Raw genomic sequence first — 70,792 nt, forward strand, 5'->3', positions numbered from 1 at the left:
CCCCCAGCCCCTCACTGGAGGATTCTAGGCATGGGCTCTACCACTGAGCCACACCTCCAGCCCCTCACTGGGGGATTCTAGACAGGGGCTCTACCACTGAGCCATGCCCCCAGCCCCTCACTGGGGGATTCTAGGCAGTAGCTTTACCACTGAGCTACACTCCCAGTCCCTCACTGGGGGATTCTAGGCAGGGGCTCTGCCACTGAGCTATGTCCCTCTTCTTACATTGTATATGTGTGTATGTTGCATGTGTGTGCTTGCACACGTGCATGTTCTTGTAGTCAAATGCAGACACAGGAGTACCACAGTGTATGAGGTCATAGGCAAACCCCAAGGGTTGATCTTTGCCTTCGCTTTTCTTGAGAAGTTGGAGACCCCAGACCAGCAGGTCCACAAGCTTTCAGAGATTCTCCTGTCTACGTCTCCTATCTTTCTATAAGAGCCCTGGGTTTACCGACACAAGCCACAACCCCTTGGCCTTACTTGGATTCTGGGCATTTGAACTTGGATCTTCATGCTTGCATGGAGAACATGTTTACCTATATCAAGCCAGATGGCCCCATGTCATTTATTATTTTTTAGTGGAGGACTTGGTTCATGGTCTTAGAGCTTTCAGCCCACTGTCCCTAGTGTCATTGATCCTGGGTCTGTCATGAGGTAGCACGCCAGGAAGCAGCCAATTTATTTTTTCTGGGTAGGTAGTGTGCAATGGCACTCCGTTTTGAATTTGCATTTCTTGGCTAATGAGTCAGAGTCTTGTGCTTGACCTCTTGTCCTTTGGGCTCTTCCTTCTCCAACCTGACTGATCAAACCTTTGTCTATGTCTCTACACAAGCATGAAGATCCAAGTTCAAATGCCCAGAATTTAAGTAAGGCCAAGGGATTGTGGCTTGTGTCTGTAAATCCAGGGCTCCTACAGAAAGATAGGAGACGTAGACAGGAGAATCTCTGAAAGCCCTCTTTTTCTTCCTAGGTTATCTGATTAGTGTGAATGTTTGCAAATATTTTACCCATTCTGACACTCAACTATTCCAAATTATTTAATTACTTAATTCATTTTGAGCCAAGGTCTCACTGTGTAGTCCAGGCTGGCCTGGAACTCTCTCTCCTCTTGCCTCAGACTCCTGTGTGCCACTGCTATGTCTGGTGTAAGTGAAACGTCTTGATTTTTTTTTTATCTTTTCAGCCATTTTTTCTCCATTTTATTTGTTCAGTTATGCTCTTTATATAGTTTTATTTCAAATGTCTTTTTTGGCTCTGCAGTCACTTTCTTCTATCAGCCCTTGCTCACACTGCTGTGACCAAAAACCTGAGGAGGGGGATTATGGGAATGAAATGATTAGTATTGTCAAACTGACAGGATCTAAAGTCACCAAGGAGACAGGCATCTGTTCCTCACAGTTTCTAGAAGGAGTTAACTGAGATGGGAAGACCCACCCTGAACATGCATGGTAGGAATCATTCCATGAGCTGGGATCCTCCACTGAACAAAAACCAAAGTGGTTGGGGCTGGAGGGCCGGCTCAGCAGTTAAACACACTAGTGTGGGACACGATAGTCAGTTTCCTAACACACTCAAGGGACCATGCTTGACCCTGAAAGTTGAATGGGTCTTCTGCAAAGGGAGTCAGTGCTCTTAGCCACCGAGCCGTGCTCCAGCATCAGACTGCTAAATTTCATTTTATGTTAACTTTTGTTTAGCTCGTGGTGCTGAGAATTACATCCAGGGTTTCATGAATGGTAGGCAAACACGAGTTACACAGTAGGTAAAAATTAAATATCCACACACATGTGCCTGCGGGTCCTGTTCTGGACAGCACAAAACCAGGCTGCCTTTAAAAAACTTTAATAATGTAGCCATTTGTTTTTGTCTGTGTCAGGGGACAATTTACAGAAATTGGTTCTCTCCTTCCCCCATGTGGGCTCCGGGGATTCAACTGAGATCATTAAGCTTGGCAGAACTGAACATTCTTGCCAGCCAGTAGGCTTCCCTCTCTTTTGTAGAATTTGTGAACACTGTTATTCAACAATCTCGTTTCCCTCATTGCCTTGCAGAGGTCACCTTTCTTGTTTGGGGACTCCCTGCACACATCTTATCTCTGAACTCTGATGTGTCATTAAGCCTCAGTTTCTAGGGTCAAAAACAGCAAACCCAATGAGCCACCAGGGTGGGGTTTCTCAAGTCCCTGGCACAGCAAGGACTACATTTTCCAGCCTGCCTTGCCCTGTAGGCGTGGCCAAACACCTAGCCAATGAGGAGATGGTGCAATCCCTGGCTCAAATCCTTAAAGGAGCCAGTCCTTTTTGTAGGCGGTATAGGACAGGATGGAGGGCGAAGGGAGGCTGGAGTCCCTGCTGCTTGAAGAAAGAATCCCAGTTTCGTGTTTAGCACAGAGAGGTTGCCTTGTTTCTGGGGTTTCCATAACAGAGCAGACACCAGAATCCCTGTTGACATACAGATTGATGGGCCAACCCAGGTTCTGATTCACCCTGGGTGGAACCCAGGAAATCACATTTGCAAGTTCTCAGGGTGGACCAAGGATAAATACTTTAGAGACCCGCTGGTCTGACTAGTTTCCTCCATTTGTTTGGGTTCCTGGCTACGCCCCTCTAGCAGGCAAAATAAACATCTCTGCCGCCCACCTGTACTTGGGCCCCACTTGTGCCTGGTTCATTGCATTTGGGCAAAGTAAGTTGATAATTTCATCCTTTAGACTGCTGCCACTGCAGGTGGCACATGTGACCCTTCCAAATGCTTGCCTGGGGTTCCTGATTATATGTAGTCTAGAGGTCCCCAGAAAGCACATTGCAGAAACATCCTTGACAGTGTACCAAGAAGGCTGTGCTTGGGAAGACACTCTTCAAGTTCAGAGCGAGCAGCTGGGAGAAGCCATTTTGCTCTGGCCACAGCAGAGGTGTGACCTTCCACTCTTGACAGTGCTCCTCCTCCCCCTCCTTGGGCATCTTGGTAATTGGCTTTTTGGTCACTCCAGTCCTCCTAAAGAGTGACTGACATCCATGCACTAAGTCCTGATTGAGAATCAGAGGGTTAGGTGTTCCTGACAGCAAGTGGCTGATCTTGGGACACTTCTGCACAGGTGACAGGAGCAGGAGGCAGAACTGGGAGAGGGCTGGGCCTCTTGAAGCAGTTCTCATTGTGAGAGCCACCCCTTCCAAATGCAGGGACAGTGAAGGCGCCCAAACCAGCCATCAACTTGGAGTAGGGCATACGGTAAGGCAAGCGACTGGGGGGGGGGGGGGCGGGCATGTCTTCATCTGTAGCAGAGACCATCAGTTGCCAGTGGGTTCACAGGGAGTTCAGGCTCTCAGCCACTGGGCTCTAGAATGTTAATACTTCTCTGTTCACCAGACCCCCTAAGCGGAGTAAGCTATTCCTCTGGCCTTGCTTTCTGGAATAAGCTAGAGTTCTTTAATGTTTGCTATGTCGCATTGGTTTTACTCTTGAGTCCCATTTATAGAGTCCTGACTGTAGATCACGCTGGCCTTAAACTCACAGATTCACCTACTTCTTTCTACCAAGTGCCGGGATTAAAGGCACGCGCCACCACCTTCAGCTTGGCTTTTGTTTCATGGTCTGCTGCAGTGCTGGCTGATCACTAACTGACCCTCCATTGCCTCCAGTCTGAGTTCTGGCGACAAGCATACTGCCCCAGGTCAGGTTTTATTGGTGCTGGAGACTGGACTCAGGACAAGTACTCTAAGAACAGAGCCACATCCCAGCCCAAGGTCCATCCTCCCTCCATTAGCAGCCAGGCCTAAAACTTAATTATCTCTGGACGTTTGTTGGCTTCCTATTTCCTTCTGTTAACTTGGGGCTGTTTCTTTTTTTTTTTTTAACATTTATTTATTTATTATGTATACATCATACAGCTTTCTGCCTGCATGTATGTCTGCAGGCCAGAAGAGGGCACCAGACCTGATTATAGATGGTTGTGAGCCACCATGTGGTTGCTAGGAATTGAACTCAGGACCTCTGGAAGAGCAGACAGTGCTCTTAACCTCTGAGCCATCTCTCCAGCCCTTGGGGCTGTTTCTTTACAGAGAGGAATCCACTCCAGCTAAGCCCCCACTCCTAACAGTGGTAGCTGCTTCTCACACTGCTGTGTCTATACCTGGAAAGTCACCAGACACTTAGCATGGCTCCACCACAAACGGGCCCAACCCTCTGGAGGTCATGGCTGTGTGGCATTAGGCATGAGGTGGTCTGGATGGCCTTGAGCCAAAGTCCCAGGGCTCAACTGGCCCTTACTCCCAGACTAGCTGCCTCTGGGGGATTTCAGGGGCTGCAATGGGTGAGCTTAGAAGGCAAGGTGGAGTGCATCCTTCCTCCCCACTGTCGTGCTTGAAGACTCTTGCGTAAGTGTCCCGAGCTCCAGGTTCCTCAGTCTCAGTTGACCTTAAAAAGAAGCCCATCTGCCCATTAACTGACTTATCAAGTGGCCCATTAATTCCTATGCTCAATAGGATCAACACCAAATAGAGTAACATCCCAGACCTGGCCATTGGTGGTGACTGGCAAGCTTGCTTGTAGTCTCACAGCACTGAGGAGACAGGCAGAGGAGTGTGGCAAGTTTGAAGCCAAGCTGGGCTACATAGTTAATTTAGGCCAGCCTATATTTTGTAGTGAAACCCTGCCTCAAAGAAATAAAAAGAGGAGAAAATAACCCCAGGCCACTGGGATGTGGGATGTTGGACGCTGGCCAACAGATTGCTCCTAGAGCTAGGGCTCACTGCCCCATGTAGGGAGAAGGGTGGAGTGTCTCTCCCACCATGCCCAGTTCCCAGGCCCAGTCTCCAAATTTCCCTTACTACACTGCTGGACAGTGGTCTCCATACACCACACACACACACAACACAACACAACACAACACAACAAAAACCAAGAAAATACTTTAATTGTAAAACTAACTTGAGGGATTGGCGGCAGGGTGAGGGACAGGAGCCTGATTCTTCAAAGTGGCTCTGTCCCCAGGCCAGCCACCCCATAGGTCAGGGATCATCTGTTCCCAGGCTGAGATAGAGACACAACTAGTGTTATAAAATGACAATATAAATAGACTTCTAGAAAACGGAGGCTGTCTGGATGCAGTAGTCATTTGCTGCAGAGGTTGGGGAAGGGGAGGCCCCATGTTTCTCCTGTGGAAAGAGGGTGTGGGGCTCTGGGAAAAGGCCACTCTTCAAACATTCATGATTGACCCATCAATGGCTCAGGGTCAGGGGCTGGGCACCAGGCAGGCTGAGGACAGAGGTGGACTTTCTTGGCGTGAGAGTGCTCGTGCGCGCGCGCACGCACACACACACACACACACACACACACACACACACACACACACACACACACACACACACACACACCTTTCTCATGGTGTCATCTCTGCCCCAGTGGCCGCTGATGCAGATTTCCACAATGGCAGCCACCTTCTCTCCTGTAGGCAGTCCAGGGGAGGGGCCTGTCCTGGGTCCTGGGAGCCTCAATCGCTCCCATGTGTCCTGGTGTGCGGTGTGGCTTTACAAGTCATGGAATCAAACCCAGAGATCAGTAGTAGGGTCCCATGAAGGCCCCAGCACAGTGACGGTGGTGCCCTAGAGTGTCTCGTGGGCTGTGGGAGCTGGGCAGCCCTCTACTGGCCTCTGACAGGCAGGGTAGCCCAGGGCTCTTTGGTTCAGGACTAGGTTCTGGCTCATCTGTTTCGGTGCTGGCGCATAAGGGGCACAATGCTGGCTGGCGGCCCCGCCTTGGTGAGGAACGGGTGCTTCAGCAGCTCAGCAGCAGTGGCCCGCTGGGCTGGGTCACGCACCAGCAGGCGATCCAAGAAGCCTTTCAGAGATGGTGAGGCCTGTGAAGGAACAGAGGTGAGGACAGGGTTACTTGCTGTGGGTCCTATAATGTCCCTCGGGCTGACAGCATCTTAGGGAGGATTGAAGAAATCTCAGGAGTTACCACTGGGCCGTAAAGGGCACGCCAAAATCTCCTAAGGCTCGTTTCCTTCCCGCTCTTGTGGTTTGGCAAGAACCTGAAGGCAGCCCCTTCCCACATGCAAGTTCCCCAACATACTGCCCTACGGTCAGGCAAGCTCTGTGGTAGCCAAGGGCTCGTGACCTGAGGCTCTGTCTCTGGGGCTGGAGAAGCCCCAGGAGTCAGCAATGGTGCAGCCTAGCTCTGCTCACCTTGTGCAGGTTCTTCAGTCGGGGCGGCAGGTTGTCCCGAATCATCTTCATGGCTTTCAGGGGTGGCTCGTTGAAGTAGGGGGGTTCCCCATCCACCATCTCGATCACCATTACCCCCAGTGACCAGATATCCACCTGCAATGGGAAATGGACCATAGTGCTGAGTGCAGAGAGCAGCCAATCCTATGAGCTCCAGAAGGACTGGCCTCCGCCTTCTGCCTCTAGTCCTGAGCCCACACCCCGTGGACAGCGGAAGCCTGCTTACCCCAAATTCTCAGGTCTAGGCAGCAGCAGCTGCCAGGGATGAACAGCTAACTGAGCCCAAGCCCCATTCCTGTCACTCGCAGGTCATCCTTGCTAAGAGTGTGAGTCTCAAGCCAGACTCCCTCACTCCTGAGGAACCCTGCTCCTGTCTGCCCACACCTTATGGGGACCGAGTTTGCTGATTTGATAAATCTCAGGGCTAGGTAAACTGCAGCATCAAGTAGCAAGCTCAGGTGGTGACCACAGCCAGAATGAAAACTGCCACCCGTTCCCTAGCCACCTGCTCCCTTGCGGTCAGCCTGGGTTTTCCAACAGATCATGGAAGCTCAGGCCACCTTCCTGCAGGCTGCCTGGGATATGCTTACCTCTGGCCCGTAGGGAAGGCGGGAGATGAGCTCTGGGGCCATCCAGTATGGGGTGCCCACCAGCGACTTCCTCCGAGGCACCTCCTTGCTCACCTGGGCACAAAACCCGAAGTCGGACAGCTTCACCTGAGGCAGACAGGGGCTGCAGGTCAGAGGAGCCCACCTACCTGACTGCCTTCAGACACGCGGGCTCCACTGAGCCGCAGGGCTCTGCTCCCTGCTCGCAGGGCCCTAGGTGTCTGGAGGTTCTTAGGGGATGTGGCTCAACTGTGCAGATAGCAAAGGCTCAGCAGAGACCAAGACAGACTTCGCTCTGAAAGCAGGGCCCAGGGGGAACACGCACCCTGCTCACTGTTCATGAGGATCACGGCCTGCGTGACCGAGAACCTCTGCTACAACCAGGATCCAGGACTTACACCCTTTCGGAGCCATCCACCCTCTTGATGACATCTGTGGCTCTTCTGGCCCCCAGAAATCATGTACTCCGAGACTGTGGATACTAGCTGACTTAACCACGGCCCCAGATTCAGAGTCAAGATCTCAGCCAGCTTCACGCCACAGGGCCAGACTGCTGGAGGTGTGCTCAGCCCGGTGTTCCAACCGAGTTGGCTAAGGTGAGGGAGTGAGGCCTTTTGTGTCCTGATGGAGGGAGGGGAGAGCCAGTGCTTCAGTTTCAGCTCTCAGGAGGCCAAGGGTTAGAGGGCAGCCTGGGCACTGCAGCAAGCACCAGGCCAGCCACAGACGCACAGAAGACAGTGTCTCATTAAAAAAAAAAAAAGGTAGGTAGGTAGGTGTGGGACAAGTGGATTGGATCCCTGGGAATTCAGGCCTGGTCCACACACCAAGTTCCAAGTCAGCCAGGGCTACACAGTGAGACCCTGTTGTCAAAACAAAAATAAAATAAAAAAAAACCCAACAGGGGCGGCAGGCCAGCCACTTGGCTGGGAAGCATGTAGCCCAGAGCTTGACCGGGCCCTGGTCAGGTGTCTAACTCCCGGCTCTATGGTGACAGTGCATTCCACTACTCTGGGCCGTCCTGTAAGGGACAGATCAGCCAGCTGCTCTCAGTCACCAGAGGCTCAACTGCCACAGCGGCAGCAGCAGCAGGGGGTGGGGCAGGGACCCCAGCACAGGGTGTGACCCTCAGCTAGAGAAGGATGAGTGACGGGCTGGCTGAGGCCTTTCCAGAGGACTAATGGGGACAGGAATTGGCCAGAATGTGGGTGGCACTTTTATAGGCTGGTGCAAAGGGGAGCAGGCCCTCAGCACAAGCGTTCTGCCATTTCCTGGCCACCAAGAAGGGAGCTGCTTGGCTGTATTCTACCCTACAATGATGGACCGAAACCTCTGATATACTGAGAGCAGTGCCACTGCCCTCCCTCAAACTGTCCCTTCCAACATCCACACATCCAGCCTCCCACCCACTCACCCGGCCATCGTGGGTCAGCAGGATGGAGTCACTCTTGATGTCACGGTGGATGACGCCCTGGGCATGGAGCACAGACAGCGCCTGAAGCACAGCCAGGCACACGGCGGCAATCTGTTCCTCATTCATCCTGCATGGGCAGAAGGAGCAATGGGCACTCAGGGCCCTGCCTCGTGTGTCCTACCCTGAGGTGGGAGTAGGGAGCTAAGAGGCCCTGCCCTGCTTTAGGACATGAAGAGATCACAAACACTTGCCACGATAGGGGCTGGGGAGCCAAGATGCTACGACCCCATCCTGTGTGCCTGGCTTCACTGTTCCACCCACACCTGGAGGGGACTTGTCTATCACCAGAGGCTAAAGGGTCCCAGTTCCACCCCTGGGAGCACTTGAGCCAATGGCTTGCCCTACAGTACCTGGTGTGGGTGACAATATCCGTGAGGGCGCCTCCCTCCAGGAACTCCATGACCACCCAGAGCTCATCGCCTACCAGGTAGCTGTTGTACATCTCCACCACGTTTTCATGCCGGTAGTCCCTCATGATCACCACCTGGGCAGGGCAGAGTCAGCGCTGGGACGGGGCACGGGGTGGGGTGGGGAAGTGGGGGGACGCTGCCTCTACCTTTAGCCCGGCACCAGCCAACCTCCCTCCACCCTCAGCAGGTTGGACTCTGGCAAACTAGCTCACTCCAGTCATCCCCTTCTCTAAAGCCAAGAACACCTGGAAGCCAGCCTGAGGGCAACCGCTTCATTCTAGTGGTACACCCTGGACTGCTACACCATGCGGTTCTCTAATCCTGACCAGCCCTGGCCAGTCTTTGAGTGGTCTGACTATCAGGGGGCATCTGGAGAAGTAAAGAGGACAGGAGGACAAGCAGCTATGAAGGAAAAGCTGTGCATGTGCGTGTTAACGGAGCACTGCAGGCAGGACTGACTGACAAGGGAAAGGCCTAGGAGATGAGGGTGGTGGGGAATACTGCTTACAGGGACCAGAGGAGCAGGCTGAGCGTGAGGAGAAATTCTTGGTGTGGATGGAGCCCTGGGCTGTGGGGTAGAAGTGTTAGGAGACAGGCAAGCAGCCTGGACAGCCCCCGAGCTGGACCTCAGGGGACTCCTGTAGCAGGGGCAGGAGGCCTATCATACCCACACACACTTCAGAACTGCCTTTGTGATGGATGCCAAGGCTGACAGAGCCAGAAATTGGGTTGAACCAAGTGCCTGGTTCTGAGCTGGGACCAGGATCTGAGGAGCAAGGAGCTGGGCTCTGACTTGAGGACATGGGAGACATTAGGAGGGTCTGTCTTGGATGTTATATACGGAGTGTCCAGGGGAGGCCGAGAGAAAAGCTGGAGCAGGAGCCCAAGGCTGAAGGAGGCGTCACAGAAGAGGGACTGGAGGAGGGGATGCTGGGCTGTGGTCTGGGGTGAGGTACGGCAGAGCATCCCAGAGACAGGAGCCCTGAGAGGAGAGGTCTGGAGGGAGAGCACAGGCCCAGGACTAGTTGGAAGAGAGTCACGGGCACTTGGTATGACAGAGGCACAGCCAAGAGTCTTAGGCTGGGAACAGCTGTGAGGAGAGGAAGGCACAGCACTGGGCTTGCCGGCCAGCACCCACCTCATTGAAGAGCAGCTCACGTCTCTGCTGCTTACGCAAGTCCATCTTCTTGACGGCCACCAGTTTGCCCGAGCTTCGCACAGTGGCTATGCACACAATACCTGTAGAGCCCTCGCCAATCTTGATGAAGTTGTCTAGATAGGAACGAGGGTCCCCTGGGTCCACCACTAGCTGCAGGGCGGCCCGGAACTGCTCATGGGATACTCGTTGGGGCTCCCGCTGTGGTGACCGAGGCCCAGGGGGCCCAGGAGCAGGGGGTACAGCAGGGGCAGCAAGGGCACGTGCTGGGGGGGCCAACTGGGGCTCAGAGGCATGGGGACCCAGCACTCCCGGGCTGGGAGCACCACGGGCTCGGGTGGGAGGCCGGGAGGAGGAGGAAGACTGAGGAGCAGCCAGGCCTATGGCTGATGGCCCATTAGGGGCCATGGTGTGTGGCTCCCCCTGCAACAAAAGAAAGAGGTGCTGTGAGTGGAGACTGCACTGTTCTCCCCATCCAGACAGGTGGTCAGGATGAGCAATGAGTTAGGGACTGGAATGGGGGAGAGGGAGGGGGAGGGAGTGGGGGAAGCAATGGAGTGGATACTGAGGTGCTAAAGTAGGAGATAGATTACCTGGGTACCCCGGGGTGGGTGGTCCGTGTCAGCCCGAGGGTATGTGTTAAAGGGTCTGCCAGCTGCTAGTTTTGTCTCGCTGGCCAGACTGCCAGGCTGAGGAGTGCTGACATCAGGACCAGAGAGGGGGCGCTTATCACGGGAGACCTCCTGGGGCCCTCCTGGGCCCTCCCTTGATGACTTGGGCCTCTTCTCTGGCCCCACCCGCCGTCTGTCACCACTGCCACTGCCTGCCTCACTGTGGCCTGTGGCCCGGCCCCTGCCTCCAGCTTTGTCAGGGGCCATTCTGGCCAGAGCTGCCCGCTCCTCCAGCATTCCATTTTCCTGATGGGCGCGGGCAGGGGGTGGAGGACTCTCTCTGCGCAGGGAGTTGGAGCGTGTCACCGACATGTTCTCAAATTCGTCAAGCAGCAGTGTGAGAGCCCCATCCTTGGCACCTTTGCTGCCCCGCACGATGGTCTGGGGTTCAGGCAATAGCAGGGTAGGACCAGGAAGGAGGGGACACGGGACGTGCATCCGACACAGTGACAATACAACACAGAAACAAGACAGAGACGGGTGATGTGATGGCTTGGTGATGGTGAGTGGGCGACAGGGGACCCTGGAGTACCCCAGGAACTGCTGTCATGCCCACCACCCACTCTGGGTGTTCCCCCAACAAGTGCCTCTCTTCCCTTGGCTCCCAGCCTGGGAGCAAGCCCTGCCCTGTGGACTAGGGTGAGGGAGGAGAACCCAGCCTGTGATCAGGCCCCAAGCACAGGGAGGGAGGAGAGCCCAGCCTGTGATCAGTCCCCAAGAGCTGCAATTACAGGCCGCCTGGCTCAGCACTTCCTCCCCTGCCAGCATCGTTAACCCCCAAACCACGCAGCTCTGAACCCCTAGGGCAGAGGATGTGGTACAGAATAGAAAGCCCACAGCCTAAAGCTAGGCCTAGGAGGCTTGGGAGCTGTGTGGCAAACATCGACTGGAATATATCCTGAACCACCAACCCTCACATCTCCCTGCCCTACATTACCCGCCCCACTGAGCTGTGGTCTTCTTGTCTCCTCTGTACCCCGTGCGCTGGGCACAGTAGGCTGTCCCTCCAACACACCACACGTGTGTCCATCAGCTCTTTGCCCGGCTGTCCCACTCCCCTTCTACAGGTCTCTGATCAAAACATACTTCTCTGAGCACTTGTTAACACCTAGTTTAAATGCCAGTCCACAAGTCTCTGGTTCTTTCCCTTTTTCTTCTGGAACAGTGGTTCTCAACCTTCCTGATGCTGTGACCCTTTTAATACAGTTCCTCAGGCTGTGGTGACCCCAGCCATAAAACTATTTCACTGTTACTTCATGACTGTGCTTTTGCTACTGTTATGAATTGTGAGGTAAATATGTGACTACCAAAGGGGTCGTAACCACAGGTTGAGAACCAGTGTTGTAGGCCCTTGGTGCAGCTGACATGACTGTGTGCCCAATCTGCTGCTGAACTTCCCAAGGACTGAGCACTTGTTCTGCCATTTACAGTCTTCCCATGCTGGGTCCACACCAAGAAGGTACTTTGCAAAAGAAGGAAGGGAGGGAGGAGGAAGGAGACAGGAGAGGTGGGGAGCTGCCCCACCACTGTCTTCACCACCGCCTTCAGGTGGCTGACAAAGACAGGACCTGGATGCCTCTGGGGCAGAGGACAGACTGAGCTCACTCCCCAGAGCCACCTGGAGTCCACAAGGCTCCTAACGGCGGTGGTCCCGGCCTCTTGGGGCCTGACCGTCTGCCTGGCAGCCTGGCCTTGTCCAGGGAGCCAAGACAGAAAGGTGGATGTTAGGTTTCAAAGTAGGACAAATGGGTGAGGTGCCTATTTAACAGATCAAAGCAGACCAGGACTCTAGGTTCTCCCAGCATCCCTCAGTCCCTACCTGTTACAGGGTCTTTCTGAAATACACTGCTGCCCCCTACCCTAAACTCTCCAGCTCAGAGGCTGGACTGCCCTCCCAATATGCCTGTCCTATACAATCCATCCATTTTGGCTGCACTGATCCTTCTACCTTTTACCCTCCTGGCCTCCTGGCTCTCCCCTCCCCCTCTCCTCACATGGCCTGGCTCAGGGTCATGTCCACTCTGGACTCTTCCAGATGCCCCTGCCTCCGGCTGAGCTCTCCCTCATATCACAATAAACCTCCTGCCCCACTGTGCCCAGGAGCAGGTGTGTTCTCCCCTTCTATTTCTTCTTTGCACTCAGTGGGTCTCTGCCAGGCTTTGGTATCACAACCTATGGTCAAGAGCCTCGGCCGTGTAGGCAGCACTAGCTAAAGCGTCTGCATGTGAATTAGGACAAACATCTTTCCCCTTGCAGGACCGTGGGAAGGTGTTTGAAGTAGAAGGGTACAGGGAGGGGGCTAGAGAGATGGCTCAACAGTTAAGAGCACTGATGGGGCTGGGGATTTAGCTCAGTGATAGAGCGCTTACCTAGGAAGCGCAAGGCCCTGGGTTCGGTCCCCAGCTCCGAAAAAAAGAACCAAAAAAAAAAAAAAAAAAAAGCACTGACTGCTCTTCCAGAGGTCCTGAGTTCAATTCCCAGCAACCACATGGTGGCTCACAACCATCTGTAATGGGATCTGATGCCGCCTTCTGGTGTGTCTGAAGACAGCTACAGTGTACTCATATATAATAAATAAATAAAAATATAATCTTTAAAAAAAAAAAAAAAGAAGAATGCATGGAGCAGGGGTGAAATTTTGGGGACACACAACCTGTGAAAAATGACCACGAAGCTCATCAGGTCATGGGAGTGTTCAGGGTGGGCTGTCTGGGGACTGTGGTGGGGTCTACCTCACAAGCTACTGGCTTCCGGCTGACCTGGGTTGTGAAAGGCCCATACAGATTCAGATGACAAGAGGGGCTTTCTAAGCAATGGAGAGAAGTCTAGGCTCTCACATGACCCTATAGGGTCGCAGAAATAACCAGAAAGACCCTAGCCTGGACCCAAGCACTGTGGCTGCAGGTGCCCTGATGACTCTATCTCTCCCAGCAGGCCCTGGTTGGTCACCGGGAGAGGATGAGTCAGCCGCAGTGCCAGGCACCCAGCCTGCTGACCACAGGCGCGCCCAACTCCACCCAGTGGGGACAGCTCTGGCTGCACTCCTCTGGGTCCCACCACCCCTGGCATGAGTCCAGCCAGGGCACTCTTATCACTAGGCCTGCGTGGCTGTAGTCCCTGCCTAGGCTGTGAGACCACAATTCTCCCATTGTGCACCGAGGCGGGAGAAGTGTGAGGATCTTGGGTCTAGACCTCAGGTCTCATTTCAACTGACAGTTTGCTCAGGATGCTAAGACTGGATGGCTTCTGCCCTGCTCCCATCTGCCTCAGCTGCTCCCCAGACCTTGGAATGCAGCTTAGGTATCCCCTAGCAAGCCCGGAGGTTGTCTGGGAGTGGGCTGTCTCCCATGTCATGAAGCACTGGGAGACCAAGGTTGAGTGTGTGGTGCTGGGGAAGAAGGAGTGGAGGTCAGAGGTCAGCATGGGCTTCCAGGACTGCACTGGCAGCTGGAAGGCTGGCACTGGGCTACAGAGGTAAGGGGTTCTGCAAAGAGGCCAGGGGCAACTGAAGGGCTGGGCTACTCTGTCAGCATGGGCTGTGGGGTAGACGTGGTGTGGTGATGACTACCTTGGGGGCTCCAGGCTGGATGGAAGTGATGCAAGCAGGGTCGATCAGGGGCTTGGGTCTGCGCGCTGACTCCTCAATCAGGCTCTGCCACTGGCGGGGAAGCCCTGTGAACTTCTGCTCATGCTGATCGAAGCCTGTGTGTACGCGGTGCTCGAAGTTGGATGGGGCCGAGATCTCCACCCGCTTCTTCTTCTTTCCAAACATGGTTCCAGGACCTTAGCACAAAGTGTGTGAATGGTGGGGTGGCCTGGGCTCTTACAGGCACCTGCGGGAAGGAAGCACCAAGGGAGGTGGGATCAGTGGCAGGTGATCTGTCTGTCACTCAAACCTTCCCCGTTCTCTGAGGCTGCCCTGGTTGGTTCAGCAGCTCTCCCACAGACCAGCAGGGGGCAGCAGCCTCCTCCTGGGCCCTCTGAGCAGTTACTTTTGTGGTTCCTCTTGAGCAACTAGAAGGTCAGGCCCAGCTCTCTCCTCCTCAGAGCCACAGCTCCTTGTGGCCCAGAGACCTATACAGCCACCAGCTTCACATCAGCTTTCAGACATCAGGGCTTTAGCACAGGCAGGCAGTCCCCTTGCCTGTTATCCCAAGAGCTCCCCTCCTCCCCTCCTCCAGGTCCCCGAGTCTCTACTGATTACTTTTCTAACCACACAGCCTGCTGGCCATCACATCACCTTCAGATGCCCTTCACCGACAGGGAGACTGCTCTTGTTCTTGTGTGTCTTTTGTCTCCCTCCAACCCCAGTAATGACAACCAGTGAACAGTCCCCACCTCTAGTCTGGCCACTACAGACACATGGGATGCCTCTCCACACTGTGGCCTTCTCCAACTTTGGGGCCTGGATCTTCAACTGGGCACTTACATAAATACCCAGTAAAGGCTGGTCAGGAATCCAAGGGAGAGCCAGGCAGGTGACGCACCCCTTTAGTCCCAGGACTCAGAGGCAGAGACATGTGGATTTCTGTGTGTTCAAGGCCAGCCTGGTCTACATAAGTGAGTTCTAGGCTAGTTAGAACTACACAGAGAGCCTGCCTCAATAAGGGAGCAGGAAGCTGGAGAGAAAGCTTAGCAGGTAAGAACACTGGCTGTTCTTCCAGAGGACCTGGGTTCAATTCCCAGCTCCTACACGGCAGCTCACAACTGTCTATAACTCTACTTCTAGGGGATACGACACCCTCTTCTGACCTTCAAGGACATTAGCAACACATGTGGTGCCCAGACACATATGCAGGCAAAACACTCATACACAAACTTTAAGACTATTAGGGCTGGAGAGATGACTCAGTGGCTAAGAGCACTGACTGCTCTTCCAGAGGTCCTGAGTTCAATTCCCAGCAACCACATGGTGGCTCACAACCATCTGTAATGGGATCTGATGCCCTCTTCTGGTGTGTCTGAAGACAGCTACTTATATACAAAAAATAATTAAATATTTAAAAATAAAGACTATTAATAATTTTTAAAAAGTAAATTAAAAATAATCAACATCTGTAACAACAGCAACAACAAAAAAATCAACAGATGAGCCCAGCCAGGAGCACAGGCTGAGTAGCTGCAATCCCAGCTCCTGAGGAGGCAGGAGCATGGCAAGTTCAAAGCGTTCCCCGGATAGAGTGGATTCAGGCTATTCTGAATAGTCAGTGTGGTGAAACTGTCACAAAATAAAATGATAAAAAGGTCTGGGGCTACAGCTCAGCAGCAGAGCACATACAGCAGGTGGGAGGCCCTGGGGTCCATCCCAGCTCAAGGACAAGGTGATGGTGGCACCTCACAGAGACTCAAGCAACGACAGACACTAGGCAGCTTTGCAACAACTCTTCTGCCTCTCACTACCTGGGTCCTGGGTGATCGAGGGACTGAGACCCTCCCTGCCTTGGACCAGCCCCTTCTGCCCAGGAGACTGGCCCTGTGGGAAGAGCCTGGAGTCATACAGACCTGGTCTGAAGTGGCTGGGCTAGAAACACCCTTGTGTGGGTGACGTCTCCTCCTGAGGCTTTGAGTTACTCATCTGTAAGACAGGAAAAAAGATCCATCAGTCATTCCATCACTAACACCCACTGTACTCTGGCTGACAGTGGGACATGATGACAACCCAGACAGCCTGTGACCCACTAAGGTCTACATGGGGCAGATGTCCCTAGTTAGTGACAGTGAACACTGGTAGGGACTGGGCCCACAAAGTGCTACCCAGCCATGGAGGGATGGCAGGTGTGCTAAGGGGAGGCTTCCTTCAGGAGGCCCAGAGGACCAAAGGGTACCAGAGGACTTTCATCGTCATTCCAACTGCCTCTCCAGTACTGGCAGAGCGCTGGGCAGGCACAGAACCAGCACCCAGCCCCAGAGACACTCAGCTGGGGAAGTGGCTACAGACAAGTGTCCAGGGCCCAGCCAGGTCTCCTCATCTCCAGGCATGGCTCTCTTTCTTGGGAGTCACTGGCTCAGTCTACTAGAAGAACATTAGTGGGCAGCCAGCCAGGGAAACCGGTTTGGCAGCCGAGCCAAGTGAGAGGCAGGTGGGGACGCAGCAGCCAACCTGTCTCAACTGGTCCCAAGGGGCCTGCAGGCGGCCAGCCCCAGGCCTGGACAGGGCTTTCCCAGCTGGTCTAGTTTCTTTGCTTGACCCAGGTCCAGGGGTTCTGGCTGAGGGCTGGGACAGCTGGGGCAGAAGTGGCACCTCTGGCTTCTAGCCTCCTGCCTCAGAACCAGCAGCAGCATGCACCCTTCCCTCCAGCCTTTCCTGCTGCCTGTCCCAGCACCTTGGCCTCTGCACCAGGCTCCCCAGCCCTCCTTGGCACAAGGCCTGTCTCTACAACTCCAACAGTGCCACACCTCATGCTGCCCGGTGCAGTGTGGAGTCTGGTGCGGCGACCTGTGGCTCCCCGTCCTCCGTGTCTAGCTTGCTATTCACCCTGAACTCTTGGCTCTACTCTCAGTTCCCACCTCCCATACCCAGGTAGCCCCAAGACAGCTCCCAGCTTCAGCAGAATAGGGAGTGGTGGTGCTCACTAAATGTAGGGAGGCGCTCAGGATAGCAAAGGCAGGAGAGCATTTAGCAGTATCTTCCCATGTTCCCTACACAGACCCCGACCCCACCCAGAATCCCCACGCCACCTTGCATACTGCAGCCACTTGTGACCCTGCAGGAGAAGGGGCGGAAGGGCACACCTCCGGATATTTGCCTGGGCCACCCCTTTCCTCTGGGCAGCATATGGAGGGAAGGACAAACAGAGGAACTGGTCATGTTTATAATGACCTGGTGTAGGCCCCACCCAGGTTCTTTTGGGCATCTTGTGGCTGGGATGGGTCTCCCAGGCCAGCTCAGAATTTCAGAGCCCTGCAGCCCAGACCTCACACCCTAGCTGACAGCTAGCTACCACTACATGCCCTGATTTATCTATCTGTGAAGACCCAGCCCACAGCTCATGCCAGGAAGCTCAATGTGTGACCCTGGGGAAAGAGCTCTGCTTATGCCTCAGTTTCCTCTTGTGAGGAGACTTCCAGCAGCTTTTACAAGGAGTCACAGAGAACACAAAACAAGCAAGGCACTGAAGGCCTGGCTCAGAGCCAACTCTTACTGACGCTTAGGCAATAAATCCTCAATGCTAGTCACATGACAACAGTAGCCAGCAGGAATGTGCCCCTACTGTGTGCCACCTCTCTTTGAATCACTTTACCCTGGATCTCTCAGTCTTTGCTCCTGACCTAGCAGAGGGCTACTGTGAGCCCCATGGCTTAAGTAAGGAAAAGGAGGCACAGTGAGGTCCCCTCACTTGCCCATGAGCAAAGCCTGAACAAACATTAGCATAAGCCACTCTCCCAGGGCCTGTGGCCTCTGCTCCTGGTGCAGATCCTGCCAGTGGTGCTTAGCCCTGTGCCATATGCCTACAATGGAGGCTCCTTATCCCATCAGTGGAGATTGAGACTCCAGAGAGAAAGCCAGTCAGAGGTTGCCAGGGTTTGAACGAGGAAGGTGAGCACAACAGGCTGGGCTCTTACTTGCCTGCGCCATGTAGGGCTAGTCTGGGCTACCATGCTGCTTCTACCTGCCCGGCCCCAGACCTCACCTTTCCTCTCCTGGGCCGGCACTGCAGAGGTTGGCCTTCACCTCCTACCCAGCCTGCCGCAGTCTCATGGGAAAGGGGTTTCCTGGAGCCCCTCCCAGGGCCTCTGGTGAGACAGCTGGTCACAGGAAAGATGCCTGAAAACCTGTCCCTGCCACCGAATGTACTAACACACGCACCACGAAGGAATCTGTGGCCCTGGGAACCCCAGAGCAGGGGCCATTCTGGGCCAGTGCTGGGGAAAAGAGGGACGGGTGGAGTAGGATGGCAGGCAGCCCCTCCAGTCAAGGACTCACACTGAGAACTACCAGGCTTTAAAATGCTTATTTCTGGTTTTGTTTTAATCTCTGAATTCTTCAAACTGTGGGACACAGTTTTCCAGTCACCCCTGTGCCCCTTGCTCTGCTCTCAACCGAGAGGCAGATTCGTCCACTCCCATGCTCCTGAAGGAATAAAGCCGCCAGCTCCAAGAAAGCCCTCCCTGTGTCAGTGTCCCCCTTGTTTTCCAGGACTGAGCTGACAACAGAGGGGTCAGGCTCCTGCATCCTTAAGCCCATACCCATTCCGCCCCCAGTTAGCTCTGACTGTCAAGCCACCCCCCCACCCCCCACCTACACCATGTAAATGAGTCCCTCTCTCCCCTGGCTTCCTGATGGGACAGGCTCCCACTTCTTCCAGGGAGTCTTCCTAGATGGCCCCATCTTCCTTATCAGACACTGCCCAATCACAAGTGACTGGTCGTAGCCACTGGGCCTTCACCTCCTTATCCATTTTAGTGACAACTGAGGTGGAGCCTGTCTGGCCCACAGCTCTGCAGAGCTGTTGCAGGATTCTCACTGGGTAAAGATGACTGTCATTAAACCAAATCTACCCAGGGTCTGCAGGGCAGACTTAAGTCTTGAGAGGAAATAGAGGCAAAGCAGGTAGGAACTGTCAGTGCAGTCCTTCAGCACATGAGGCCTTGTCCGAAGAGGCCCTGTGCTCTGGAAGAGGCAGCCGGAGGTAAGAAGCGTCAGGGTTGAGGGTGCTGAGGCAGGCACTTGCTGGATGTAGCCAAGAAGGCCTGGCAGCTACATCAAAGAGGTGAGGGGACAGTGGGGCAGTTCGGGTGGCAGGGTCTAGGCAGGGGAGGAACAGGGACAAGGAACCAGGGAGAAGGCTGTGACAACCCAACAGGAGATAATGTGGACAGGACCCCCAGGGGCTGTGGCATGGGTAGAGTAGGCAGGCTCTGCTTGGTCCAAAAACCAAGGTGGCAAGATGGCGCCAGGGCACGGAATGTGAACTCTGCAGGCTCGGCTTGCCTGGCAGAGTTTATTCCAGCACCTGGCTGTGCCTACTAGCCTCCAGTACATCCACTCGAAAGAGCTTAGCACCCCCACCCCCAACACACAGCATGACAGACAGGTCAGCCTGACTAAAGCTGTCAGCCTGACCCTGGTGGCTCACACAGCTGGAGCTCTGGCAGGCACGTGCCAGGCACATACGCTGGTCTACCATGGGTTCCCCACACAGATCAAGGTGGGTGGAGAATCCTCTTCCTTCCTGTTTTCCAAACCGAGAAACTGAGGCCCACAAAAGTGAAATCACTGCTCAGGGACACCTAGTGCTAGGTCACAAACCCACTCTGTCCCACAAAGGTCTTGTAACACCCCATCAGTATACTGCTTCTCACTGGCCTGTGCTCCAGTCGAGGCCTCCATTCCATAGGAAGGACCTTTGGGACAGGAGCAGGAGGCAGAGGCAACTGTTGACAATACCACACCTAAAAGCAGAGAAGCTGCCATGGAGAGGGAATGTTAAATGAGCTACTACCCATGTGACTCCAATGGACACCACACGGCTGACCTGCTATTGACCTGCATATCTTACATACCTGCCACCCCCGCCCCACCACCGGCTAGCTGACATCCAAAGTGGGACTTCAATACCTGTCCCAGCTTTGTACCTACAAAGCCTTCTGCTCAGAACTGCAGCTTATTTCTTAACATTCAAGTCTTAGTGTCTTGAAGAGACAGCCAGGCAATGGTAACACACGCCTTTAAATCTTAGCACTCAGGAGGCAGAGGCAGACAGAACTCAAGTTTGAAGCCAGCCTGGTCTACAGAGTGAGTTCCAGGACAGCCAGGGCTACACAGAGAAACCCTGTCTCAAAAAACAAATCAATCAAACAAACAAACAAATAAACAAACTCACTCAAGAGAGGCCACCTTGATACCTAACAGAATATGGGGCACAACTTTCTACTTCCCCATGACCCTTATCACTCCCAGTCACCATATTCCTTTTGACTGTAGGCCCCTTCCTCTGAGCGCCTCACCCCCAAAATGGTTCTCTAGCACCTTGAGACGGGGTCTGGCACACATAGATCTGGGTAGTGAGACTAATCTTGCCACAGTGATGAGTCTGAACCATGATGCATAGGGAAGGAGGTAGGGCAAACAGGATTTCCCAGAGCCTCTCTGTCCCAAGCTGCCTGGACATCACTCAAGACACCTAGGAATCCAGGCAAGAAGCTTGGTGTGTCTTAACCAGAACCAAGGGCATCTCCCTTGGTCCTCACACTACAAGGAGGCACACCTATCTAAGCCATGCCTTGAAGGGAAACCTGAGGACAGCTTCTTACTGGAGCCACAGGTAAGAGCCTAAACTCTGGCAATAAGTGTCCACAAAAGGGACAGCCCCACAAAATGATGGATGACTAAGAGATAGTGCTCTGGTGCTGGGAAGTTGGAGACAAGTAGGAAGCCATTATAACTGTGCTCTCTTCATCCTGGCCAGAGGCTGTCTGGGTGGTCTTCTATGGACATCTTCCTGCTAGAAGCACAGCCCCATTTGCATAGGGGCTGTCTCTCTTGGCCACTCACTGCCCAATATGGGGCTATCCCAGTACAGGGGCTCTGTCGGCCTATGAGTAGACTGTCCAGATCCAGGTGCCGACTCAGTCATTCTAGCTGCACGTCCATGGACAAGTCATCTAACCTCTCTGGATCTCAGTGTTCTATCTGCAAACTACAGACTGTGGCAGTCCCTACCTGCTGGGAATATTTAGACAACACAAGTAAGGCATGTAGAACAGGGCTGGCACGGGGCTCCTGCAGCTGCTGGTGTTACCATCCCTGCTGCTGCTGCTGCTGCTGCTGCATCAGAGACACTAAGGACACCAATGCCACACTGGTCACAGTGCCCCCAGTATGTGCATGTGCTAGTGTCCCTTCCCCAGGGTTAGGATGGGGAATGTGTATGCCCAGCTGTGAGCACCATGGGTGGGAAGGGTGAACTGCAGAGGAAGGCTGACCGAGAAGCTGCCCAGCCAGCTATTGCCTCTGAGCTGGCAGGCGCAGGCATGTGCTCGTGCCCAGAGTGCCCAGGGTGGGATGGCTGCCACAGAGAACCTAAGAGTATAGGTGAACTGTGAGGGCTGGAGACATTGCTTTACGCTTCATTTGATCCTCCCTTCCCTGAATCCCTGCAGGAAGGACAGGCAGAAAGGAGGCTCCTGTCCACCGCCCTGCCATGCCACAGCACTCTGCACCTCACACACGGGCCACACAGCCCTGCATGCCATGCAGCCAGTGATAACTATTAGTACAACAGACAGTCGTGTCACAGACCCTGCAACAGTGACCCAAACAGGCCCACAGACAGATGGATTTACTGGATGTCAAGATAACAGTTACCCTGACTAGCTGGACTCACAGTCGCCCACCCTCTCTCTCTTCCAGCCTCCTAAGCGAATGGCAGCTGTCCTGGGGGTGTGAGCTGGGAGGCGGTGGTTGGGCCAGTGCTTACTGTGCAGCATGGTGAGGTAACCTCAGAGCTGAGCCCCTGCCCCTCAAACACAGGTTCCATAGCCTAGTGGAGGAAGCTTGGGAGGCACCAGAGAGAATTCATGGAAGGAGCTTGTAGGCCCAGGCTCAGCAAGTGGAAGGACTGGGGACCCTTGAGCACCCCACCGTGAACCCCTCTGAAATATGATGTCTCCCTACCCCAAAGAGGCAGTGGGAGTGCTCCCTAAAGATACCCACAGTCATATTACAAGAGCTGGGATACACAATAGGCCCCAGCATCTCTGCAGGCACAAGAGGACATGTGTACACACAATCCTTGCCTTACAACTGCCAGACCTGCTGAAGGATGTGCTGAGGACTACAACCCAAGCTACGAAGTTAGACCCGAGGCCCCCACAACCACAGGCATGGGCACAGCAAGCAATGAGTTCCTAACGCCAATACCAGGCCACTCAGAGCCACCAGGCAGCTGTTGGCACAGAGGCTTGTGCTCAGACAACTCCCCAGGAGCCTGCAACCTCACACATGGGAACAAGAATCACTCCACCCCTGAACTCAAGAAAGGTGTGGCCCATCCCACATATTCACACTGGCTCCAGTGGCCAGTCCCACCCTCTCCTAGAGGGCCGGTCATAGGCAGCCTGCTTACCTATACCATACTCTTCTGACTTCCTGGGCCATCTCTCCAAGGGCAAATGGTAGCCAGATCTCCCAGTGCAGGGGAGGACAGGGACAGGCTTCAGGGCACCCTGAGACTGATCAGCTGGCTGTGCACCCAAAGCTAACAGTGGTGGAGACACAGCCTAGCCTAGCCGTGGTAAGAGCTCAGCTGGGGCTGTGGCTCCTACCCACAGAGGGCGAGAAGCAGGGAGGCGGGAGGTGGGGCTAGAGCTAGTAGGCCCATAGCTGTGGGACAGAGGGAGGGTTGGCAGAGACCCCAGCCATAGCCTGGTCTCAGCAGGACTTGCCTCTGTACAACAGGCACACCCATCTTACTAACTCCCCCTCCACACACACACTGAATAACAGAGGCCCAGGAAATCAGGGCTTAGCTAGACTGCACCCCAGAGGGTGGCTTCTGGGCCAGTGGGTTGGAGATGATAGGGGAGGAGCAGAGTATAAGACAGTGCCTCCAGAGACCTCAGGGTGGGCTGGGTGGGTAATCTGAGATGGGGTGTGGATCCCATTCCCTTCCCTCCCTTGGGCTTGGGTTATTGCAGTGGTACAGCAAGGAGTGGAAAGTGGAGATACGGATGACGGGAGGGGATAGTGTAGAGCTGGGACCAATGTGTGCCACACCAACCTCGCTGCGGTGAGCCGCTCACCCTGAAGGGGACGCCCAGCACAGGGCAGCCACTTTAGCAGGCCTCTTTTACAGCAGCAGAGCCAAAAAGTCCAGAGAGGTTGTGTAACTGGCTTAAGGACTCCCCCGATGTCCGTGCCCTTACCTAGCTGCTCTGAATGAGGCAGTGCTGCTCAGAGTCTCCATTCGGAACAAGTTACTCTGGAAGGGGCGTCTCCCCTCCCTCTGCTCCTCATCTGTTCTGAAAAGCCCAGCTGGCTGCAATCCCTGAGCAGAGGTGTCCTGTGCAATCTCTCAGTGTCTCTCAGTGTGAGGATCTGTCCAGGCAGCCTCTCAGGCTCTATCTTGTCTTTCTGGGGCCAAAAGCATGTGAGGTCCAACCAGAGCCTGCCTCCTGTACCTGCCCAGGAAGCATTTCCTACCAGCCCAGGCGTCCACACATGACCTCTGGGCCTGGCAGTTATGATCTCGTCTCCTACTGTCTGTAGCTCCCGAATCATACAAGAGGACTCTGTGGTAGGTAATCTGATCAAAAATAGCCCTGTCTGAGAGAAGGCCTAGAAGGCTCTGGTCCAATGAGCAAAGGGCCCAGGTTGTGGAGCCCACGAGGGCTTGTGGTCCCTGTAAAGACAGTGAGGACAACCAACAAGTAGTCAGTGCCACTGTCCCCCTCTTTCCCACTCCTTCCCCACTGCAGAACAAGGCCTGGGAGACACCAAATTCCCAGGTCTCTAGTTACCACCTACCTGTGGGGGCAGGGTACCTAGGAAGCAGCCACCCAGAGACTAGCCAGATAGGCCACCTCCCCAAACCAGACCAGCAAGTTTGAGCTCTGGTGGGGGAGGTGGCGCAGCCTGACCAGCTCTGGTCAGCTCCAGGAAACAGGTCCAAGAGGAGGAGTGCTGTGCTGAGTGGGTGACTCACTAATCATGGTTTGTCACAAAGGAGCTTGTCTATCTCTTTCCTTCTCATCTCTGCCCGAGTTTCTAGGATACAGTCACATGGTACCAATGCCAAAAGATACCAAAGGGTAAACAGAGGCAGGATATGCACACCTCACTGCCCTTGTTATTATCCTTTGGAGAGAGAGACTCACGTGTTCTGCGAATATGCCTGCACACTTTAAAGAACCATATATAATGCAGCATGTTACATACACAGCACCTTGTCCTACTCTGAAGCGTGCCCTGCTACACGGCACTTGGGACAGAGGACGTCAGCAGCACATACTGGGGACCCAGTAAGTACTCTCATGGATACAACATAAGAAAAATGCTAGCCCATGAGCCAGTGCAGTTACTAGACACGGGAAACAGGACCTTCACTGTGACCTCCTGGGCCCCTAGAAGGACAGCTTGTGAGCTGATGGCCTGAACTGCATGGGGGTGGGCGGGCCTCAGTAACAGAACTGAGGAGCCATGATGATAAAGCACAACTGTCTGGATAGGAGTCAGCTCTGAGACTTTGTCCAAGGTGGCAAAACAGAGAGGAAGAGCAAAGGATGATGGTCCAAGAGTCAGGAGGATCACCACAAGTTCAAGGCCTGCCTGGGCAACAGTGAGTTCAAGATCATCCTGGGCAACTAGGTGAGACCCTATCTCAATATCAAAGTAGCCAGATGTGGTGGTTCACTTTGTTAGCTGAGGCAGCAGGATTGCCATGTGAGGTCTCTCCAGGACAAAAGCAAATGCCAAGCCAGCCAGTGCACATAGCAAGACCTTATTTCACACCCCCATGACAATGTAAACGGATGCAGCCTAACAGTAGAGCGCACGCTTAGACTCCAGTGCGGGGCTGGGGCTGTGCACTGACGCTCAGCCTTCCTAGTACACACAAGGCCCTGTGTCCAATCCCTAGTAAAGGAGAAGGACCAGGAGCTTTGAGAGTGCAGAGAAAGGATGGCACCATCTGTCTCCTCTCCTGGAGGGGGGCAAGAAAGGTTTTCCCTTTATAGTAACGGTTCTGCTGTAATATTAGTGAGGCAATTTTCAGCATGCATCCTAGCATCGAGTCAGTTTTAAAGGAAAAGACTATGCATGCATGTTTAGATGTAGAGCTTACAATTCTCACCATGCCTCATTTTGCAGACTGCTGGCCCTCCCTTTAGGTGGCCTCCTTAAGGGCTGTGGTGACCTGAGCCAGCCCCATGGGGCCCGGGTGGTAGTTTTGTCTTTTGCTCTCATAGGCAATGCAGAGGCAAAGCAGGCATCTTACAAGTGTTGCCAGCATGTCTGTGGGCAATGCAAGTGGCCCTGCACTAGGGCTGTCCTGCTCCCAGCACCTCAGCAAGCCCAGGGCTGCCATCCCTCACTTGCAGCATCAGTGGGTCCATCTCTGCTCTATGCAGCATAGCAGAGCTCTGCCAGCTCACTGCTCAGTTCAGCCTGGTTTTCATCTGCACTTTCTACTTCTATCCACCGAGCATCCTCTCATGCTTATAGAAGCTGATGGAATGAATGTTCTCTTCCACTAAGTGTCTATTCAATACCTTTGCCTGTGTTTCTGCTGGGTCGGGCGGACCTTTGTAAAGCTAATCTGACCGTGTCCCTTTCTGTTGAAAACCAGCTGGGGCCTCACAGCTACAGCCATCTCCCCACCAGGAGCCCCAGGCCATGGTCACCGCTGCCCTCATTTCCATCGCTCTCACCCAGTTGCAATCACCTGCCATAGCCACATGCAGCTTCCTTCCCCGGACTCGGTCCTCAGCAAGAGGTCACCATGTGTCCACCAGATGCCCCATGGGCCTTCTGATCAGACATCACACAAATGAAACTTAGAATTTCAGCTGACAGGCCAGGCGGAGGGGCAGCAAGGGCAGGGTCTAAGGGGAGGACAAAGTAGTGGAGGCAGGCCATGAGAGACCACAGGGAGCTGTGGCAGGCTTCCTGGGACAGGTACACACTTAAGGTGGTAACTCTGCTTGGGGGAAGGCAGGATCCAGAGGACCAGAATGGGTGCGGAGAAAAGCAATTAGAATGGAGCATGGGCCAGCCAGCTAAGGATGGTAGCCAGGACAGCGGGGGCTACAGATGGGACAGCCAAGATTTCATCTACTAAGAAAAGCAACATTAGGGAGATGGCTCAGTTGATAAAGTGTCTGTTATGTAAGTATGAAGACCTGAGGCGTTTAGATCCTAGTACCCATGTGAAAAGCTTTGCATAGTAGCATGTGTCTGTAATCCCAGCGCTGGGAAGGTGGGGACAGGCTGATACTTGAAGCTCACTAGCCAGTGGGTCTTGCCAAATTGGTGAGATACAGATTCAGTGAGATCCAGCCTCAACAACGTGGAGAGTGCCTGAGGAAATCAACCTCTGGCCTCCGCATGAATGCACATACACGAGTGTACACACGAGTGTACACACGCGCACGCGAGCGCGCACACACACACACACACACACACACACACTGTGATAAGTAGGATCCTGAGGAGATAAGGTCAAGGGAGGTGGCAAGGATCTTGGAAAAGTCCAGAATCTCAGGCTAAGGCCCATGGGGGAACAGAAAGAGTGGGAGGCGCTCTCCACTTGACATTGAAGCCTGCCACACACTTAGAGATGGAGACAGTAAGCTTAACAGTGAGAGCAAATCAGTGGAGCGCGGAGAACCCAGGAACAGGCTCCCACCAATATGACTTTCATTCTTTAGGGATTTATTTTTATTTTATGCATGAGTGTTTGCCCATATATATGCCTGTGGACTTGTGTGTGTGCAGTGCCCACAGAGGCCAGAAGAGGGCACTGGATCTCCTGGGACTGCAGTTAGACAGTTGTGAGCTGGGTGCTAGGACCCAAACCCAGGACCTCTGCAACAGCAGTCAGTGCTCTTAACCTCTGGGCTACCTCTCCAGCCCAGTATGGTGGTGTATGCTTGTAAGGTACCCAGGAGGCAAAACAAGAGATATCATGGTAAGTTCAGTGACTTCCAGTTTTGCCAGGGACACATATGAAATCTCAGAAAACCAAAGAGATTCTAAAAAAAGAGGCCAGTGATTTGCTCCCCACTGTGTAGAAGGTACACAATGTCTATCTTTTTCACTTAGAAGTGAGCAGCCCCATGTCGTTAAACACTGAGTGCTGTATAACCGCAGCACTCTCTTCCCCCAGCCTTTAGCCAACAAAAGGCCATCGCTCCTTCCCTGTCCCAACCCCACCCCAACCCCATAACCTCTTCTACTTTCTGCCCCTTTGTGCTATTCTAGGCCCTGTGCACAGATGGGATTGCACAATCACCCTTCCTTATGCCTGGCTTTTTTCCACTAAGCGCAAAGCTTTTAAGGTCCAGCCACACAATAGCATCTATCAAGGCTTCATCCCTTTCTATGGTTGAATAATATGCCATTATGTGTACCTGCTGGTTTTCTCTCCATTCTTGGGGGCCGCAGGGTTGTTTCCACTTTCTGGCTGCTGTGAAGAACACTGCACAGAACTGGATGTGTAAACATTGCTCCAGTCCCTGCTCCCAGGTTTTTGTCTTTGATGATTTATTGTTGTTTTCTCTAAACAGCCCTGACTGTCCTGGAACTCACTATGTAGATGGGGCTGGCCTTGAACTCACAGAGATTCACCTGCCTCTGCCTCCCAAGTGCTGGGATTAAAGATGCCACCCTATCTGGCCTGCTTTCATTTCTTCAATGTGTCCCTGGGAGGGCAGTGGCAGGTCACATGCACAGTTCACGCTCGGTGTTTAACCTTATAAGAGGAGGGCGAGCTGTCCCTCAGTCTTGCCTGTGATAAATGAAGGTCCATGTCTTCTACCTACCTGGCACCTTCATTACTCTCCTCACCACACCCACACCCCACCAGGGTTGGTCTCACGTCACAGCCCAGGCCAGCTTGGCAAAGATCCTCCTGCCTCTGCCTTCTGAGAGTCAGGACTGCGGGCCTGAGCCAGCACGCCTAGCTATTCTTCTGTTTGTTTGGGAAAGGACATCTTGGTAAGCATGGGGTGATGGCAGACTGCGGTAACTGGGAAAGTCAATTGAAGGCACCATCTTCATAAAAGGTGCTGGACCAACTGACTTCCCCTAAACACACAAAAGGAACCTTGACAGAAACCATACTGAACACAAGTTACAAAGGATCGTGTTCTTAAAACTTCCAGAAAGCATAACCTAGGTGAAGACAGCCTGGATTATAGACTGAGTTTACAACCGGCCAGGGCAGCTTAGGGTTAGTAACACTAAGAGGCCCAGAGATCCTTGCCTAACGAATGCAGGGCCCCGAGTCCATCCCCAGCTCTACACACATGAAGAAAGCCTCCAGAGCTCAGCTCAGCGTTCTCAGACTGCACACCAAAGGCACAAGCTATAAAAAGGAATGAATGTAGGGACCTCACCAAAATTTAAGACTTTCCCCATTAAGAGCACTGGCTGCTCTATCAGAGGACCCAAGTTCAGTTCCTAGTACCTACACAGGGGCTCGACAGCAACTGGAATTCTAATCCACGGAACTCTTTTGGAAGTTGCAAGCACTAGGCACACACATGTGCATATACATACATGCACACATACATGCAAGGCAAAACACCCATACACATACAAATAAATAAAATACTTGAAAATAAAGTTTTGTTTTGCTTAAAGAAGACTTTACTCTGCCAAAGTCCATGTGAGGAGGATAAAAAGATAAGCCAGCGGTGTGGCTCTGTGGTAGAGTGCTTGCCTAGCACACCAAGAGGCCCGAGCTTCAGTCCCTAGTACTGAGGGGGAAAAGGCAAGCAACAGACTGAGAGAAACATTCACACGTCGCGTATCTGACAAAGGCCTGGTGCCTAAGATAAAGCACTCACAGAATTGAACATAAAAAAGCAAACAGTTCAATAAAGTGAGCAGAAGCCAGAAGACTTGTCACGGAAGCAGATCCGCAGATGGCCGATAAACACACCGAATGCTCACCAGCATTAGCCATTAGCCAGAGACGCGAATTAACACGACGGCGAGACACACTAACTACAAGAGTTAAAATAAAACATAGTGACAATACAAGTGCTGGTGAGCCTGCAGAGAGACAGTGCCCTGCTTGCGCTGCACTGCTGATGGCAGTGGGAAATGGCGCAGCCACTCTGAGAAGCAGTCTGGCATCCTCCTCAAAACCTGTAACTGTCACACCACCAATTACATGTTGGGGTATTTGTCCCAGAAAAACAAAAATTTATACTCCACACAAAAAAGACTATGGGAACGTTTACGGAGGCTTTCCTTGTAATAGCCAAAAAACTAGAAACAAACAGATGCCCTCCATGGGTGGGTGATGCAGCACCCCGGGGTACATGAGCGCACCCGGCAACAGCAAGGGAGAGGCTCCCAACATGCACAACCATCTGCCAGCATCTTCTGAGAACTAGGCTGCATGGACGAAGACCATTCCAGAAGGTTCTCTGTGGAAGGTTCTGCATATGCAACAACCCTAAAATGAAAGAACTGTAAGACTGGGGAAGGTTAAGGGTGGGACGGGTGTGGCTGGAGCAGGCCTCAGAGGAGAGGGATGGCTTGTGATGGATCAAAGTCCACATCCTGACTGGGGACCTGGGTGACTCTGCAAGATGTTACCACTGAGGGAAGATGGAGAGAGAATGTGATAGATCTGGCTCATAATGCCTTACAATTGCAATGTGAACCCATGGGTACCTCATGGGTACCTCAGAAGGTAAGTTTACTTAAGAACATTAGGCATTTCTTTAAATGACGGACCTGCTCCCATCTTTTAGCCTTTGTTTTGTTTTGAGACAAAGCCTCATTAGGTAGTCCAGGCTGGCTTCAAACTCACGACTTGCTGACCAGGACGGGGTACACTACCATGCTCAGATCTTTTTGCCTTGAATGTGCTGTTCTCTTGGTTTCTTCTTCCCCAAACCAGTTCCTATTTCAGGCCTCAGCCTACATATCTCCCCCTCCAGGCAGCCACTACTGGTTTCGCAGACAGGCGTCACCATGGCAGCTGTCACTTTGCTGGCCTCCCCAGAGTAATTCTCACTAGTGCTGGTCCTCAGCCTTGCCCAGTCTGAAGGGACAGTGAATAAAAGGCAGTAAGGACAATACTGTTGTGATGGCTGTCAACCTCTGGACTTAAAACCACCACAGAAACCTATCTCTGGGTGTCTTTCTGCGGTTAACTAACTAGTTAACTGAGCGGGGAAGATTCCCCCTAGATGTAGGCAGCATCAGCCCATGGGCTGGAGTATAAAAAGGAGAAAGGGAGAGGCTGGAAAGATGGCTCACTGGTTAAGAGCTTACTGCTTCCAGAGGACATGAGTTCTGTTCCTAGCACTCATGTCAGATGGTTCACAAATACCTATAACCCCCCACACTCCGAGAAAAAGTAGAGTGCTAGCACTCGGCTCTCTCTGCTACTGCCTCACTCTTCTGCCCCATGCCATCCCTGCAGGATAAGCTGTATCCTCCAGCCTGAGCCCACACAGACCCCTCCTTCCTCCAGCTGCTTCTGCCAGGTGTCTAAGATGCCGTGCAGGGATGTAACTCATACAATGGCACTGAGGGCACGAAGGTGCCAGTCTGGGATGAACTAACCCTCACACAGATTCTAAAGTGGGAAAGTGAGGCTCACTGAGGTGATGGTAGGGTTTGCACTCACCTTCAAGCTACCAACTCAGTAGCAGAGCTTCGTGATAAACCCCTGCCGATCCGGACCCTTGGTAGTAATCACTACAATGGCTTCCCTGTAGCGTTTGTGAACCAGGGTGGCACAGGGTCAGAAAAGAGAAACTTCCTGCCTGGTCCATGGTCCCTCCGAGAGACATCACAGCCCCTTTACAGAGCGTAGGACTGAAACTGACCCCCTGAATGTGCTGTTCTCTCGGTTTCTTCTTAGTTCCTATTCCAGGCTCAGCCTACATATCTCACCTGCTGAGCTGGGTGGGGAGGCAGGAGGTGGGGGACTGGGCAGGAGGAGCCCAGAGCCAGGTCCATTTCCACCCAGGCCAGGCTGGAGAGCAGCACTCCTGCTGGTGTTTCCTTCACTGGCTGGAGAGCTCTCAAGAGCAAAATACCAGACAGAGCAAGCTGTGGCCAGGAGGTGCCAATCTCATGTCATTCCCACCTATGGAAAGATGTGTGGTGCTGCAGCGACCACAAGGTGTGGTCCCTGGGGCCTGTCTTTTAGTTGGGCAGGGGACCAGTGCAGTAGGTGACTGACTGGGAAGTGAAAGGGAAGGAAGGGAGGGCTGAAAGCATGAGCTAGCTCCTAAGAACTCAATCCTGGGAAGGGACCTTTGGCAGCTGCTGGCACTTGTTCCCTTGCTGGGCGGAACATGGGATGTTCCTTGATACCTAGGCACTGGAGTGAACCCACAAGTTTCCATGCTTTGTACAGGGTTAGACTTTGCATTGCAGAGTAAGCTGAGCCCTCAGCCTTTTTCTGTGAATGTGCTGTGCTGTCTCGGCCCATTCTGCTGCCCACCCCGCCTCTGCCACAAACAGAGCAGGCCCCTCACACCCTGCTGCAGAGGGACAAAAGCTGGGAGGTGACAGCCCCAGAGCCCAGGCCTCTCCACACACTCAGACACTCCCAGGTTCCACCCCTGTGACAGGGAACACTGTGGTCCGAGGTATCCCTGTCCAGCGTTCTGCAGCTAGTTCCACAGGGTAGAAGAAATTATTTTAGATTAAATAAACCTTCCTGAGGGCAGTGACAGCCCCTGGTGGCTCTTCTGTGCTCCATGCTGGAGATATGGGACAGCAGTGAGACCAGCCGTAAGCTGTCATGTGTGGGCCCCATGCTATTATTGCACAAGGTATGCAGGACCGTGAGGGCTCCATTGTTCAGAGGACCAGGAGGCACTCAGTGCATCTCATCATTCTTTTCTTCTGTTGTCCAACAATGCTTGTCTGTTTATCCACCCAGCCTGGCCCGCAACTTTCCGAAGGTGCCGGAAACAGGTAGTTATACATCACCATGATTTTTTTTCCCCTTTAAAATTTTTACCCTTGGGGTTGGGGATTTAGCTCAGTGGTAGAGCGCTTGCCTAGGAAACGCAAGGCCCTGGGTTCGGTCCCCAGCTCCGAAAAAAAGAACCAAAAAAAAAAAATTTTTTTTTACCCTTAAAGTTAACTTGACAGTTGTGCAAACATCAAGCCATTAAATTATTAAACCTAGATGTTCACCCATAGCAACAAGCAACAGCTTCAAAATTGTGCACACCACACACACACACACACACACACACACACACATATACACGGGTGGGGGATGGGGGAAGGCGGCTCAAGAGGCCTTGGACCTAGTCTGGGACCAAACTGGACAGAGTGACAAATAGACCTCAGTTGGGAAGTGTGAGGGTCTTATGGGATTCGTGTCAAGAGACAAGTCTGGAAATTTCCTGGCTAAAGTTTAGAGTTTGTTTTAAAAGGATCACCTGGGATGGGTAGGAAGCAGTTCCCCCATGTGCCCCATGTTTATGAAGGAAGATGCTCAGATTACAGCAAGTCTGTGGGAGCATGGCCCTCCCTGGCCACAATGTAACAACAGCAACGGGAACACTAATGACCCTAATGACACAGCAACAATGTTCCAGGCGGCACATACACACGTGGACTCAATCCCCCAGCCCCCTGGCAGGGAGCCGGTCATCACCCCAGTGCCACATGTGGGATCGGGGACATCCGAGCTCAGGGCTCCCCCAGAGAAAGAGAGGAAGCAGTTTTGGAGGGGCCTGGATGAGGTGGAGGAGGCACAGCCAGAGCTGTTGGGGATTAAAATAACACAGGCTCTTACAATGTGACATTCGCCTCTTTAACACAAGCCCTTGCTGGCACCAAACTCGGGTCAGCAGACGGTGCAAGCCCAAACAGCCAGAACTCTAACTGGCAGTGGTGACCAGACATGAGCCCACAGAGCGGCTGGAGTCTGCAGGTGACACAGCAACCCCAGGATACTGCATCCCTCAGTCCCAGGAGTGAGGACAGGGTAGGAAGCAGGCCCCGTGATGTCAGCAGCCTTCCCATGGGAACAATGTCCTGAGCCTGAAGTCATCCCCTCCAGCCTCCCAGGAGAAACTTCTGCCAGGGATGGGGAAAGCACACAGAAGCACGCATGTGAGTGTGTGTGAGAGAGAGAGAGAGTGTGTGTGTGTGTGTGAGTGAGTGTGTGTGTAAGTGTGTGCAGAGTACTGCCTGCCCAGTCCTCTGGACAGCTTAGGGATGGAAGCCTGGAGCAGAGGTGGCTACTATACCACCAGGCACAGAAATCTACCGTGGCCCTCCATTGCCCTGTCTGTGAATGCAAGGAAGTCCTGCCTCCCCGGAGTGCACTCAAGTGCAGCAAGGTCCTGACACATCCTGAAAGCTAATACAAGTGTCCGGGTCAATCTCTCCCTCGGGCCATCAGAGGCACTTAGAAAACCTCTACAGTGAGAGGTGTGTGTCCAATGACATGGGTCTGGGTCCCTGCATCCCCTAAGCCTGGTGAGTCTTTCTGCTGATAAAATGGGTTCAAGCCGAGAACTCAGCCAGTCCTGAGACACAGGGGAAGGGAGAGTGAAGTCAACAGTGAGGTAGGAGGAGGGGCAGGGCCAGTGTCCAGAGGTCTTTCTCCAGGCCACCCTCCCCCACTTAGGGCCACCAGAAGTCTGGGGCTTGCTTAGGAATGCAAGGAATGAAACCATGCCTGGTGCGGCCATCTCTGGGTCCCTCCCCCTCCACATACTTCCAGGATCCATGCGGTCCAGTCAGCAGCCTCGTCCCCAGAGAAAGCCTGGGCCATCACTCAGTGACCTGTCTGCACCTCCTCCAACTCCAGCCCTCTCCTCTGAGTTCCACTCCCAAAGCCCTTGTTTCCTCCAGACCAGTAAGTAGCTCTTGGGCCCAGGGCAGGCATCCCCGTCAGGGTCCTACTCAGAATGTATGGTGGGCAGCTATGACCAGCCAGGTTACAGGGGGCTGTGGGGTTGATCTCCAGCTGCACAGGCCAGCACCTGCAAAGCTTCCTAGGGGTGCTCACCTCTAAGCCAAGACCCCAGAAGAATTAAGGTGAGAACACTAGGCAAACAGTAACTGGAGGAGGGGATACAGGGACAGTGACTCCGGCTGGCTCATGGGAGATGCAGGGTATCCCCAAATCCTGCTAAGCCTACCAAGGGCCTCCATGGTTTCCTCCTGCCACACTCTGGGGAGACCCCAGCAGAGTCTTCTACATTTCTCCGCCTGTTCCCTGATAATTAAACAGTAAGCTGATTAGTCAAGGAAAACCTTTAATTAGCCCCTGAAATTGTTGAGGAAAATTACAGCTTCTCTGGGCACCCTACCTATCCTCTGCAAGGCCCAGGATGGTGCCACAGAAAAAGCAGGGGATCGGGGAGGTCTTTACCCTGCAAGGCCAAATTTGGGGAACCAGGCATTTTTGGGGAGTGAAGGGTGGAGACCCCATTATAAAGTAGCTAGAATAAACATAGTAAGCAGGCAAGGGCGCTCTGGGAAAGCATGCCGCTGTTCCGAGCCATGAGAAGGCATGAAGACATACCACATGCACAGGCTGGGAGGCTGTGGTGGGAAGGGGAGACAGAAAGGCAAGGTGGCTCAATGGGTACCAACGCAAGTCCAAGCCCCAGAACCCACCTAAATACGGAAATATAAAGCCACCTCACAATGTCCTCTGGCTCCCACAGCACACTGCAGTACACGTGTGTGCACACTCATACACAGGCACACATACTCATGATAGTAATCAAAGTTTAAAAAAAAAGGAAAAGGAAACAAGAAAATGCACTACCTTAGAAACAAAGGCTCTTGTTCAGAAATGAGAAATCAAAATTAAAAGGGCAGACAGCCTGAGGCCGGAACAAGCCGGTAACTTGACTGGGCCTTTGAGCTCTGAAGGCCACTAAGAAGCGCCCTGCCTGATGGCTGCCAGGAAGATGCCAATCGCTTGGGAGGAGACACCAGAATCATCTTGGCACCAAGCTGTGGCTGCACCAAGGACTCCCCACAGGTGCCAGGTTTATTCTCATCTGGAAAATGGGTCAAATGGTGTGGCACCCATGGGATTCCAGGAAGGCCCAGGCTGCAGTGTGGCTGTCTGCTCAAGTCCCTGCTAATTATTACCAGCCACAGAAAAGTCGGCCCATCTCGGGACCTGACCCCCAGTCTTCAATTCCTCAAAGGCCCCGCTAGGCTCTTCCCAAGGAATATCCACAGGAACTAGGGCCAGATGGTTCTCCAGGTGGACGCCATACTTGGGTCTCACAGTATATGCTGCTCTGACAGTGCCTTCCAGTCAGTGGGGCTCACTCTGTCAGTCCACCAACATTTAGGACCACTGTATAGAAACCAGTGAGAACAAGTAGGGAGAGCACAGACTCCCCACCCCAGCCTACCAATGTGAAGCTAGGCTATGAAGGAATGCACCAGAAGCCTTCAGGGTGTACACCACAACAGGATCTAAGCAACTGTGTGGTAGGACAGAGACAAGCAAGCTCAGTTGCTGCATGGTGGTGTGTGTGTGTGTGTGTGTGGGGGGTGCTATTGTAGGCTTGTGTTAGTAGTCCCCTAAAAGGGGGTTGAGACTTGACAAGATGGCCAGGGCTCTTGAAAGAACAAAGGCACTGAAGTAGAACTTAGCCTGGAATGTTCAATCCTTTGGCAGAGAACAGTAAAGACCAATGAAGTGAGGGCTGGGTGTCCAAGGGCCTTGCAGGAGGGGCCTCAAAGGGCTTCTTGCTGTGCTGGACAGACTATGGGAGCTGTGGGAAGGGGGGGATAAGAGAGTCCAAGGCATGGGCCAGGAGGAAAGTGAGGGCAGCTTGAACAAGGGGATGGCAAGGGAAAAACATGCACCAGTGCCAGGTTATACTGGGAAAGAGGACAATACTAACGGGGGAGGGGTAAGATGAAGGAGGAGTGAGGATCAGACCACGGTGTACAAACCAAAGAAGACTGCTGCCACTCAAATCCACCTCCAGGAAAAGGCAGTGAGAGGCGACAGCCCGGTTCTGGTTCCTTGCCAAGGTGTGACTCTTTAGTCAAGGTCCACCTCCCTAAATTAGACTAGCAAGGGACCCCTGACTCTTGGCCCCTTTCACGGGTCTCCGCCTAGCTCCTCCCACAGCCACCACCACCACCACAGGCTTAGAGTTTGAGTTCACACAGAAACAATGCCGGAAGAAGGGCTGTCCCAGGTTTTTGGAGGTTAAGACAGAATTGCCGTGAACTTGAGGCTAGTCTAGGCTATGCCATCAGATACTGTCTCAAAACATGCAAAACAATAAAGAAAATAAATAAAACTGGTCCAAAGTCAATAGAAAGTCTGAATGCCAAGTGTTATTGGGGCGCAAAGCTGTGGACTAAGCAAACCCTCACCACTATCAAGTTGTCTCCAGATGGTGAGCACACCCTGCCCTCCGCTCCTGGGAGTGGCCTGTGGGAAAAGGCTGGCAAGGCAAGGGACATGAGAGACCCTGAGAAGAGGGGACGCGGACACACACACATCCGCGCATGCACACGCACGCGCACGCACACACACACACACACACACACACCACACACACACACACACACACACACGCGCGCGCGCGCACGCATACATGGCAGGGGACTTGGAAACAGATGTGGTACAGCAATGGGCAGATCTATCTCACAGAGCTGAGAAGAAAGAATCCAGGTACAAAGACTGGAAGAGTCCACGTGAGTCTGAAAGCTGCCAAGACGGTGCTGGGATGCAGGAGTGCACAAACGCATCATGGCCACCAAGGGCAGGGTACCCCATGGAGGGCATGGTTTGAGGGGAGATGAGTAGACTCTAAGGTGCTGTGCCTCTGAGCTGGGCTGAGCATGCAGGGCCACCTTACACTTCCCGGCTAAGGTAACTGTATTTGACGCATTGTTCTATTTGACAGTAATGAGCCTTTTAAAGTAATAGAATTGAGACTTGAGGAAATTAGCTCAATGGACAGAGGAGCTGTTCAGCAAGCACCAGGACTCAAGTTCAAGTCTCTATCATGCAAGTAAAAAACTAGGCCAGGCCGCATATACCTGTAATCCCATGGGTACAGACAGGAGGCTTCTGGTAAAAAAAAAAAAGGCAAATTTCTATCCTGTGAGAGATTCTGTTTCAAAGTAAAGGAGAACTCAATAGCACTCAAGGTCCTGCTGTGGTCTCTGCACACACTGTGTACACAAAAAGCACTGGAGTTGGGCTGGAGGGCGTGGCTCTGGGGTGGAGTCATTAGCTAGACTCCATCCACAAGGGGCTGGGGGTATGGCTCAGCGGTAGTTCTGTAGTCCTGCCAGTGCCTAGATCTTCCAGAGAGGGATTGGTTACTTGGCTCAGTAATGAGTTCTTGTTTCTCATGCACAAAGACCCTGGCTTTAACCCCTAGCACCATGCACACACACTAAGTAATCATAAATGCTGTCTGAGTAGGCTGCTGTGGAGAACTGTGGGGAAAGGAAAGGCAAAGGCTATGGAGACATGTGGGCAGCAGGGAGTGGGAGATCCCTCAAGGGAGGAACGAGACGCCTGAAGGAGGAGTCCCTTGTTGGGGGTGACTCTGTGGAGAAGTCTTTAGAGTTCTATTTTTTTCCCCCTGGCCAATCTGACTGCTAACCGTGGGGATAGACAAGAGGGGCAAGCCTTGGCGTCTCTCTTGGCCACTCTGTCCTGTGGGAGTGGTGAAACCGGACTAGGAATCTGGAAATCTGCACAATGGGGCTTTATCAGAGTTCCTGGGGCTGGGAGGGGCGGAACATCCTCTCTGTGAGAGGCCCCACCTGTCTTGGTCCCTTCGGAGCTGCTATACAGCCTGGAATGAAAACACCAGGAAAGATGAGCCTTCTCAGTGTTGGGAGTGGTCAGAGGGTTAGCCAGAGTTAGCAGCAGCCTCCTGGGTCTAAACCCCAGTCCTGCTTACAGTGGCCGGTTGTTCTGAACAGCATTCCAGCTGTCAGTCCTGCCCTACAAATGGAGATGTGTGACACCTAGGGTGATGACTGTGAGTTCAAGGACCGGTAAGTTCAGGATACACTCAGAACAGAGTGTGGGGGCTCACACCTATAAACCCAGCATGAGGGATGACAGGACAAGACCACTAACTAGTTCAAGGCCAGCATGAACTACACAGGGAGCTCCAAGCCAACCTGGGCTACAAACAGAGAAACAGAAAACAAAAACACGAAACAAAGAAGTACTGAATATTAAATCCAACAGTCAACAGCCTCTGCCGTTGCATTCTGCCTGTTGAATATATAGCTATGTCCCCCAAGCAACCCTCTGGGAAGTAGCACTACTAATATCTCTATGAAGATAAAGTCTAATAATTAGCCCAGGCTGGCCCTGAACTCAGTCCCTCTGTTTCCCTCTGGAAAGCCAGGATCCTAGGCACATGGCACCTCCCACCAGAGGCATCAAAGGACGCTGACGTGCCTTACAACAAAACACTCATTTAAAGGACTCAGAACAGTGAGGACCTAGGTCACCAACCTGGGGTCCACTGTCACTGGCAGATAACATCCTGCCGGAAGCAGCAGAGTGTGCGGTCCTGAGATCCTGGGGGGGAGCACAGTAAGCAGGCAGCACCCGTCTGGCAGGTGGAGCTCACTGCAGAGCTTCAGGTGTACAGCTCTGGCCTCAGTTCTAGGCACTCGTTCTAGCACAGTCACGTTTGGTCTGCAGCACAGAATGGACAGGGCACATAGTAGCCAGGGGACACTCGAGAACACGCTAGGTTGTGGCCCAGAGTTTGAGCAAAGTGAAAACTGCAAGCCAGGTGTGGTGGTACACATCTGTAGTCCCAGAACTTGGGAGACCAAGGCAGGAGGATCCTGGAGAGTCTGAGGCTGCCTGGGCTACAGCAGGATACGGGGGAATAGAAGGACCCATTTGAGTGGAAACAGAAGGGAAGAGAGTGCTTTCAGGAACAAATGTGGCAAGGAGGAGATTCTCTGAACCTGGGGACAATGGACTATGCTGAGAAAGTGACAGCATCCTGGCCACTCTCCCTCCGGACTACAATTTCCAGTGACTGCGTAGAGACTAGGTAATCCACGCACATGCAGAACAATGTGACTTCACATGAAAATGCAGGAGGAGAAATGAGGTCAGGAACAGATGGTCTCGGGGTCCTTGCACACAGCTCTGTACACCTGCAGGAGATGGAGGTGGGTTGGGGAGACGCTTAGCACTGCAGCTATGCTTTAGGGAGAGCCAGGGTCATGGCACCAGGACACAGACACACCTGTGAAAGCCATTAAGTTTGAGGCTATGGAGACTCATCAGCCTCTGAGCCGAGGAGCACTTTGCATGCAGTCATCCCTCACATCTGCCTCTGGCTTGGCGGGCAGGGAACTGAAACCACCCCCATTTCACCAGGGAGGAGGCTGTCTCTTCCCCAGAGGCTCCTAGTAAGGGGGCTGGCCAAGAGATATGCAGTACTGTACATTAGTCAGGGAAGTCCCCATTGTCCCTGGGACTGCTGGAAAAGAGCAGGACACCAGCAGTCCCAGGAGACAGGCTGTAATGAGCTATGGCTTCTGTCTGTCCTACTGTCATTGTGTGCTCCCTTGGGATTGGGGGAATTCCCCTTCTGACCTTCCTCAGAACTCCCCCGCCCCCACCAAACTTTCCTATGGGCCAAGTTGTCCAGCAGACAATGAGCTTCGGCCCCGGATGAACAAGGGGGAAATCCATTTCCCTGGCGGTGACTTGGAAAGGGACAGCTTCCTACTGGCGGCATCTGTGGCCACCAGTCTGGTAGGAGATGTAAGAAACAGCTGCTGGGAACACCCCTGACCGGCGTCTGGCCAGGAAATCTAGCTCCTCACAAGTCACAGGCCAAGAAGTGGTGCACGGTGGTGCATAAGGAAGGCAGGGTCATGTAAGTACTGGCGGGGACAGGAACCTACCATCCATCACTCCTCATGTCCAACAGGTCCCCAGAGAACCTGTCTGAAAGGGGACCTGGGTGGAACTCATGGGGATGGAAATGAACATTGCCCAATCACTGAAGGCTGTCAGGAGGAACAGGGATTTTGGAGCCCCAAGCCAGGGTTCAAATCTTGCTTCCCCCTGTTACTTGCATGCTAGGTACCTTAGACAAGTCTCTCTTTCTGGGTCTGTTTTCTCATGACTAAAAACTGTTGCAAAGGTCATGTGAGCTAATATGGGGGAAGAATTCAGACAGGACCCTCCCTCCATCACTGCCTTTCCCTCTTGTAGCATCATCCTTGCTGCCTCCCCTATAATCTAGCTCCTTGATAGCAGCCTGGGCTGTCTTGGCTTTGTGGTGACGTATTGTTTTGAGACAGGGTCTCCTGCTCTGGTCCCTCTGATCCCACCTCCTGGGTTAAAGGCATGCACCATCAGGCCTGGATCCTAGGATGGAACCCAGGGCCTTGCCATTCAAGGTAAGCATTCTAGAAACTGAGTCACAACCCCAGTCAGTCTAAGCAAGCTTTATAAAGGGAAAACAATGTCAGCCAAGTCCTCCCTGCAATGAAACTAAAAGCCACACTCCTCACCTGTCCTAGCTTGGCAGCGCTGGCCACACTCCTGGTCCCCAACACCACTGTCTGCTTAGCCGCATTAGCTACTCTGAAGCCTGCGACTGCCCCAAGCTTGCCTGGGCCCAGGGTCTGTACGTTTTCAGTACCCACCACCTGTTTCACCTTTCCATTCTTTGAAGTCCTGGTTCGTTCTCTCTCAATCAGACATCCCTTGCTCAAGAAAGCCCTCTCCCCACTGCCTGAACCTCCTCCTCCGACCTATCTGGGTGTCACCATCCAGGGACAAATCTGACAGGCTCTGTTAGCAGTGCAACCAACAAGCACACAGGCAGAGTGTAAACAGACACACCCTACCCAGTCAGGCCTTTTCTCAAATGTCTATCCTGGAAGGTGTTCCAACGGCAGAGTGGTCAAAGCTGTGGCCAATGTTACATGTCCTAGAGAGTAACAGCCAAAGTCCGGAAGCCTGCTAGATAGACATCAGGCTAAAGTAGTCACAAAAGCCGTTTCCTGGGTGTCCACTTCCCGGAGTAGTGGGACAGCCTATGATGTCTATGCAAAGGAAGTCATTCTAGCCAGAGCCACACACTCACAGCAGGTGGGACAATGAAAGCACCTCTGGTCGCTGCTGGGAAGCACAGCACAACCTCTAGGAGAGCAATCCCCCAGCATCAGGGCCCAGTGTGAGCTCCACTACAAGGTGTAAGTCAAGACATACTGTGGCCATGGCCCACATGGAAACATTCTAGAATAGTCATCACAGCGCAGTGACAGCTCAGCAAGGAATTGACCACATGGCCACCAAAGCGTGATGACTCCTATGTGACCAATCACAAGAAATCTGAATAGCACAGAAATCAAGTGACCATCCAAGGCCTGTGGGTGCAGAACACTGGGACATGCTCAGGTGACACTGGGCACTGTGAAACAGCAGTGGACATGAGCCGTGGAATGGGCGGGTCAGTGGTGTTAATGTGGGACTGTCATCTACTAGCCTGCTGTCCTCTAGGTAGTACAGGTGGCTTTGCTGATCCAGTTCCTCAGGGAAGCTAGGACTGAGTGGGTAATGGGTGGATGGCATCCCTGGCTGCACTCCTGTCATCTGACAGGGATGGCTGGGCATTCCCTAACACTGAAAGCTCTGCTTTTCTCGATAGCCTACCACAGCACACAAAGGACGAAATTAGTCAATATCAAAACACTTGCTCAGGATCCAAAGACAAAGTAGGGGCCTGAATCTGAGTCTCCAATGGCACAACCCCCATCTCTCCTTATCTGTGCCAAGCTGGCACCACGAGGCTAGGAATTTGGGTGACCTCACAGATCTGGTGCTGGCTGCATGCCAGCTCTCCGACACTGTCAGGGGCAGGCGGGGGTGGGGAAAGTTGGGAGCCAGCGATAAGACCAGTGCTTCCACAGTACGCCAGGCTGTCCAGTGCCTACTGTATGCCAGGTTTCAGGCCAGGCCTTCTATACCCAGCACTCTTATTAGGTCCACTTTACAAAGGAGGAAACTGAGGCACTCACTATAAGTGGCTCTTCCCAGGCTGAACCACTAGTAGGCCAGGACCTATGCACACATTGCTCTTTTTGACCTTGTGTCCCTTCCTGTCCCTCCTACTCATCTTTCAGAGCTTCCTTGAGGGACTTTCCAAGGACAGGAACCTCAGGACAGACCCAGCATATGGGCACTCTCCTTGTCCCAGCTCCATTTAGGCTCAGTGTTGCTGGCTGAGGTCTGGTCTCAGCATGCTCCTATAGGAGAGACAAGCAGGCACTGAGGGTAGGGCTATGTGCCTCCTGTCCCCTTGCTACAGTATCTGAGGACCCAGCACAATGCCTAATGGTCCCCACAGACATTCTGCAACCAGCTGGTACTCCAGAAACACCCAGAAACCAGCAGGAGTGCGTATGGCCTCAAGAACCAGGAAAAGGCAGAATGGGCTCTCCAATAGAGGGAGAAAGAAAGCCAAGCCAAGAGCTGCCCAGGGCTGGCTAAGCATGAATGATCGAAGCGGAAAGATGGCTGATAGGTCAAAGCTCTGGAAGGAGGACCAAGCCTCAAACTGAAGTGTTTGGGAGCCACTGAAGACCACAGGGAGAGCTTGTGGTGTCAGGAATAGAGAACTCCTAAGGTCACACCCACCCGATCAGAGGCTCACTGGACTCTGGGCCACCCACCAACATGCCACTCCCATAGGCCTAGTGGAACCTCCCCTCCCAGGTCACACCCTTCCAAGGAGGCTAAACACTGTTCCTACCCAGGGAGTGGCTTCCAGGAACAGACCTCCTGGAAAGTGGACACTGTGGCAGGTAGCTGACCAAAGCTCCTGCCTCTAAACAAAGCTTTCTTGGCGTTACTTTTTCTATGTGGGAAACAGGGGTGTTCTCTAACACCCAACTCACCCATCTCACAAGATAAAGGACGAAACAAGACCAGGCACACACGGTGCGCTCTCTCGTTAAACATTAACTAGCACCAAGAGTTTTTGAAAGGCAGCAGCTACAGAATCACTCTGGGACAGAGCTCCGGAGCTAGAACCCCAGCTGCTCACCTTACTCATTAGCTGACCTGGGGCAAATCACTTAGCTTCTTAATAACAGCTTTGGCTCCCGTGATGTTGTACTGAGTGCTAAATTAGTACATAAGCAGAGCTTTGACTGAGAGGCTAGCCCAGCCTATCATCAGTGTTTCATGGTGTGTGGCCTTCATTATTTGTGGGAAGGGGCTCCTTCAACTCTGCCACCAGAACGCACTTTTGACGACTCTGTTAGATATCCTGGTTCCCCTCCCATTGCACGCGCCTCACTTGAGTTTTTAGATTTGGACCCTCCCAGACCATCTACACCCGTCAGATTTTTATCTTTGTACCTTCTACCTACATGCTGTCTCAGACACCCCCAAACCTAAAACTCATTCACCTCCTCCTCGGGTTGAGCCTTTTAAATCTTCAACCAGGTCGCCGCCCACTTCTCTTGGTTATGACCTCCGACCCTTACAGACACACCCTCTTCTTTAAGTTACTTTGAGTTACCCCCTTTCATGAGACCGGTTCCGAACCACTCCTACGCGCCCCCACTTAGTATTTCAAACTTTGCATTGATTTCGAACCCAGCCACGCCCCCTCCGTGGGCCTAACCTCTGATCGCGACAGTTCCCTCCCCTTTCCTCATTTCTGACCCGCGACCCTTTTCCACGCGACCCTTTCCTCCAAGAGTGAACTTTGACCCCACCGGCCCCGCCCCCTTACGAATAACCGCTCTCCCACAGCGCGTGCCCAGATCCACCCGCCCCCAACCACAAGCGTCTTGCACCGTAACCCCCTCACCTACCGGCTTGGCGCCGCGGTCGCTCGCGGCCTAGCTGCCGGGCCCAGAACTCTGCGCCCGCGTACCGCCCTCAGCTGTCTCGAGCCGCCGCCGCCGCGGCTACTGCCGCCGCCATGTTGAATCTCTAACGAACATCCGGGGCCTCCCCTACTCCTCGCCGCCCACTAGTACCCATGGTAACGGAGTTGACCGGGCGATGGGAGGGGCCTGCTGGGGGAGGGGCGATGCGCCGGCAGGGTTCCCCGAAGCTGCTGATTGGTGTGGGTTGTCCAATCGGAGACCTCTAGGAGGAGAATGACGAGCAGAGATTGGAAAGTTTGGAAAAGGTGCGGGGGACGTTGATTCCCCGCCCACTCCGCCTCTTAAAGGGGAAAGAACGGCTTTCCCGTGGCACAGATTCCCACGAGTTCCCAAAGAAGTAAGAAAGTGGAATATGAGAACATAAAGGCCAGAAACAGTTCTTAAGTATTTATTATTAGCACGCGACTAGTTCCGGTATAAACTAGGTGCCACAATCCTGTTGTTTTAACACCCCATTTTACAGGTAAAGAAACAGGCTAATAGAACGCTAGTTGGTTTATGATTTCTGGAAGCCAAGTAACGAGTTTTGAATGAAGTGCTGTCCGAGTCTGGAAATCTGACACTACTTGATCTTAATCTTTTAAATGTGCTTTTTTTTTTTTTAAACCAGTCACCTGTGTGGGAGATGTGTCAGTGAGTAAAAGGTGCTTGCCGCCAAGACTGACAAGTTCTATCTCCTGGACCCACGGTAGTACTGATTCCCCACAAGTTGATCTCTAGCCTCCACCAGAGAGCCATAGACGTAAAATAAAGAAATAAATGTAATTAAATGTTTTCAAATTAATCAAAAATGGAAAACACAGAGGAAAGGAAACCCATAAACTAATACACCCTTGCACCTCTGGCTTTACTAAGTCTTACTGAAAAATTTAAAAATGCTTTCTCATCTTGAGGTTTTTAAGGGTTTTATTTGTTTATTTGGGTATTAGACACTGAACTTAAGGCTTTATACACAACAGGCAAGCAGTACTAGGTAAGTCCCCAGCCCTAGGGAATTCTAGGCAAATGCTTTCCCCAGCTGAGCCCCTTGGGAGACTGAAATAACAGGTTTGTCCCAAACAGGCTTTCTCTGGTTCTTTTCGTTGGCTTTTTCTTCTGTCTGGAAGATTCTCTTCTTTAAGCCTCCTCCTGACTCTCAGTGTTCCTTTGGGTTTTTCTCAAACATCATGTTCTCTAAGAGACAAAGCATCCTACCTTGTGCCACTAAACCCTTTGCCAGCTTTTGCTTATTTCCCTTTGCTGACTGTGGGTTTTGTTTGGCTGACTGGTTTTGGTTTCCTGAGACTGGGTCTCACTATGTAGCCCAGCCTGACCTTGAACTCTCTGTTTTTGCTGGTGGCCAGGGCCTTGATATTATTGGTATGTAAGTGCTCAGTACATATTTATAAGAGGGATAGCTGAATAAAGCGTAATTCCACCCTCTAAAGATTCACTTAGATGCTCATTGCCTCTGCTCGCACCCGCACACTGCCAGGCACATAGCAAGCGTTTTGTTAACGTGCAAACCGTGGATGAAGGGCTGCTGTTCAGGTCTCTGTTCACCTTTTCTCCCGCTCCCCACACCCCCATCTCTCTCTCCATTTTATTTCTGGTTGAACTCAGGGCCTCCGATGCACTGAGTCTTTTACCATTGGGATTACATTACCATGCCTGGTAGAATGGTCCGAATAGTATATCTTTTAAAAAAAAGATTTATGGGGCTGGAGAGATGGCTCAGCGGTTAAGAGCACCGACTGCTCTTCCAAAGGTCCTGAGTTCAAATCCCAGCAACCACATGGTGGCTCACAACCATCTGTAATGGGATCTGATGCCCTCTTCTGGTGTGTCTGAAGACAGCTGCAGTGTACTCATATATAATAAATAAATAAAAAATAAAAAAAAAAGATTTATGGGGGAACTGGGAGGAGTGGAGGGAGGGGAAACTGCAGTTGGAATGTAATGTATGAAAGAAGAATAAATAATTTAAAAAAAAATCCCCCAACCACAGAATAATAAATGTTTAAAAAAATATTCCCCCATCTCTATATGTGGGTCCCCTCACACATGTGCGTGAGTGTGTGTGTGTATGTTCTCAGAGGCCAGAAAAGGGCCTCTGACAGAGCAGCCAGTGCTCCTAAGCACTGAGCCATTTCTCCAACCCCAGAAAATACTTTTAAAATTAAGACTATATACATCATCATGACTCTTGATATCAATAAATATTCTTCAAGAAGATTAATTTGGGGGCTGCCTCGGAAGCCATCCTAGTAATTTACTCTAATTTGCTTAGCCACATTTTTCTAATTGAGTTTCTGTACCGTGATACATATTTTGCTTTTAGAAACCATCATCCAAAAAAAAAAAAAAATCCAAGCAGCTAAATAATTACTTCCTTTGAATACATTACTACAGACTGATAGGCCAAAGGAAATGTATGTTTGCTTGGGTTGGCGTTTTGTTTTTGTTTGTTATTTGTTGTTTGTTTTGTTTTGTTTTATTTTTGACAAAGTCTCACACAACCCAGCCTCATGCTGCCTGGAACTCACTATGTAGCCAAGGATGACCTTGAACTGCTGATCTTCCTGTTCCCACATCCCCAGCGTTGGGAATACAGGTGTGACCACCATTGCCACCCTGTAGATACAATATCTCTCTCTGTCTCTGTCTCTCTCTCTCTGTCTTTCTGTCCCTCCCTCCCTCCCTCACCCCCCCCCCCCCTTCTTCCTAGTATTTTTCAAGGGGCAGGGTTTCTCTGTGTAGCTCTGGCTGTTCTGAAACTTGCTCTGTAGACCAGACTGGCCTCAAACTCAGAGATCCACCTGCCTCTGACTACCGAGTGCTGGGATTAAAGGCGTGCCGTGCCCGGCCATGCCCTGCTATTCCGAACATTTTATGCACTGGGAGTTTCATGCTAAAGTGCAATCACTGGTTTCTAGTTCACTCTGGAGCCCGAAGTTGGGAGAATTCTAGTAGCTCGTTCACTCACCAGCTGCCCTCTGCTGCCTCCCTATGGTCAGGGACACAATTGCAAGATCGTACAACAGATTCACACTTTTGCCCTCATTCAAGGTATTCTCACCAGTGTTTAAACACTCCTGTTGTTTCTCCTCCTTCTTTATATTTGTTTGTTTTGCCTGTGTATGACTGTGGACCTGAGGGAGGACGACGACGAGAATGTCCTCTCTTTCCGCTGTGTGATTCCCAGATTGAATTCAGGCCATTGAGCTTAGTAGCAAGCGCCTTTACCCGCTGAGCTATCTCCCCAGTCCCCTTAATAGATTTTAAACCGAGGTCTGACTTCAAAGCCTATGCTCACACTGGCTCAATAAATATATACACTGAGCTCTCGCTGTGAGCCAATCACATTGAATAATGATAATTCCAACATTGACAGAGTGTGCTATGCGGCAGGCCATGTAACATACACTCCTCCTTAAATTTTGCAGTAGGGTTCTCCCAGGAAGATGTAAAATTAACATCTGTCTCCACGCAGGGATGGTGCGTGCCAGCAACCAATGGGATGACTCACGCACGTTTATTAGAGGTTATTTATGGGGCGGTGGAGAGCTACAAATGATTGCACTCCTCCCAGGAACACCCCCCCATCCTGTTCAGTTACTCCCCAAATGGTACAAACCAGGGCTTAGGCCGCCACCTAGTGTTAGAACGGCAAACTTCAGGACCTGGGTAACAACCAGACTCTAGGAAAATTTTGTGTTTATTTCTTAGTCCTTAAGAAAGGGTGCTGTTGGTGTCAGCAAAAGTTGTTTGACCCTGGAAAGACTGGCTTGTCTTGTTGCAGTCTGTCATGGAGAACTGCTACATGGTGGCTTGCAAGACAAAGTTATTGAGCTAAGATTTGGAGGGCTGTTATCACTGAAGTCCTCAAAAGAAAAAATCCATATGCACTATTGACATCCCCATTCAAAAGGTGTGCAAATTAAGGCACAGAAAAGGTAAGTAATCCCAAAATCGCACAGGCAGTTTGACTTTAAATGTCTGGACTTCTAATCACTTCTGGTTCCCACCCCCCAACCCAGGGAAAAATAACATGAATAAAACTTAAAAACAAAAAATAAAATGATGAGGACTAGAAAGTTCTATGCTGTCAAATAATTCCACGTGGCCATAAAAAGAACATGTAGAGATGAACATTCAGCTTATCTGGAGGGCATTTGCCTGGAGTCTCCCAGAGAGGGGCCTGGGGATGAGGCCCAGTGGTAGAGCCCCAGTGAGGAGCTGAGGGCGTGGCTCAGTGGTAGAGCCCCTGACTAGAATCCCCCAGTAAGGGAGGGGCTGGTACTCACGGCTGACCTGTGGAGCAAATGGACTGGGCTGGTTGAAAGGAGCCATTTTAAAAGGTCAGTACTGCATAGGTCCATTCACAGTATAATAGGAAAGGCAAATCTAATCTATAATGACAAAATTAGATTAGTTAATGCTAGAGGCTGATGCGGGATGGGGGTTGTTGCAGGGAAATCTGGGCAATAGAAATATTCTCTCGCAAGCAAGGGCATGGGGCCACCTGCGTGTAATCCCAGCATCCAAGAAGTGGAGGCACAGGGATCAGAAGTTCAAGTCCATCCTCAGCTATATTGTGAATTTGTGGCCAGCCTGGGATACATGAGAAACAAAACCATGAATCTCACTGTAGCCTCAGCCTAGAACACAATGATCCCTTGCCTCTGTCTCATGAGTGCTGGGATTGCAGTCATGAGTCGCCACACCCTGCTTCATCTCTCTGTTTATATTCACTAATCAATAGTATGGGAATCATCCCTCCACCCAGTGTATCCATCCACACCAGTTGCTCCAGTTGGTCACTTGGGTGCCATGTTGGCTCTCGGTTCAACTGTTGGCCTGTGAAGTGCAGGTGGGCCCATGCCCCTCGCCTCATTACCTCACAGCCTTGCAGGGAAGGAGGTCCAAGAGAGGAAGAGGACTGCGGAGCCTATACTGCTAGACACGGTTAGATAACAGATGGTGCTTTGTCCACTGCAGCTTATTGCTTCTGAGGGGAGGAGCTACAAATGCTGTTTCCGGGTAAGAGCTTGGCCTGCTTGGAGCTGGAGAGATGGCTTGGCGGCTGTGAGCGAGTGTACACTGTTCTTGTAGAGGACTCTAATTGGGTTCCCAGCACCTATGTCTACTAGCTTGCAACCACCTGTAACTCCTGCTCCGGGGAATCGGATGCGGTTCTGACCTCCTCTGGCACCTGCTCACACAGTTGCCATTCACTCACCCAAACAAACCTAAAAATAAAGCAAACATGAAGGAGCAAGGGGAAGGACGGAGGGAGAGGGGCGGGGCTGGAGAGCTTACTCAGTGGTTAACAGCACTTACACACATAGACACATTCACAGCCATATCTTTTTTCTTTACAAATCCTTCTTAATATTACTATGGAGATGTAACTAGACATAGTTAGCTGCTCTGCTTTAAAAGTGAACAGTCTATTAAGTGCACGCATGCGTGTATGTGCGGGAGTCCCTGGAGGCCAGAAGAGGGCACTGGACGCCTTAAAGTTTCAGTTACAGGAGGTTGTGAGCCACCGTGTGAGTTCTGGGAACAGGACTCAGGTCCTCTGTCCCATCTCTCCGACCCTGATAATGAACATTTTTGACAAAGAAATCAGGCAAACAATCCTCACCATGGCCTCAAGAAAAAAAAAAAGGAATAAATTTGTGGAAATTTTTTACAAAGAAATCTTTGAAGACACGAAAGGAGGAAAACAAAGGGATGGGGAGCTGGAGGATCTTCCGTGCTCACGGGTTGGCAGCATTGACGTTGGGGAAATGGATATATTGCAGAAAGTGATCTATAGAATCAATGCAATCCCCATAAACATCCTCATGACGTTCTTCATGGAGATAAAGAAAAAAATAACAACAACCTAGCACTGGAGAGTTAGCTCAGTGTTTAAGAGCACTGGGTATTCCTCCAGAGGACCCAGGTTCAATTCCCAACACCCACTTGGCACTTCTCAACCATCTATAACACTAGTTCCAGGGGATCTGCTTGTGTGTGGTGCACAGACATACATGCAGGCCAAGCACTCATGCACCGAAGATAAAAACAAGTCCTTTAAAAGAGGCTCCCAAACCACCAAACAATGAAACCACAAACAAATGTACTATCATATGAGATTTTAATCATAAAAGAAAGCCAGGCGCGAGGTTCCTGTGGGAACTCTTTTATCTTTCCAGTTTTCTGTGAGAACCATTCCCCAAGTTAAAGCTTATTTTTAAAAATGAAAAGAAGGCACAACGGCCATGTTCACTTCAGCGAGCAGGAAAAACAGGTCACAAACTCTCCTGAGGCTTGCGATAACATTTCCGTGCTCAGCGATTCCTTCCAAAACCTCAGGGTCTCCACTCAGGGCACATAGACCAGATATGGCAGCGTGGCCTCCTGGGTGTGGGTCTCCCTCTCACCAGGCTGTGGCTCCAGTGGCTGGCCTTTCTGTGAGTCACTTGGAGCAGAGGCCTCGCTGTTCTGTGTGAGGCTCTGAAGTGATGGGCTGGGCTAAACATGGAAGCGACCCTTCTGGTTTCTTTCTTCGGGTACCCAGCAGTATGCACTGGACACCTAACTATGGACCAGGGACCTGGACTGGGGAGGCAACAGAATCCAAGAAATCCTTGTGGTTCCTGGAGTTCCGATTTTAAAGCTGACATAGAACAGATAGAAATGTGTTTACATGGTGATATGCATGTGTCCTGAGATGGGCATGGTGGTGTGGTGCATGGCCTGTCACACCAGCCCTTGATCTGGGGTTCCCTTGGGACACACGGTGAGACCTTGTATGGGTAAACTGAAATAATATAAAATAAAAATAAATAAAAAGGCAGCTAGCGGGCTGGAGAGATGGCTCAACAATTGAGAGCGCTGATTGCTCTTGCACAGGACCCAGGTTCAGTTCCCAGCAGCCACAGAGTGGCTCGAAACTATCTGTAACTCCAGCCTCAGGGGAATCTGATGCCCTTTTTCAGCCTCCATGGGCACCAGGCATGTTCGTGGTACACAGATATGCATGTAAGAAAAACACTCATACACATAAAATAAAAATAAATAAAAACATAACAACAAAAAAGGGCAGCCAGGAACAAAGGCACATGCCTGTCATTCCATCCCAGGAGAGGCTGGGGTAGGACGATCACTAGATCAAGGCCAGCCCATGGGGAAGGTAGGAAATATGTCACTGTCATGACAGATAAAACAGAAATTGGAGTGTTTGTTAATGATCTGATATAGGAGAGGACATGGGGTTTGGAGTTGAAAGGAAGGAAGGAAAGCAAGATGAGAGAAAAGGAGAAGGGGAAGGGAGGAGGAAGAAGAGAGAAGAGAATGCAGGTTGGTGATGAGCTTTTAATTCCATTCAAGGCTGCCTCCCAAGGCTCTTCCTCTCCATACAGATGAAGAAACAGGTTCTCAGAGGACCATGACTCGAAGTTGTCACACTGGAAGTGGCAAAGCTGGGCTCAGCTCCCTTGTGCTGCCTCCCTGTCGGTCTTTGCCCTCTGTAGACTCTCCCTGTCAGGCAGGTCCGCAGCTTACACAGTGGCACCCTGTGCTACCTCCACAGCCTTGACGTGGCTCTCCCCAGCATGCCTTCGCCGGTCAGCATTCTCTCCTCGTACATCATTTGGGTTGGGTGACCTGATTTCTCTTTCTGATTCATCGCTGTCCCTGACATGGCCAAGTCAGAGCTTGGCATGTGAGAACCTTCCTAGGGCCTCTTGTTGTGCTGGGCCACTTTGGCCCTGTCCTCCTTAGCACTGACAGTCCGACAGGAGACCGAGAGACACCCATCTCGGAGTAGCAATGAGCTAGAATGTGCAGGGCCGGGGAGAGGGGACACCGAGGACCCCAGGAGGATTAGAGGGAATGATAGGCTCATGTGGAAACAAAGTGCCACCGTCACCGAGTCCTGACCCTAGGAAGGACACAGACAATGGCTGGTGAATAAGGCAGACAGTGAAGGTTTTGGGGATCCCAGAGACCTGGACTCCAACAGGACTCATCAGGGCAGGCTTTGAGGAGGGAGCAATAGGAAGGAAACATAGGTCGGTATGTGCATTGGCTTTGCACAGGTAAAGTACTTGATGTGTTCCAGAAACTTCCACGAAGTCCATGAGCCTTGGGTTTAGTGACAGGCAAGTGAGGCTTAGACCTGAGGAGGCTGAAAAACGCACTGCTCAGCACAATGGAGGGCAGCGATGAGGTAACCCACAGGGCCAGGAATCTGCAGGGGTCAGCCTTCAGCATCCCATGGCTCCATCCGAAGTCCTCACAAGTCCTCATGGTGGCCCAGAAGGCTCTGCGTAACCACCACTGCTCCATCCTCTTCTCTTTCTCCCTCATTGTTTTTCTGTGACAGCCACAACAGCCTCCTCAGCCAATGGGGAAAGTGCAGCTCTGCCTCAGGGCCTTTGCTCTGGCCAAGCTCTGGGACTGCCCGTCCTGTGTCACCTGTGTCCTTGCTCCTCAACTTTGTCCAAAGGTCAGCTGTCTCCCTTCAAACTGTCACTGTTCCCCTTCCTTTCTTCCCCCTGATCTCTTATCCCTTGTAAGGGAGTTGCTGTTCAAGTCCTGATTCCATGTCCATACTACAGGGGAGAGATCTGTCTTGTTCTAGCCTCGGTACCTAATAGATGCTCAATAAATCATGGTAGGACATGTAAAAAGGGAGAGGAAAAAGAGAGGTGCCGTGTGGAAGAATGTAGCGTGTCTGTGTGCCCCTGAGGCTTACCAGCTTTGCCTTGGGGGATAAGGAGTAAAAGTGTTACTATCCTCTCCTCCTGGAAAAGATAGTGCTGGCTGGGAAATTGAGGCACCAAGGGACATCGTGGGCTATCAGCACAGAAGCCAGGCAAGGGACTAGATGCAAGGCAGAAAGAACTAGGAGTAACCTGCTGGCAAGTCCGGTTGTGAGGGCTGTGCCCACTTTGCTGATCCCGGCACAGGACACCCTTCAGGAGAGGGCAAAGGGACAGATGGCTCAAGTGGAAGTTTGTGTCCAGGGAGCAACGGCTCTAAGCTTCTTTATTCTGAGGCCCTTGAGTCCCTGGTCCTGTCAGTGATGCCGGAGGGTAGGACTATGCTGGCAGTCAGCCCTGCTGGTGCCCACATACCTGTCCTCCCTCTCCAACCAGCCTGGGCTCCCACCTCTCCAGGAGGCAAGAGCTGTCTGGCCTCTCTCAAGGCTGTACCCTCAGGCTTCTGGATGGTGGAGGAGTGGGATCCTGCCCTGACTCCCTTCCCAGGCCAAGGTACTGCCTGGTCACAGCAGCAAAATGTCTTCATGAGGGGCACACCGGTCTTAGTGGTACATCATCCGGCCAAGCAAAGGTCTAACCACCCAGACGTCATCCACAATCTTCCCATCCTGTGAAGGTCAGAAATGGGAGGCAGTGAGAAAGGAAAACCTGGTTGGTGGGGCCAGCTGGCCTGATTCAAACCCCATTGCTGCCTCTAAGGGAAGATAACCTTGGATGAGTCCCAGCATCTAATTCTGGGTCTCAGTTTTCCTCATTTGCAAAGTCCAGATGTGTGGTGGACCACGCCTTCAATTCCAGCACACAGGAGGCAGGGGCAGGTGTATTTCTGTGAGTTTGAAGCCAGTCTGTTCTATAGAGCAAGTTCCAGGATAGCCAGGGCTACACAGAGAAACCCTGCCTCAGAAGCACCCCTCAAAGCTTCCCCCCGAAAAAAAAAAGAGAAAGGAAAAGCCAAGACAAAGCAAGGAGTCATGGTATATGTAGTACATTATACACTTACAATGCTAGCACTTAGGGGTCAGCCTGGGCTGTATAAGAATAGGAATCTTGGGCTGGAGAGATGGCTCAGTGGTTAAGAGCACTGACTGCTCTTCCAGAGGTCCTGAGTTCAATTCCCAGCAACCACATGGTGGCTCACAACCATCTGTAATGGGATCTGATGCCCTCTTCTGGTGTGTCTGAAGACAGCGACAGTGTACTTATATATAATAAATAAATAAATCTTTTTAAAAAAAAAAAAGAATGAATCTTAACTCCTTGCCTGAGACAGTAGTAACTGCTATTTCTAATGGATGGGCTTTTTGTTTGTTTGTTTGTTTGGCTGGTTGGTTTAGGTTTTAGTTTTGAGACAGAATCCATGTATCACGGCTGCCCTTGAACTCAGTATAGAACCAACCCAGGTGACTTTGAGTATCTCCCTTGACTCTCTTAGGCTCTGGGCTTCCGGGTGTGGCCGCCATTTATGTGGTGCTGAGGATCAGACCCAGAACAACATGTTTGATACCCAATGGCTCTACCAATGGAGCCGCAAACCACCTCATGTGGGATATGTGGTGAAGACCCTGCATTCCAGTGTACTCAGGATCTGACTTACGCACATGTCCTTTTGCACAGCTGCCTTCTTATGCAGATTAGAGGGAGCATTAAGATAGCTGCGGGGCCACGGTGACCACAGAGACAAGGAAGTCTGTGCTCTGCTCTTTAACGATGGTTGTCTGTGCTGAGAATGTGGTCTGCGGGTCAGATTACAGCTCTGCTGTCTGGAACCTGTGCGACCTGGGAAAATCATTTCCCTCTCTGAGCCTAGGTTCCTTCATCTATGACACAGAAAGAAACCTGTCCCTGTGGGGAATCACACTGAGGGTAAACTGCTTTCACAGTACCAGGCAACCCAGTCCTGTGCCTGGAGCACAGAGGTGTTCACTAGACTCTAACTTTTATCTTATCTTGTACTTTTGTTCTTTTTGAGACAATGTCTAGCTGTGAAGCCCAGGCTGGTCTTGAACTCATATTCTGATCCTCCTGCCTTGCAAGTACACTACCACACCTAGCTTGCTACGATGATGATGATGATGATGATGATGATGATGATGATGATAGTAAGTAGTAGTAGTAGTAGTAGTAGTAGTAGTAGTAGTAGTAGTAGTAGTAGTAGTAGTAGTACAGCGAGGAGCTGGGGAAAGGGTCCAGTGCATAAAGATCTTGCTGGCCAAGCAGGAGAACTTGAGTTCAGATCCCCAGCACCAAATAAAAGTCAGGCGTGGGACTAGAAAGATGGCTCAAGAGTTAGGAGCATTTGCTTAATAATCATGAAGTTTGGATTTGGGGGTCTCAGCACAGAAGTGAAAAACCTGTTTTCCTGTGTGTGTCTGTAATTTGGTTTCCAAGGGAAGTGGAGACAGGAGGATGCTGGGGGGGGGGGAGGGGGGAGGTTTGCTGACTGCTAGCTTAGCCTCATGTTCAGCGAGAGAAATAGGGGAAATTAACCAGCCACCCTCTTCTGTTCTCTGTGTGCATAGATGGGCACACACACACACACACACGCACACGCACGCACACACACATATAAACTGGACTGTTATTCTTCATGTCCACGATATATGCATCTGCCTTACTCCCATGAGGCACCTGATTTTTCTCCTGTTTCACAGTGACAAGTATGATTCTTACTTCCCCCAGTGAGATTCTGTTCTCTGCCCTTTATGGCAGAGAATCCCTCATGGGGGATTCTAGGCAGGGGCTCTACCACTGAGCCACGCCCCAGCCCCTCACTGGGGGATTCTAGGCAGGGGCTCTACCACTGAGCCATGTCCCCAGCCCCTCACTGGGGGATTCTAGGCAGGGCTCTACCACTGAGCCACGCCCCAGCCCCTCACTGGGGGATTCTAGGCAGGGGCTCTACCACTGAGTCACAGCCCCTCACTGGGGGATTCTAGGCAGGGGCTCTATCACTGAGTCACAGCCCCCAGCCCCTCCCTGGGGGATTCTAGGCAGGGGCTCTGCCACTGAGCCACGCCCCCAGCCCCTCACTGGGGGATTCTAGGCAGGGGCTCTACCACTGAGCCACGCCCCAGCCCCTCACTGGGGGATTCTAGGCAGGGGCTCTGCCACTGAGCCACGCCCCAGCCCCTCACTGGGGGATTCTAGGCAGGGGCTCTACCACTGAGTCACAGCCCCTCACTGGGGGATTCTAGGCAGGGGCTCTATCACTGAGTCACAGCCCCCAGCCCCTCCCTGGGGGATTCTAGGCAGGGGCTCTGCCACTGAGCCACGCCCCCAGCCCCTCCCTGGGGGATTCTAGGCAGGGGCTCTACCACTGAGCCACGCCCCAGCCCCTCACTGGGGGATTCTAGGCAGGGGCTCTGCCACTGAGCCACGCCCCAGCCCCTCACTGGGGGATTCTAGGCAGGGGCTCTACCACTGAGTCACAGCCCCTCACTGGGGGATTCTAGGCAGGGGCTCTATCACTGAGTCACAGCCCCCAGCCCCTCACTGGGGGATTCTAGGCAGGGGCTCTGCCACTGAGTCACAGCCCCCAGCCCCTCACTGGGGGATTCTAGACAGGGACTCTACCACTGAGCCACACCCCCAGCCCCTCACTGGGGGATTCTAGGCAGGGGCTCTACCACTGAGCCATGTCCCCAGCCCCTCACTGGGGGATTCTAGGCAGGGGCTCTATCACTGAGTCACAGCCCCCAGCCCCTCACTGGGGGATTCTAGGCAGGGGCTCTATCACTGAGTCACAGCCCCCAGCCCCTCACTGGGGGATTCTAGGCAGGGGCTCTACCACTGAGCCACGCCCCAGCCCCTCACTGGAGGATTCTAAGCAGGGGCTCTACCACTGAGCCACGCCCCCAGCCCCTCCCTGGGGGATTCTAGGCAGGGCCTCTACCACTGAGCCACACCCCCAGCCCTTCACTGGGGGATTCTAGGCAGGGACTCTACCACTGAGCCACGCCCCCAGCCCCTCCCTGGGGGATTCTAGGCAGGGCCTCTGCCACTGAGCCACGCCCCCAGCCCCTCACTGGGGGATTCTAGGCAGGGCCTCTACCACTGAGCCACGCCCCAGCCCCTCACTGGGGGGTTCTATGGAAGTACCCTACCACTGAGTTACTACCCCAGTTCCTCCACCTCAGTTTCTCAAGTGATGGGGTTTTAGCTATGCACCACCACACCCAGTTTATTGATGTGTTTTGTTGTTTTGTTTTGTTGTTTCCAAGACAGGGTTTCTCTGTGTAGTCCCCGCTCTCATGGAACTTGCTTTGTAGATCAGGTTGACCTTTAACTCACAGATCTGCCTGCCTCTGCCTCCCTAGTGCTGGCATTAGAGGTCATGCTCCCGTGATCAGCATGGTTTACTTCTGAGTCTAAGATTTTAACCACTCGGTTCCCACATACACTGAACTAAGCTGTGCAGTTTGTAACCCAGGATGCCCCCCCACAGACCTGGTCATCAGACACTTGCTGGATGTGCAGGTGGGTGCCATTAAGGATGTGCATCCTTGTGTAGCCGTACTCCTTCACACGCACGGCGCTCCACGGTCTGGCTTTCCTGACAAAGGGAGTCAACAGCTCTTCACAACCCTGTGGAAGACAGAGAGTCAGACAAGCGCGGACACAGACAGAAAAACAATAACATCAAACAAACAAGCAAAACCACGCGTCAGGCCAGGCCCCCCGGCTCAGTTACAACTTGGCTACAGGTAGATTGCTGTCTGTAAGCAGGTGAGGGCGGGGGAAAGACAAGGCTAGAGCCTGTGATTGGACAGTAAAAAAAGGAGGGTGGGTGCTGAGTGTTTGAGAGGTGGGAGAGATAGGAGAGAGGAATAGGAAGGAAAATGGAGGAAGAGAAGGACGACCCAGATCCGTGTGTCTTTAAATAGCCGCAGGTAGCTATGAATGCCATATAAGGGATGGATTATTATAGGACAATTTGTCTAATCTAAGTGGGCAGCTCATATCAATATCACTTGGCTCAGAGTTCTTTGGGCATTTTGTGGGTTGAGAACTTATTGATATAAATCTGATTGATAAACTACAAGCCTCTAGAGTTTTGATTTTTACCAGGTTCCTGGGACTATAACCACAGGGGGCAGATGGCTGGGAATATGAGTCCGCAGGAAGAGAGCGGTGAGATGGGCGGTCTCTGCATGCGGCTAGCCATGAAGGCAGCGAGACCGCTGGGGCCAGGGAGTAGCCAGGGCTAGTGTGGAATGGTGACTCCTTTTTTATTATTCAACGCAACGGCTATAAACCTTCAATCCCGGCAGATGGTAGGTTGCTACACAAGGATCGCCAAGTGTAAGGCCAGTCTGATCTACATATTCAGGTCCTGACCAGCCTGGGTTATAGAGTAAGACCCCGTCTTGAAGAAAAACTGGAAACTGATAAGATGGTCCAGCAGATAAAGATACTTCCAAGCTTAATAACAGGAGTTTGGGCCTCAGAATCCCCATGTGAAAAGCAGAAAACCAGTCTAGCATGGCGTCCTCTTAAGTTCCACACGTGAACACCAGCACATGGGTACCCCACACAAAAAATAAACAAATGAGAAAACAGAGACCCCCCCCAAAAAAAAACCAAAACTGGGGCTGGAGAGATGGCTCAGTGGTTTAGAGCACCGACTGCTCTTCCAGAGGTCCTGAGTTCAAATCCCAGCAACCACATGGTGGCTCACAACCATCTGTAATGGGATCCGATGCCCTCTTCTGGTGTCTGAAGACAGCTACAGTGTACTCATATAAATAAAATAAATCTTTAAAAAAAAAAAACAAACTGGGCAGGGGTTGTAGCTCAGCTGATGAAATGCTTACCAGCATGCACAGCACCCTAAATTCAACCCCATCACAACACAAAACCAGGCACGGTGGTGTGCGCCTTGCGATCACAGCACCTCAGAGGTGGAGGCAGGAGGATCAGAAGTTCAAGGTCAGAGTTGATAAGAGCACTGGCTGCTCTTGCAGAGGACCTGGGTTTTGTTCTCAGCACACACAGCAGCTCACAGCTGTCTCTCAGAACCCCTCTGGTACTGTATACTTATGGCGTGCATACACACACGCAGGCAAAATGCCCACACGAATAACAAAATGATAAATAAAAATTTAGTTATAAAGTTCAAGGTCAACTTGAACTATATAGTAACCAGACATCAAGTTTGACTAGCTGAACTGGTCTCAGGATTAGTTAGTGAATTAAATAAAAACCAGTGCCTAGGGTAGATAGGGTGACAAGGCAGAAAATGCCAGTAGAGAAAATGGGGCACTTTAGAAAAAAACTTTCCGATTTTTCTGCCTGCATTAGGAAGAGTAATTTGGGGGCTGGGGATTTAGCTCAGTGGTAGAGCGCTTGCCTAGGAAGCGCAAGGCCCTGGGTTCGGTCCCCAGCTCCGAAAAAAAGAACCAAAAAAAAAAAAAAAAAAAAAAAGAGTAATTTGCTCATATGAGTGGAACTGTCTACTTCCCGGTGAACTCAAGGCCAGCCTTGGCTACATAGCAATACTTTGCCTCAGTGTTGCTCAGTGGGCCTCAGGAAAGCCCAAAGCAAAAATAATAGCAACTGATCAAAAAAAAAAGAGAGGGGTTGGGGATTTAGCTTGGTGGTAGAGCGCTTGCCTAGGAAGTGCAAGGCCCTGGGTTCGGTCCCCAGCTCTGAAAAAAAGAACCCAAAAAAAAAAAAAAAAAAAAAAGAGAGAGAGAGAGAAAGAAAGTTTCCTAAGTGATGCTGTTTCGAGCCGATGTTAAAACCCAGTGGGCTGTGAAGGGTGATTTAAGTCATTTTTATTAAGTGAGTGATTCAATAATGTTTCTGTCTAGACAATTATTCCTTTGTGTGTGGAGAACAATCTCTAAGGTCATACAAAGGATTTAAGAAGGATGGGCTGGTGAGGTGGCTTTGTGGATAAAGATGCCACCAATAGTAGTGTGTGTGTGTGTGTGTGTGTGTGTGTGTGTGTGTGTGTGTGTGTGTGTATGATTCTCTTTCCACATTTGAGTCCTGGAAATTGAACAATTGAACTCAGGTCAGAAGGCGAGGCACCGAATACAGTTACTCACTGAGACATCATCTTTCAGGTCCTGTTTAGTTTCTTGAGATAAGGTCTCGCACTGTAGCCCAGGCTGGCCCAGAATTACCGTGTGGCCTTGAACTCAGGGCAGTCCTCTGCCTTCCTGTCTCCTGAATGCTGGAGCCCGTACCACCACAGAGGGCTTCCAACCACTGTTAATCCCCGATTATGTTTCCTAACCTAGACTTGATGCCCCATCTGATGGACACACCGACAGCAACACCCAGTCTCCCAGCTCGGCATACAATGGCGGCTGCTCCCATCATGCTTTGCACACCTGGACTAGTCCCTTCCCACCTGCTCACCGCAGATCCTGTGATGATGTGAACTGGGCCTCGAGGGTTGGTGTAGGGCCTCTCTAGGCTGCCATTAAATACCTAGAGGACAAGATGAGGAGATGACGGGTCACAGCCGATCAGGCCCTGGAGAGGGTCTGACCGCATGAGCCACTTGGTCCCAAGTCCTTCCTGGGCCTCACCTGGTAGTTATAAATTGGCCATAGTCGTTCGTAAGAGTGTTCATGAGCCCAGAACTCCAGATCCACGCCTAAGGCAGAAAGAGAGATGAGTAGGTTCCTGGGTAGGGAGAGATGGGGCCGGGGACCCTCAGGATCACTCACCGTATTTATGGAAAAGGTCCTCTAACCCAAACAACTTGCCTTGGAGGCCTTTGCGGACCTGGTGGGAGGAGCGGGGAGGTGAGGAGGAGCCTGGGCCCATCCTCCCACTGAGTCTCACTGAGCCCAGGAAAGGGGCCTCACCCTGCTTTCGTGCCGCGTGCAGTCATCCAGATCCGCGTTGGAACAGTACATAGGCCGATGACCCATCGTGATGATCCACGGCCGGGCTACCCGATTCTTATTGGCTTTCTAGAGAAAGAGATCGGAGTGAGGGGGCGGTAACGGGGGCCAAGAGACCAAAGTGGGGCTCATAACTGGGCCTACCTGGAGGTCACGCTCCAGCCAACGGAATTGCTTTTCAACCAGGTGACGACCATAGTGGAGAAAGAAATAGACCTCAGTGGAGAACGAGATGATATGGGCGGGACCCAGGTCCCAGCTACAGGGGTCAAAGGGTAAGAGTCAGAGATCAGAAGACTGCCTCGTGCATCCTTCGAGGGAGTCGGTCCAATCCCCCAGCACCCTCCACGTTACCTGTACCACAAGCCTTCATTGTCCCCTGGCATGCTAAAGCGAGCCTTGTAGTTAGAGAAATTGCTGGAAATGGGAAAAATATAAAGAGCAAACAGTGAGGACCTGGATGCAGCCACCTTTTCCTAACTCTCAACTTTCAGGCCACAGCCCGGCTCCCAGCCCCGACATTATCTCTTCATTTCCTACCACAGATGAGACACTGCAGCATGAGGGACTTAAGTGAGACTCTAGCAAGGACCCGATTGTTTTCACTAATCTGGCCTTCGCCCACCCCTGCAGCCCTCCATACTCACTAGCGCTGTTCATGATTCCCAGGGCACGTCATGTACGGCAGGCTGGCAGCAACAGGTTCAATGAGCCTCATGAATCTGTCCCCAACGCGAGCATTGTCCTGGTCCATGTTGTAGGCAAAGTCTCCTGAAGGGTAGTAGGGATAAAGAAAGTGAGGGCCAGCTCTGTTTTCTCTAGGATCAAGACCTCTTACCTCATTGAACCCTCTCATTGAAGCAGCCTGTCTCTACATCTTGTTTGCTCACAGAACACAGCTAGGTCAAGTTTGATGCTGATTTTGTTAGGCATTTTTTTTTTTTTAATTGCTAGAGATTGAACTCAGAATATTCTAAACGTTAGGCAAAGACGCTTCACTTCTGAGCCACACCCCCAGCCCAGCCCCTCACTGGGGGATTCTAGGCAGGGGCTCTACCACTGAGCCACACCCCCAGTCCCTCATTGGGGGATTCTGGGCAGGGGCTCTACCACTGAGCCACGCCCCCAGTCCCTCATTGGGGGATTCTGGGCAGGGGCTCTACCACTGAGCCACGCCCCCAACCCATCACTGAGGGATTCTAGGGAGGCGCTCTACTACTGAACCATGCTGCCAATAGCCCTTGGGATTTTGGTTGTTGTTGTTTTTGTTTTGTTTTGTCTTTTAAAGCTCTCACTAAGCTATTCATGCTGTCATTAAATTCTGGGCAACTCTCCTGCCTCTACCTATCCACTGCTGGGATTACAGGCACTCATCTTAATTTAGTATAACATTTCTGTGTATTCTGGATGAGCCTCACCTCTAAAACCAATAATAAGAAATAGAGAACCAATGCTGGAATCTATAGGGACCTCATATCTGGGACTAGCCTCGGCTCCTACCCTCAGCCCCTAGCCCGTTCTAGCACTGGACTGATGGGCATACAGTCCGCCAGCCTCCAGGCGCACCCTCGCCGGTGCCTCACCCACATGGAGCACTGCATCAAACATGCCCTGCTGGGTGTCCCTCCGCAGCCTGGGCAGGGCCTTCGGGTTATCAGCCCCCATGTCCCCAAACACAGCCAGGCGCGGACTCCAGTGGACTCCATTCTTCAAAGCCGTGAAGCGAAATCGCCGGCTCCAGCCCTGAGAGCTGCCACAACGGTACACTGAGGGAAGAAAAAAAAATACCTCCGTCAGGTGAGGAGGCAGGGACCAGGACCTTCCCACAAGGCCCTACACTCAGGCTGCTGGAGAGGGAAGGAAACCTAAGGAACACCATCATCATTAATATCATTATTAGAGACCTCTCAGGTAGCCCAGGCTAGTCCCTGGCTTTCTTTGTAGCCCGGGATAACCTGGAATTTCGAATCTTCCTGGCTCCTCCCAAGTGCTGGGATCACAGGCCCGTATCACGACACCAAGTCAAGGGTCTCATATCCCTTGTCTCAGATGAACCGCCAGCCCAGCCTCAGCCACAGATCTCTGTAGCTTCTAGAACGCTCCTCCCTCTTACCCACCCTGGGTCATCTCACCGTAGTGGGCCCCTGGCAACAGCTTCCGCAGCGTCACACGGTGGATGTAGAGCTTGCGCCGCAGAACTCCTCCATCCACAAAGGCGCTGGAGGTGCCATGGGCACGCAATGGAAGAGGACCAGACAGCTGCGTGCCGAACTGCACCTCAGACCGGGCTGGAGCCCACGTGGTCCAGGTCACAGTCATGGTGCCTGGCTCACCTGAGGAGAGAAGAGTCAGAGAGGAGCCTAAACAGGTTATCAGGCAGGAATGGGGTGACACTTAGAAGCTGCTGTTCAGTCCAGTCCCTCTGCTATTTCCAAGCTGGCTTCCCTTCGGAGTGGCTTCCCTTTTCCCGCTTGTGAAACGGAATAGGGTTATTTATCCTACAACGTTGTGCGGAAGCACGGAAGCATACAAATACAATTGGCAGGTTGTATCCTGGGTTCCAGGTCCTGGAATTCAAGCAACTATGAGTTGAAAACCTGAGGAGAGAAACAGGTTATCACAATGGCTCAGTCCTTATGACCCGAGTTCCATCCCCAAGACCTACATGGCTTCCAAAATTGTCCTCTCAGCTGGGCGATTTTTAATCCTGGCTTGATGCCAGTCTGGTCTACATAGAGAACTGCAGGCCCCCCAGGGCTACATAGTGAGACCTTGTCTAAAAACAAAGGCCCTTGACATGTGTACATTAGCAAGGGTCTGCCTCCCTCCCACACGAACAAAATAATAAATGAATTTATAAAAATATTTGGAGAGATGGCTTGGTGATTAAGAGCACCGGATGCTCTTCCACCTCTGGAACCTGAGTTCAGTTCCCAGCACCAACAAGGCAGCTCACGACTGTCTGTACTTCCAGTTCCTGGGGATCTAATGCCCTCTTCTGGTCTCTGAGGGCGCCTGACATGTACATAGTTTATAGACATATATGCAGGCAAAACACCCATACACATGAAACAAGATGATACAAATACAATTTCAGGAGAGGATCCGGAAATGTGTCTCCGTGTGTAGAGTGCCTGTCCAGTCTGCACAAAGCTCTTGGTCCAAACCCAGCATCATATAACAGCACTCAGGAGACTGAGGCAAGAGAATTGGAATTTCTAGGTCGGCCTTGACTACATAACAAATTCTGAGCTAACCTGGGCTTCATAGCAATACTCTTGTTTAAATTTAAAAAAAAAAAATCAAACATGGAGGAAAAAGGGCCTCACACTTGGGTCAAGCCCTTCCCTAAGGATCTACATTTTTCTCATGCTCCTGTGAATAACCCTTCACCCATGCTCCTGTGAACATCCCTAAAGAAACTCATAGGGTCACACACACACACATACACACACACACACACACACACACACACACACACAAACGCGCGCGCACACGCAAGCACCATACACGCACACATACATGTGCACACACATATATATACACACTTGAATATGCACACATGTGCATGTGCGTGCACACAATGTATGTACACATACGTGCGCACACATATACTCACATACATATATGTACTTGTGCATATACACATATACATGCACACACACACACACACACACACACACACACACACACACACACAAATGCCCAAAAGATATAAAGGTAGCAGAAAGACTAGTTAGAAGAGGAAGGGGGCCATTGGAGGTAGGGATAGAACCCGAGAGGGTGAGTGGTGGGTGAATGTGATCCATACATTATATACATGCATGAAATGGCATGATGAGCTGTGCGATGGTTGCCCACACATGCCTTTAGTCCCAGCACTCAGGAAGCACAAGCAAGTGGATCTCGGAGTTTAAGGCCAATCTGATCTATGATCCAGTTCCAGAACACCCAGAGCTACCAAAGTAGGGAGCTGAAGAGATGGCTCAGCGGTTAAGAGCACTGACTGCTCTTCCCGTGGTCCTGAGTTCAAAGCCCGGCAGCCACATGGTGGCTCACAACCATCTGTAATGAGATCTGATGCCCTCTTCTGGTGTGTCTGAGGACAGCTATGGTGTACTCATTTACATAAAATAAAGAAATGTCTTAAACACACATACACCAAAATGGATAAATTAATAAAAAGAAAGGGAAAGAAAAAAGAAAGTGTTATTATGAAGCTTATGACGTATGATTAATACAAACTAATAAAAGTTAAGGCAAAACAAACAAACAAACATGGCAATACAATAGCTACTTTCCAGTACACTGCGTTGAGCATTGAGTCATCAACAGGTGACTTACAGTGTGCCTGAGGTTCTGCACAAACACTATTACGACCTTGTTCCTTTGTGTGGAGGTGACTGGCGCTTCCTAGGTTTGGCATCCTGAGAATGCCCTGGCAGCCATCTTTGGTGACTAGGAGGGACAACCTTAGGCAAAGAACTGACAACAATGTCCAACACAGTGAGGTTTATGGACTGAGTCAATGTCCCTATTTTCTTCTTCACTGTATGCTAGCCCGCAGCCAACATGGCACACTCATGATATCATCTGAGAGCCCCAGACGGGTATCTGGAGGCCAGCTAGGTAGACAGTGGAGGGCAAAGGCCAGCTGTAGGGCAGGAGAAAACTGCAGTTCACTCTGTGAGGAAGGACAGGGTTGCCTACTGTACCCCAGGCTAGCTTGGAAATTGTCATGTTGTCCAGCTTAGCCTTGAGTCCCTCTGCCTCCACCTGGGTGACATCAGTCAGTCACCATACCTGGCTCTGGAACAAATTGTTCCACAGTGGGTTTTTTTTATAGCATAGGCCAGGTTTTTTAATTCTCTCTCTTTCTCTCTCCTTTTCTTCCTTCTCTTCTTCTTTTCTTCTTCTTCCTCCTCTTCCCCTCCTCCTCCTTCTCCTCTTCTTCTTCTTGACAAGCTCTTGCTGAGCAGTACCCAGTGGCTTGAAAGTTGCTAGATAGACCAGGCTGGTCTTAAATTAAAAATCTGTCCATTCTTGCCCCGTCTGTGCTAGATTTAAGGTGCATACCATCACATCTGGCTTCTCTCTCCCCTTCCTTCCTTCCTTCCTTCCTTCCTTCCTTCCTTCCTTCCTTCCTTCCTTTTGCAAGACAAACAGATTTTATTAAAAAACAAAAGAACTCCCAAGAAGAAGAGGGGCTTCAGAAGGAGAATATGCAACCCAATACATAGCAATACAATAACTACTTTGTAATTCTCAAATCAAGAACCAAGCAACACAATCGAGGCTTTAAAAATACCAAGAGGGCTGGGCTGAGGCAGCGCAAGCCTTTAATGCCAGCACTCCTGAGGCAGAGGCAGGAGGATCTCTGAGTTCAAGGCCAGCCTGGCCTATGGGGGGAGGGGTGGTTTCCAGGACAGCCAGGGCTACACAGAGAAACCCTGTAAAGCTCAGCTGGTCAGAACACTTGGTGTGAAGTCTAAGCACTTGAGTAATCCTGGGAGCCCATGGTGGAAGGAGAGAAGTCAACTCATGCAAGTTGTCCTCTGATCTCCACACATGAGCTTGTCCCCTTGGTCACGCACAAGTAGTAAACAAAATATCGTGCAGAGCCAGGGGTAGGGAGGAGGCCTGCAATTCTACAAGTTCAAAGCCAGGCCACACAGTGAATTCCAGGTCAGCTGTCTCCAAACACCAAATAGAACAACAGTAAGTAAAAATACCAGGTGATACTGTAACGTTAAGGACACGGATCCGTCTAGTGCAGGCCAACTGACATGGTGCACATCTGTGAGCCAGGGCTTGGGAGGCAGGCTAGAGGGTGGCAGATTTGAGGACAGCCCAAGCAAAAGAGGGAGAACCTGACAAAAAAGAAAGAGGAAGGAGGTGGGAGTGGGGAGGGAGAGAGAGAGAGGAAGAAGGTAGAGGGGGAGGGGAAAAAGGAAGGAGAGAGGAGAGAGGAAGTGAGTGAGGGAAGGAGAGAGGATGGGAGGGAGAGAGGGGCAAAGAAGGGAGGAAAGAAGAGAGGGAGGGAAGGAGGAGAGAGAGAGAGAGAGATGAGCTGTGCATGCTGGTACACACTTGTAAGCTTGGGAACCTGATACAGGAGTCTGAGATCAGCCTGGACTACCAGGTGAGTGTCAGACATAAAACAAGGTCATATGGGGATGTAGAGCTATGAAGGCCACTGCCCACACTTACTAAGGCAATACAGAAAGGACACCTCAGGAGCTAAAAAGACAGACCACAGGAAGGTGAGTGGGTGTGGGGTGAGGATAGAGAATAGGATCTAGCACAATAGTAAGAGCTGACACATCTCCAGGTTGATCTTTTTTGTATTAATCTAACTTCCAGGATTATATTATACTCATAATCTTCCCCCACGCCCCCCTCACACACACACACACGCACACACACACAGACACACACACACAGACACACCACACACACACACCACACACACACACACACACACCACCCCAACGCAAACAAATTCCGAGACCATATCTGAAACATCGTGAACAACAATAAACAATGATAGTACTGAATCCCCCACCCCACCCCCCCGGAGAATTAAAGAAATAGTCACATATCTGTGATGGAACAAAGTTATTGGCTAAAGGAATGAATGAAGTAGGCAGGAGGGAGGGATGGCTCTTCCTAACACCAAAATTTCAATTTAATGGGGTCATGGCTCAGTGGTAGAGCCCCTGCCTAGAATCCCCCAGTGAGGGGCTGGGGGCGTGGCTCAGTGGTAGAGCCCCTCCCTAGAATCCCCCACTGAGGGACTGGGAGCATGGCTCAGTGGTAGAGACCCTGCCTAGAATCCCCCACTGAGGGACTGGGGGCGTGGCTCAGTGGTAGAGCTCCTGCCTAGAATCCCCCAGTGAGGGGCTGGGGGAATGGCTCAGTGGTAGCGCCCCTGCCTAGAATCCCCCACTGAGGGACTGGGAGCGTGGCTCAGTGGTAGAGTCCCTGCCTAGAATCCCCCACTGAGGGACTGGGAGCGTGGCTCAGTGGTAGAGGCCCTGCCTAGAATCCCCCACTGAGGGACTGGGGGCGTGGCTCAGTGGTAGCGCCCCTGCCTAGAATCCCCCACTGAGGGACTGGGAGCGTGGCTCAGTGGTAGAGCCCCTGCCTAGAATCCCCAGTGAGGGACTGGGGGCGTGGCTCAGTGGAAGAGCCCCTGCCTAGAATCCCCCAGTGAGGGGCTGGGGTCGTGGCTCAGTGGTAGAGCCCCTGCCTAAAATCCCCCAGTGAGGGGCTGGGGTCATGGCTCAGTGGTAGAGCCCCTGCCTAGAATCCCCCAGTGAGGGGCTGGGGTCATGGCTCAACAGCACAGCCCTTGGCTAGCATGTAGAAGGCGGAGTTTCCTCTGTCATCACACATATATCTGGAAAGAGGGAATAAAAGAAATTTAAAGTCCGCATTAGGCAGGCACGACACTAAGAATCGCTGCAGCCAGGAGTCGCTGATGGCTGCTGAAACCACTGGGTGAAATTTGTGGAGAAACAGGACTTGCATCTTCTTGAGCAATCTCTCCCCGAGCTATTCATTAGCTACAAGGGAGCGAATAAAGGCTCTACAGTGGATAGACCCAGCAGGCACAGGCTCAGGCAGCCAATGAATCAGGGTCACATGCGGCAACCGCAGGCGTGTCTACACCGCAGACCCAGCAGCCATGTCTACACCACAGACCCTCTGGGGCCACCTGCGGAGAAGACACACACACACACACACACACACACACACACACACACACACACACACACACAGCCACAGTCTTCTTGCCCCGATACATCCTCAGTACTAACCTTGAAACAGTAGCAAAGAGACCTAAAGTAGTGACATTTTACAAAATAACCAATACTCAGAAAACACAAAGGTCACAAAAGAAAAGGTCTTAAGTGCTGGGTGTGATGGTGCGTGGCCTTGCGGTGCCAGCACTCAGGAAACTGAGGCAGGAGGATTTCCAGCCTGGGCTATGGGTCCAGTCTAAGCAGCAGTAGGAGTTGTAGAAGGCACCATCCCTAAATCTAAGTGAGATCCTTGGTTGGGGCTAAAATTAGTGGTGACCGTGGGGACGTTTGAGTGAGGCCTGAGTCTAACCAGAATTGTGCCAAATGTCCATTCTCCGCCTTCAGTGTTTGCCTTGTTTTGTTAGGGTTAGGGTCTTACTCAGTAACCTTGGATGGCCTGGAACTCACAGTGTTACCATACCTGGTTTTCCTTTTGTTTTCACACGGGTTTCTTTAGAGCTAATCTGATTTCATGATCCCGAGTTCAGCAATTCTCCTGCCTCAGCAGACTGAGCAAGTGTTCCACCAACGGGGCCATAGCTTAACTGTCGCTTTTCAGTTCACATTTTTCTCTTTAAGGTTTTCCTTGTGTGTGTGCATCAGTGTTTGCATGTATATGTGCCTGTGTTCCACATGTATGCTTGACGACCGCACGGACATCAGAAGAGGGTACTGGATCCCCTGGTCCTGACGTTACAGATGGTTATGAGCCGGCATGTGGGTCTTGAGAACCGAACCCAAGTCCTCTGAAAGAGCAGCCAGTGCTCTTAGCCACTAAACCATCTCTCCAGCCCCCTCAATTTTAAATAATCCTACCAGTGTTGTTTAAGAGGCTATCTCTCTTGGCTGCATAGAGAGTTCGAGGCCAGTCTGAACTGCATGAGATTCTGTCTCCAAACCGACAACAGTAAAAAGATGTCAGAGGCCTGGATCAGTGATTAAGAGAACTGGCGGCTCTTCCAGAGGACCTGGCTTCAGTTCGCAGCACCCACACATTGACTCAAGAGGAGTCAGATGCCCTCTTCTGGCCTCCACACATATACACATGGTGTACAGACACACACAAGTAAAACAGCCATACACAGAATAGTAAAAAACAAATTATTAAAAAATAAGGAATTCAACCAGGCATGACAGCACACACCTTTGATCCCAGCACCCAGGGAACAGAAGCAGGCAGATCTCTTTGAGTTTGAGGACAGAACGGTGTACAAAGTGACTTGCAGATCAGCTATGGCTGCATAGTGAGACTGTCTCAAAACGACAAAATCAATCAATCAATCAATCAATCAATAATCCAAAATATAGCATGCCCAAATTTTTGAAAAAAAAAACTTACATGAAAAACTAAATTAAATTAGAAGCTTTAAAGAAAGATAGTAGACTCTGTTAATATTAACATTATTCTAAGTTGTATGACCTCTGGCCAGACTCTACCTTAGTAGAGTAAGTCTCCGTATATTATCATTATTATTAATTATATATTTTATATTATTATCATTATAAATGATATATATTGAGACAGGCCTGGAACACACTATGTAGACCACACTGGCCTCGGACTTATAGATCCCCTGCCTCTCCAGTGCTGGAATTAAATACTATTATTATTTTTGAGACAAGGTCTAGGCTGATCTTGAACTCAGTGTCCTCCTGCCTCAGCCTTCAGGGTCCTGCGATCGCAGGCATGCACGACCAGGCCCAGGTGGCTTTACCACCATGGGAATTCTTCCAGAAGTCTCAGATTACTTCAGAGTTAAAAGCTTTACCTTTTTGACCAATGAGAAACAAGCATATGTTTATATTTTGATGTAGTTTCAAGGAAAAGAAGCCACAGCTCTCACAAACCATAGCACTTCCTTCCTCAATACACCCAGAGCAGTGGATACAGACAGACTGAACAGGAGGCAAACCCAGCAGAAACTCTGGCTGACATTAAAGAGCCCGGTGGCTAAAGCCACCTGCTGCCACTCTGACTACCAAGGTGGAACCACAGAACCCGTGTGGCAGAAGGAAGGAGCCAGGTCCTAAAAGCTGTGCTCAGACCTCCACCTGCACACACAGCATTAAGTACAAAACATTAAGGGAGAGAGATTTGAAAACATGCGAGTCATTAAGATTCTCTTCACTGACCGCCACACGTGCATCGTTGTATGTGCGTGTGCGCACGTGTGCGGTCACACACATGCACACACACACACACACACTAATAAATAAATAAATCATAATTCTTTTAAACA

The 70,792-nt window shown here is 51.7% G+C and overlaps 2 protein-coding genes across 3 annotated transcripts in view; both read right to left on the reverse strand.

Annotated features, from left to right (window-relative positions):
• Window positions 1-4,869: 4,869 nt before the first annotated feature.
• On the reverse strand, window positions 4,870-44,154 carry Pak4 (p21 (RAC1) activated kinase 4). 2 transcript variants are annotated; one of them, NM_001106238.1, is given in 10 exon segments: window positions 4,870-5,857; window positions 6,189-6,323; window positions 6,818-6,943; window positions 8,247-8,373; window positions 8,657-8,790; window positions 9,855-10,295; window positions 10,466-10,924; window positions 14,112-14,376; window positions 16,046-16,118; window positions 44,046-44,154. In NM_001106238.1, coding segments are annotated over 8 exon segments (1,782 nt in total). In that variant the 5' UTR covers window positions 14,316-14,376; window positions 16,046-16,118; window positions 44,046-44,154; the 3' UTR covers window positions 4,870-5,701.
• Window positions 44,155-50,233: 6,079 nt separating this feature from the next.
• The window catches only part of Acp7 (acid phosphatase 7, tartrate resistant), a 25,684-nt gene continuing 5,125 nt past the window's right edge, over window positions 50,234-70,792 (reverse strand). The window contains exons 2-12 of the mRNA XM_039100849.2: window positions 62,877-63,077; window positions 62,328-62,510; window positions 61,392-61,515; window positions 61,099-61,161; window positions 60,889-61,003; window positions 60,706-60,813; window positions 60,565-60,622; window positions 60,424-60,491; window positions 60,251-60,322; window positions 57,329-57,466; window positions 50,234-53,490 (exon numbers count right to left, since the gene is read on the reverse strand). Of these exons, the coding sequence (XP_038956777.1) occupies window positions 53,425-53,490; window positions 57,329-57,466; window positions 60,251-60,322; window positions 60,424-60,491; window positions 60,565-60,622; window positions 60,706-60,813; window positions 60,889-61,003; window positions 61,099-61,161; window positions 61,392-61,515; window positions 62,328-62,510; window positions 62,877-63,077 (1,196 nt within the window). The 3' untranslated portion in view covers window positions 50,234-53,424. The remainder of the gene's footprint in view (window positions 53,491-57,328; window positions 57,467-60,250; window positions 60,323-60,423; window positions 60,492-60,564; window positions 60,623-60,705; window positions 60,814-60,888; window positions 61,004-61,098; window positions 61,162-61,391; window positions 61,516-62,327; window positions 62,511-62,876; window positions 63,078-70,792) is intronic.

Source organism: Rattus norvegicus, chromosome 1, assembly GCF_036323735.1.
Source record: "Rattus norvegicus strain BN/NHsdMcwi chromosome 1, GRCr8, whole genome shotgun sequence".
NCBI classification, from domain to species: domain Eukaryota; kingdom Metazoa; phylum Chordata; class Mammalia; order Rodentia; family Muridae; genus Rattus; species Rattus norvegicus.

Coding starts and splice junctions, on each gene's coding strand:
- Pak4 (XM_063283327.1), bottom strand. CDS start 14,315: ATGTTTGGAAAGAAGAAGAAGCGGGTGGAGATCTCGGCCCCATCCAAC. Junction 8,791..9,854: donor GTGAGCTGCTCTTCAATGAG/GTGGGTGCTGGC, acceptor TGCCCTGCCCAG/GTGGTGATCATGAGGGACTA. Junction 8,374..8,656: donor GATATTGTCACCCACACCAG/GTACTGTAGGGC, acceptor CTGCCCATGCAG/GATGAATGAGGAACAGATTG.